Genomic DNA, 70467 nt, shown 5'->3' with positions numbered 1-70467 from the left:
AGTCTGCCAAGAAAACATTGCGAAAGCAGCGTCCCCCAGAGGGTCAGATGTGACTCGGTGCTTGCACAGGGGACCTTTCACATAAAGCAGTAGCAACCCATTTCTATACATTTACCTTGAAAACAGTGGACATGCCTCAACTTCAGTGTTACAGATTTTTTTTAACTAGAGTTTGGCATGCCTTCAACTGATTATAACTGCTTTTCAGCAAAATGAAGAAACATTTTTCCCCACCTGCATAACTTTCAGGTTTAGGTGCTTCATTCCCATTTTTTTCAGCAGTTTGATCAGTACCAGGTTACAGAGGGCTGCTGCAGTTAAAGAGAATGTCTAAGACTGATTGTTAAAAAGTTCATCCGAGGAAGAAAGAGGAAGGCCCCAGGAAAGTCTTGCACAAGGAACAGAATTAATAAATTTATAACAATTTCAGAAGAAATGATTCTCAATTTCAGATCCAGTGAGGTTGAATGATAATTCAAACAGATAAGAATTTGCAAAATAAATGTAATTATGGCCACCAGTTTAATTGGCTATACAGGAGGATTGGAGAAATTCATGCAAATTAAAGCTCAGTGCTTGCTGCTTATAAGAAATGAGAGAGAGAGAGTGTTCCTCTACATACCTGTTACAAGTCAGTGTGAGAAAGATAGTTGCACTAATGTCCTGTTGCAGATTTTGTAGACATCTGGCCATTGAAGAAACAAAATGCTAGATTACTAAAATAAAGGTAGTCCTTGCTTAACAGCACAATTGGGACTGGCAACTCCGTCACTAAGTGACACAGTTATTAAACAAGACATCCCGTTACCGCAGCAGGCTTAACAATCTCACTTCTTCCACAGTCATTGAGCAAATCACTGTGGGTTGTTAAGCGAGACATCACATGACACGACCTGCTATTTCACTGTCAGCTTCTCCATTGACTCTGCTTGTCAGAAGCCGATTGCAAAGTGCACAAATGTCAATCACATGATTGGGGATGCGGCAACAATCATAAGCTCAAGGACCGGTTGTAAAGTTACTTTTCAGTGTTGTGACTTCAAATGGTTGCTAAGCAGGGCAGTTGTTAAGTGAGGACTGCCTGTACTTGATCTGACTGAGAACAGTTTTTATAAGGGATATGCAAAGTAAATTCCAAACCTTTGTGAAACAGGCTGTTTGGAGCATTCTGGAAGTATTTCAGCTTCAAAACAGGAGTCCAAATGCAAAATAGTTCAAAATGAGTTTTTGCGTTTTTATTTTTGGACTGGCTATGGATACTTGGAAACTTGCGAAAGGCCCAAGATATTTTCTGGTCTATAACCTTTGCATCTGGGTCCACAAGCAGGGAGGAGGGTTCAAAATCTGCAAGTTGATATACATGGAATCTGTGATATTAAACAATGGCTTTGAGAGTAAATCTGATATTTCAAAACATAAAGTGATTGGGAATCCATAGGCAAAATTTGTTATTTCCTCAATTAACAGCTAAAATGAATTTAAATTATATACCATGGGAAATTATATCATAAATGTACAGGCATGTAAAAGTAATGGAGATCCAATGAAAATTATATGTGTTTGACTAAAAGTGTATAAAAGTGATAAACAACAAAGGAGTAGCAGCAAAAAATAATGGATTTTTTTTTTTGAACCTCCCAGAGTCCCTCCAGTGGGAGGAGATGGGCAATGACAAATTTGATAAATAAAGTTTACAATAAACTCTCAATTCAACGAACTACTGAAGTTAAAACACAGTATTAAATTAGAATGGGATTTCACGCATGCATAAAATGGAAATGAACAAAACTGAAATCAGATTGACTATACTGTGAAAGCAAGTGCCAAACGTGCTTCAAATAGCAAGGGGAACTTCAACTTCATTGTCCTGTATGACTTTAAACAGCTCTGATAGTATTTCACCAACTCTTGTTAGCAATATTTTCTGTGGCCTATTTAATTTCACTTTCTAGAACGTCTGGCTCTAGTTCAGTTATCAGACCTTCATGTGTGTAATTGATTTTGTGATCTCTTCTTTGTCTTTTATTATGCCCATTTTTCTTGGTTTGGGTAATTTTCTTAAATCTCTTATCCTTCACATTCAAAATTGTATCAGTGTTCCCAAGCTTGGCAACTTTCAGGTGTGTTCCTCCCAGAATTCTCAGCAGTGGCCATGCTGGCTGAGGAATTCTGCGTACTGAAAGACACATCAGGAAGTTACTAAGCTTGGGAAACAATGTTCTATATGCCCTGCAAGCAAAGATGGAGAAGTTTGTTCAGTTAGTTACTGTTACTTGTGTTTTTAAGCAGCATGGAAAATTCAGCAACTGGCAAGGAACTGAAAAAAATCTATTTATACTCCAGTACCAAAGTTGGGCAGTGCTAAAACTGCTCAAACTGCCAACAGCTGCACTCGATTCACATGGTAGTAAGACAAAGTTTGAGATTTTGCAATTCAGACTTTGACAGTACATGAAACAGAACTGTCAGATGTACAAGCTGGATTCAGAAGAGGCAGGGGTACCTGAGCTTACATTGCTACAACTAACAGATAATGGAAAAGGCAGGGGAGTTCCAAAAATATGTCTATTTATGCTTTATTGATTATGTAAAGGTTTCTGATTGTGCAGGACACAAATTGGGAGTGGATAGCCTTTTTAAATACATAGGCATACTGGGCTACCTCATTGGCTAATTGAAGAATTGGGATTATGACCAGGAAACAACATAATGGAATATGGAACAACTAAATGGTTCAAAATTGATAAAGGGGTGTGTTAAATTGTATACACACACCATACTGACTTAATTTATATGCAGATATATCAAAGGAAATGCTGGATTAGAACAAAGAGAAATTGGAATTAAGATTGCTGAGAAAACCTCAGCAATATGCTGATGATACCACTGGTGGCTAGAAGCAAGGAAAACTTAAGGAATCAGTTGTTGAAAGTGAAGGGGGCGGGGTTACGTCTGCTGCTCAACATTAGAAAAATAAAAATAATGTCACCAAGCAATATGGTTATAGATGTGAATTCAACAGGAGCCCTTGTTAGAGGACATTCTCTGAGCATATGCAGAGGGGTAAACGCATACCAAGGAATTAAGTATCAAGATACAATTTTTAAAAAACAGAAAAAGCTTACAGTATATAGTTGTATTGGATATAGAGTATGAACTTAGCCCAGTTGCCAATAAATGCTAATATATACTCATTACATTTGAAGTAAAAGTTAGATTTAGGATAGTAAACGCTCACTTTCACATCTTGAAAAGAGAAGAGATTAAAAGTTCACTTTTGTCTCTTGAAGACAGAGAATACTCATAACTGACATGAAGCCACATAAGAAACAAGCAGAGAAGGAAGACCCTTTTCTGTTTCTCAACATTTGCCCTGGCAATCAAAGCAGCTCATGGGAATGAGATTATGCAGTTTCTAGTACCAGCCTAGTGCAAATATGTAGAGAAGTTGAAGAAGTAACAGACTAGCTTTCTATGTTCAAAAATTCACAAAGTTAGTTACAGTGGCTGGATCATCAGAAAGGCTGAATAAAGAAAAATGTATGCCTTTGGATCTCACTGTTGGTGAAAAATATTGAGAATAACTACTCATTTAATACTAGATGAAGTAAGACCAGGCAGCTTACTGGAATAATGAAACTAAAGCTTAGATATTTAGGGCACATAGTATAGGTAACAGTCACTGAAGATCCTAATGCCTGGAAAATTGGAAGGTGGTCAAAAAGACTGAGAGAACAGAAGGTGGCTAGATACTCTTACTGATAACACAAACATGAGTTTACAAGAACTCAGAAACAGTTATTGGTACAATCCTGGCAAAGTATTGAGTCGCGTAAAGTGATTACAACGAAAAGGGATTTTATGCATTTTTTAAATCTCTTGCATCCAAAGTCAGCTCTTTATAGCAGCTGATATTACACTGCGTGCACAATTACTAGGCAAGTTGTATTTTTGAGGATGAATTTCATTATTCAACAACTACAGTGTTCTCGGTCAATCCAAAATGTTAATAAACCTCAAACCTGAATATTTAAGAAAATAAAAGTGAGGTTTTGGCTTTCTTAGGAGCATATCTATGTGTGCACAATTATTGGGCAACTATTAGCGTGCAGAATTATTATGCAACTAAATGAAAAACGAAAATTCCCCCATCTCGTTTATTTTCATCTGTTAAAGTGAGAATAATAAACAACTCAAAATTTACAAATAAACATTTCTGACATTTCAAACAAAAAATCAGTGACCAATATAGCCACCCTTCTTTGCAGTAACAGTCATAAGCCTTCCATTCATGGAGTCTGTCAGTTTCTTGATCTGTTGACGATCAACTTTTTGTGCAGCAGCAACCACAGCCTCCCAGACACTGTTCAGAGAGGTGTACTGTTCACCGTACATCTCCTGTTTGAGAAGGGCCCACAAGTTCTCAATAGGGTTTAGATCAGGTGAGGAAGGGGGCCATGTCATTATTCTTTCATCTTTGAGGCCTTTACTGGCTAGCCACACAGTGGAGTACTTCGATGCATGCGATGGAGCATTGTCCTGCATAAACATCATGGTCGTCTTGAAAGATGCAGACTTTTTCCTGTACCACTGCTTGAAGAAAGTGTCTTCTAAAAACCGGCAGTAGGTTTGGGAGTTGATTTTGAGTCCATCTTCAAGCTGAAAAGGTCCAACTAGCTCATCTTTAATCATACCAGCCCATACCAGTACCCCACCTCCACCTTGCTGGCGTCTGAGTCGAAGTGGAGCTCTCTGCCCGTTACTGATCCAGCCACGAGCCCATCCATCTGGTCCGTCAAGAGTCACTCTCATCTCATCAGTCCATAAAACCTTTGAAAAATCTGTCTTCAGATATTTCTTGGCCCAGTCTTGCCGTTTCAACTTACGTGTCTTGTTCAGTGGTGGTCGAGTTTCAGCCTTCCTTACCTTGGCCATGTCTCTGAGCACTGAACACCTTGTACTTCTGGGCACTCCCGGTAGGTTGCAGTTCTGGAATATGATAGCACTGGAGGATAATGGGTTCCTGGTAGCTTCACGTTCGATTCTTCTCAGATCTTTGGCAGTTAATTTGCGTCTTTTTTTCTCAGCAGGTTTCTTGCGACCCTGTTGACTATTTTCAACAAAACGTTTGATGGTTCTGTGGTCACGCCCCAATACCTTAGCAATTTCAAGAGTGCTGCATCCCTCTGAAAGACTTTTTGCAATTTTTGACTTTTCAGAGTCAGTTAATCTCTTTTTTGGCCCATTTTGCCTGAGGAAAAGCAGCTGCCTAATAATTATGCACACCTTGATGGAGGGTGTTGATCTCCTTAGGCCACACCCTCATTACACAAATACACATCACCTGATACGTTTATATCCAATAAGCATTCAAGTTTATACAGCTTGGAGGTGAAAAATATGCATAAAAATGATACGGTCAGAATACTCACTTGCCTAATAATTGTGCACACAGTGTATACATTATTCTAGTTTGCAAAGATAAACACATTCCAGTAAAAACTAGCCTTAAGTCAGAAAGCAAAGAAGTGCTAACCTGAAGAACGTGAAGATCTCTTGTGTGCTTTCCCAACAAAAATGTTTATATAGCTAACTTGTAAACCGCCCAGCGTCCCTCTTGGGGAGATGGGCGGTAATTAAATTTGAATAATAAATAATAAAAATAAACTTCACTTTCCTCTGGCGAGGAAAGCGAAGTATGGAAAAGTAAATCAATAAATAGTGAACAGAGAGAGTTAGCAGGTAGTGAGGGTTTATTGGGAGAGAGAACGCAGATACAAGAGAAAACAAAGATTTGAAAATAACTTGTCAGAAAAGGTGATGAGGAAGGAAGACGGCTTTGCAGAGAGAAGAAACTGCAGTTTTTTATGGAACTTTCAAAAGAATGGAAAAGAAGAGCAGAATAAATTATAGACAAGAGCTTCTGCCCTTGGTGTGCAGTTATTGGGGTCTAATGTGGAATATTAAGGTTAAAAATTAACACGTTCTCCATTGATTTGAGTCTGTTAAAAACTGTAGTGAGCCTTTTTTTTTTTTTTGGATTGAGAGGAAATGGAGAGATTAAACCCACTTAAATGTGTTCAAAGCCAATCTGAGTTGGGCTTTCAGTATCCAACTTCCACAGAAGACAAATGAATGAAACATTGCCTCAAATACTAGCAGTTAATGAAGAACTGTTCATTTTTTCCCTACAGCACCAAACCAAATGAAAGCTAAGGAAGGCAGAAACGTGTACAGCTCTTCTCGTTACGATGATTACGACAGATACAGGCGTTCAAGAAGTCGCAGTTACGAACGGAGGTCAAGAAGCCGTTCTTTTGATTACAGCTACCGCAGATCTTATAGTCCTAGAAAGTAAGTGTTGTACTTAGCTTGACCTGTGCTGCCCTGTAATGAAGAAGAAACTCACTGACTGTCTGACACCCAGATTCCAAGTCACCTTAGCAGTAACATGCATGGAAGTTGTTATACCTTGCATGAACTATCAGAAATAGTGCATCCTTGAAGAAAAAAGAAATTGTGCGACTCAAGAATCTTTAGTTGGGGGTGTGTGAGTAATTCTAAAGGTATATGCCACTGTTTACTTTTTCTCATGTACCTTTTTAGCAGTAGACCTGCTGGAAGACATCGCCGTAGCAGAAGTCGTTCAGATAATGATAGGTAAACATTCTTTTATATAACCCATTCAAAATCAGAAAAGCCTGTGCCTGCAACAATAAGCCATTTTAATGTGAGATAATACAACACCTAACAAGCCTGACCATATTCAAATGTATTATCTTCCTCTTTCTGATAGGTTCAGACACCGTAACACATCTTTTTCAAGGTCAAAGTCCAATTCAAGATCACGATCTAAGTCACCAGCCAAAAAAGAAATGAAGGCTAAATCACGGTCTAGGTCTACATCTCGCACTAAATCTAGAGGCAACTCTAAAATGGATTCTAAGGCACATTATAAGTCCAGCTCAAGATATGAAAAAGAATCAAGGAAAAAAGAATCAGCTAGATCCAAATCTCAGTCAAGATCGCAGTCTAGATCTAGATCAAAATCCCGATCCAGATCATGGGCTAGTCCCAAGTCCAGTGGCCACTAACCAATGTACTTTGTTTTTTAGGCATGTATCATCTAGATAAATAGTTGAGTTATGATGTTGCAACATTGCTTTAAAATAATTTTGTTAGTTATCCCTGGAGCAGGCAATTATTATTATTAAAAAAATACAATACAGAGAATCTTACACAAGAGAGTCCACTTTGTTAAATGTCTTGGGCAGCTACTAAGGTTCTTGTGTTTCTATGTATATTTTTGTAAAAACAAGTATGGTTTTATGCTTCAAACATCAGTGGTATCTCAATCATCACGGTTTACACCATGGCTTAATTTCTGCTGTATGGCCAGCAGATTGAGCAATTCTTCTGCAATAGTGACTGCTAAGAGCTAAAAAAAGTCAAGACTCAAAAAGGTTGTAAAGGCTGGCTTGTCATGCACAGTTGTGCCAGAAATGGTTGGTTCCTTGGCCATCTGAAAGATATTGAAATACTTACTGATAACTTCTGAAGTGATGGTTCTGAGAATAAATTAGAAAGAGCAGAAATTACTCACAAGGGTTTACTGTGGATTTGTCAAGATTCAGGTGCTTTTTCCCAATGTGTTATCCTCCAAAACTAAAATACTCAGTTAAATCATTAGGTAAATGTTCATGTGCAATGTGGTGTTCTTTGAGATTTAGTGAGCAAATTATGTAAGGTTTTTTGCTGCATTAAATTCAGATAAAACATCTCAGATTAATGCATACCATGCATAAACTAAACTTCAATGCCAATGACTTTATAAGCAGTTTCTGTGTCTGTTTAGTGCCCCAGGGTTTCTTTAGCAGTGTCTCTAAATGGAAGTCACAGTTTGAGTTTATACATCAAATCTCTCTCTTCAGATCAGGAGGGTTATTCAGTGTATGCTGAGACTTGTTTTTGTTTGTTGTAACATTATCTAGACTATGGAGAGTTGCCATGGCATAATCTCAAAGTATTCTCTGGAAGAACATTATAATGTATTAAGAACATAGCTTTTCTATTGGAAGTATGAAAGTCAGTATCCAGTATTAAAGGCCTCTACTTCTGTTTAGCAGGAAGATTTGTTTCTGCAGCAAACTGATTTCAGATTTAAGTTCTAGCTGTTCAAATACAGTAAGCCACTCAGGAGTAAAGATGGCTTTTAAAACACTGGTTGTTCAATGTGCTGAAGGGGTGATTCTAGAATCTTTGTATATTTGATAGCCTTTCTGATTTTTGTTTGATATTACAGTAAAAGTTAATGTCCTGCTATGCAATCATTTATTGCTTACTTACATCCTTTATTTTTTTGTAGAGTTCTCCCTAATGTATAGTTTAAAACAAAGTGTAAAATTGTAGTATTACTGTGCAGCTCTGGTCAGAGGAAAGTCATGGAAATAAACTTTATATTTCCTTTCTTATGGAGGCTTCCAAAAAGGTATTTTTATATGTTTTTTTTTTTTTTAAATACCAGGTACTAGTTTAAGACATTGCTGTTTTGATTAGGAGGACCCAGCTTATATTCCGCTTGCTGTAAATCTAGCATACAAACTATAATAAAAAAGGAAGTAGAAATACAGAGATTCTCTATTGTAGTTTTAACTAGTATTGTTTCAGGGAGGGATGTGTTCCTATTTAAAGAGGAAGAAAACCCATGCTGCTTGTTCAATACAGCAGCAGTAATTATTTCAGAGCTTTATTAGCCAATGAAAAAGACATGCCTAGAAGTATAAAATATTTTATTTTGCGCCAGAACAAATTCTGACTCCAAGTTTAGGCCCTGTATCAGTTATGTAAAAATTTGTTTTATTGGTTTGTGTAGCCATTCATCCCACCGGTTGTGATTCTGAGCAGTGAACATAAAAGAAAACCGCATTAAAAATCCAGAATACAGTAATAAAAAGGAGGTGGGGACCTGCACAAATCTATTGTGCACTATTTCTTTTGCTAATTTTGGTTTTTTTTTTTTTTAACAAAAATATCAGGTTTCATCCGTTCAGTTTCAAACATATTTTTAAATCCTTAAATGAAATGAAGATCCCCTCAATCAGAAGGGGTGAAAAACATCCCATGCTCTTAATAGCCATGTCAATTTTTTGACATCGAGAACAAAACATCCAGTTTTGTCTTGCCAAAAGTCCATACTGTTTTGAATGTTGAATATTGCTATTGCTGGGGTTTGTAGAAGATACCTGGGCTGGAAAACAGCTAAAATTGTTTATAAATATTTTAATTTTTTTAAACCATCTCATCCAATTTAGGTAGTAGGTCAATATAGCCAACTAACTTGCCTATTTTTCTAACTGGGAAAAAAAAAAGCTTGATGGTTCACCCATTGTTTGTATGAGTCATTCTTATGCAGGAGGTAAGATTTCATAATCATCTTAAAGCAGAATTTAAATCCACACAGGCAAATGAGATTAAAATACAAATTCCTTTAAACAGCACGAAGTTTCTCTTAAGCTTCTTTGGTTCAACATGTCCAGAGTAATCCAGTAATGTTGTACAAAAGAAAATTTGAATTTGCTCCCAAGCATAGTCATTAGATACAGCTGGTCATAATCCCCTTACTACATGGCACACCCAACAGCAAATACCACATCTGTAGTTTTCATTTTTTTAAACGTCTATCATGATTCACAGCTCAATGTTAACGCCTCTGCTTTACAAGCAAAAATTCCATTCTTCCATCTAAGAGTGCCTATTGAAAGGAATAAACCCATTGGGTTATTCCAGCTGTATGCAGCTATTCATATTAAAACTGAATTGATACACATGCTTGCTTTTTTCCTCTTCAACCTCCTGTATCTTTCTTTAGAGCTATGGGCAAGATGTCCTTTAGTGCTCACTATACATGCTTCTTTAGTTTGAAAAGAATAAAAATACTATAAAGAAAGTAGCAAGCCAACACACTATTGGGGAGAAAAGGTTAAGGATTTTTATTTAAATTTTGTTTCGAATTCATATCTAAGTATGTCAAGAATAGAATTTATACTATCAAAATTACATCTGGGATACAACAATGATTTTCAAATGTCTGGGATACATTTGGGGCATAAGGTGTAATATTTTGAGCAAGTTGTCCAATCTGTTTTATTTGGGTATATTTTAGATATTTTGATGGTTGCTGAAACATTTTGAATGTGTAAGTAGCTAAAATGTGTGACAATGTACAGCCAAATACCCCTAAGAATTAAAAAAAACAAAAAAACATCTTTCAAGGCAACTAAACATGTCATTAACTATTGTTGGAAATTTAGCGACATTATACATTTGTTATGTACAATGTTTTAGTTTACATAATCTATTTACATAGTTTATTTTCACCAAGATACATAGTGCCTAACACATCTGAAATTCTACCAAATTCTAAAGTTGCTGCTTCTGAGAAGAGCTCAGACACAAGAAAAAAAAAATCTAAAGGTATATAATGAAATACTTCTCCTTAACAAGTGACCGCATATAAAACAGCTAAGAAAAATGCTACAATATAATACATAGTTTAAAAACAAATACTTGTAAAAACCCTTGATTATTATATATCTTGACAAATACAAGATGGGGTTTTGGCATTTTGGATAATGCAACTTCTAATAATTTGTCTTTGCTAGTTACCTTATACATCCAAAATGAAAGCAACCATCAGAGGGTGCAATGCAACTGTATGCAACAGCTCTAGTATTAATACGCAGGAGCTGAGGTTTCACTGAAATGCAGCCTTACAGCCCAGTCCCAAACACACTTGAGTATTTGACTGAATGAAATAAACAAGATTTGTTTTCAACAAAGTGCATTAGGACTGAAATCTAAGGGTGCAAAATCATTTACTGAATTAGCAAGAATTTTGTCTCTACATTAAACAAGAACTGGATTGCACCCTTAACTTCAAAAAAACATTTTAACCATTAAAAAGAAAAGGTTCTTTCAACCAAGTTCAATTTATCATCTAAACAAACACAAGCTGAGCACATACTCTCACTGATACTCAAGTGCAACGGCATAGATGTGCTTATGTGCTTTTAAGTTTTTTTTAACAATTTTTTTATTAAAAAATCATGCCATGTATTTAACATGGGGGTTTTTTTTTACATTCAGCAGTTTTGTACTAAAAATATTTCATTTTGGCAGGAAAGCCCACAATTAATTTACATATGCTACACGTTTTACATTTATTTACACGGCTCTTCCATCCCTCCATAAAAGATGTTTTTACAGTTGTCAAATTCTTTAAACAAGTTCATATAATAGATTACCCTATTAACACACTGGCCTTAGCAGTTCAGTTTCAGGAAATGATGCAAAACATACAGAATGAGTATCAAAAACAACTCAGTGAAATTCACTAAGACACTAGAAGCTTTTGGCAGTTACCAGTCATTGCAAACATTCAAGTTGGCACATTTGTTGGGTATCAGTGTTCAATGCATTATAGAGATTGTATAAGAGCTATAGATTAATTGCATACCAACTATTTTCATTCTTATTAAACATGGGTTTATATAGATTGACATTTCAAATGCAAGTGTTTATGGTTCAAGTCACAAGCCTTTGAATGGATGCTTGCCTGCCCAAACTACCAGTTCAATGATGGAGAAATGAGTTACTTGAGTAAGCTAAGTTGCTTTTTCCAACAATTTTAGGTAAGAGCTCAAAAAACAAGTTACTGATTTTCAATACCTACAGAATTTCACAGTACAGGGAATAATCATTACATTGTGGTTGTTCGAAATTTTTTTGGCTTATATTCCTGCACCCCAAGACATTCTGTCAAGCACACTTTGAGAACTAAAACTTAATTATCCAATACAATTTGAACAGAGAACAATGGTTGAGATTTTGTCTAGGCTACCTAATTATTTTAATAGTGCATCTGCAGCACATAAAAATGGATACAGTGCACAGTAACTCCAAAAAGTGAACTATTAGAGAATTTTCCAAGGAGTGACATTTTGCCATCATATACAATTAAACTACTTTCCAACATGCTAATTTAATTCTGTATGTTGTGCCTTTGTTTGAATTCTGGAACCCAACGTGAACTCATACTGAAATTTGAAATTATGAAGTGTCATTTTCTCTGGAACTTAAGCCTGTACTTTAAGCAAGGTCTTAAGTTGAAAAGTCATGATTTCTTTATCAGCAGGGTTAAATGAAACAGTTACCCAGTGGCTTGGTGGCTTAGGAAGTACACTTGGGGATGGTGGCTCACTGAATTTTGCTCCAGCATAGTTCTGGTTGGTTTGAGGCATGAAAAGCGAGTGGGATAAAGCTGGATTCCAAGTCTGGTTGTTCTGGAAATGCACTGTGTTTTTTCCTTCATTGTGCATGGCCTGCCATGCTACAGATGATGGGCTGCATCCATGTCCTCTCTCTTTCTTGTGAATTTTCTTCATATGGGAATTCTGATCTTTACTCTTTTTTCTATTATTCAGTTGTTGATGGCTCTTGGTAGCATTTCTGGACTGGACAGATGGAACACTGAACCTCTCTCCACCTCCCATCTTCAAATTAAATGTCACCTATCCAGGGATTGGGGAGAGACAAGAAAAGACAACCTAATTGTCGAGGGTAAACCAAGAAAATATGACGTGTGTTGTAACCCTAATACTCATTTGTAAAAAATCTCCAGTGGCAATCCCCAGAGTGTTTGCAGATTGCAAAGACAAGAATCAAATAGCTTTACTAGCCCTCAATGATCCTGGTTCCAAAATTTGGCATGTGAACTTTGCGCTGGGTTTTTAGCTACTATATTGTTAGATATATACTATATCTAACTATAAGCAAAACTGTTCTAAAAAAGGTTTCACCAATATTTAGATTAACAGCACAATTTATTCAAGAGAAATGCCTCTGGAGGCTTAGGGCTGCTGCCAGATTCAATTCCACAGTATACTGGCTTGTTTCACATACAACAGAAAATTGTGGTTTCCCCTCCCCAACCATTGTTGTGGTTAAATAAAGTACAACAGGCTGGAAAACATATCACAATAAGCCATTTAACAGAGCTTTTCTGAAACAAAAATCTTTGAAACAACATTCTATTGGTTTGTTTTGTTTAAAACACCACCAATTCTTCCCATGTTCAGTAAAGGAGCACCTTCGCTGTATAATAAACCAGCCCTGTTTTAAATATTAAATGATGTTCAGATTTATACTGCATGGCAACTTTCCATGCAGAAAAAAACCAAAAGCAGCTTTTATAGGTTGATAAAAGACAAGGATATTAGTATTTAACTACTTATTTAAGTTCAATAAGTAGTTAAATACTAATATCCTTGTCTTTCATAAGTATATCATAAACCATACGTTTTTGACCAGTTTAACATCCATTACCTCCTACAAGAGGAAACAGTCTTCAAAGGAAACAATGAATATACAAAGGAACCCCAGTCCCTAAGACACACTTTATGTTGCTCCCATTTACCTTTCAGTTCTCTTTTCAGATTCCACAATGTCCACCTCCGGTCCTCTTCCTTGCCAGACTTGAAAGAAAAGATGCTGACTCTTGTTGGATCCCTTTTGGCTAGGAATGGTAGTTCTCATGGGCTGGTTTGCCGTTTTCAGCCACAAAGCCGAGCCCAACATCGGATTCTTGGCACGCGGGCTTCAAGGATAGAAGTCCCGGCTCTAAAATGAAGTTTGAGGTAGAAAGTGAAAGAAAGCTCCTAGTCCCAAATAGGGCTTTTTTATTTTAAAAAATCTTAATCAGTTACTTTTGTTTTTCCTGTTTACAGAGCTATACTCTTACAAAGTGGTATATAAACAGTAATTTTGCAGATGCAAAATGTAACCACCATAGCAAGAATACAGAAATCTATAATAATGTTATTTTGTTTAAAATATTTGTATACCACTCCCTTTTTAAAAAAATACCAAAAGTGGTTTAGTTTTACAGACTAAATCAGTCCAAATTATTAAAATGACAATCACTAAAATAAAAGAATTTGTATGAAAACAGTATAAATGCAACATGTTTAAAAGTCTGGGGAAATGGCACCCAAAATACTTCAAAAACCAGAGTACCATAATCAAGGCCTCATAAGTTTAATATGTATGTGGAAGCTGGATGAGATAGGTCAAATACAACTTCACTGTTACCTGTATTGAATACTGGGAGTTTTAGTTTATTTACTTTATTTGCTGCCTTTTCCTGAAGGTTCTGGGCAGCTAGCAATCATAACCAAGTTAAGACAAAAGCAAAACTCAAAAATAATAAACTTACACATAAAATACAGTATCAAAATTATACAAGAAAAAATGTTGCCCACCAAATTCAGATCTTCAAGCACAGCATGTAATTGATGGAATAACCTTTTCTTAACCATGCTCCTGAAACCCAGAAGAAAGAAGCAGAGTAAATCTCCACTGGGAGGGAATTCCAAAGTAAGGGAGCAGTGATCTAAAATGCCTGCCTCCAAGGCCGTCTGATGGCATTCTCACGCAGATAGGGCCTGAAAGAAGTTGACCCTGTTCAACTTGATCAGACAGGGAGATGGCTATGGGAGGAGGCAGCCCAGAACCATGCAGGGCCTAGAAGGTGACAACCAGCATCATGAACTATATCCAAAAGCCAACCAGCAATCAGTGCAGCTCCTGAAATAATGAGGCCACCCAAGTATATTGGGATATACTCATCACTGCCTAGGCTGCTGCTTTCCTAGGGCAGCCCTGTGCAGACGACATTACAGTAATCCAAGTGGGAGGTGACTATGGCATGAACGTCTGTGAGCGGAGTCTCCTGATCCAGGAATGGCCACACCTGGTATATAAGATGTAATTGCACAAAAGCCCTCCTGGCCAGAGCTGCCACCTCCTGTTCAAGCAGGAGCTATGAGTCCAGGAGGATCTCAAAATTGTGAACCATCTCTCAACAGAGGAGTACAATTCTATTCAGAGCAGAGAGGGAACTACCCTGGAAACACTTGGTTCCCGAACCCAAAGCCACTGTATTTTGGAGGGATTCAGTTGGAGACTCCAGGCCCAGGATCAGCATTTCTACTGCATCACCTGCTTGGCCCAAGGAATATCAGAAATTCCAGACAAAGCACAAGAGCCCAATTCTGTACATGCTTACTCACAGAATCAGAATTATGACAGTGGAAGAGGCCACAAGAATCATCTAGTCCATCCCTCTATAACACGTAAGCAAACCAATTAAACCACTGAAAGGCAACTCTCCCGCCTCTTAAAAACCTTCAGAGATGGAGAACTCACAACCTCTTGAGTAAACTGTTCCAGTTATACAGATCTTATCTTCAGAAAATGTTTTCTTATATTTAAATAGAAGACTTACTGCACTCAACTGGATTCTTATCACAAGTAAGCCAAAGTGTGTGCAGAACTGCAGTCTTCGCTCAGCAGCAAAAAAAAAAAAAGGGGGGGGGACAGAGTGAACAATGCTAGTGCATTGTTTCTGTTCTGTTAGGTGATTCATCTCCACTTAAACACCCAGAGAGCAATTTTTCCACAACCACGGAGTGTTCCATTGTCTACACAAGTCTCTATCTGAATAGCGAGTTTAGTGTAGCCTAATCCATAGGCATTTTTGTACAATCAGTAGGAGCCAGTCTTACTAAAACTTGTTACTTTGCAGGACGCTGACAGCTGACTAAAACCTTTGAAACAGTCCTGACAGCACAGAAAAAGTTCCCCTCAAAACACAACAAAGAGAGGTTTTGGGGAAGTATTTTAAGTATTTAAGATAGTGTAATGCTATTCCTGCCTCCTTCAGCCTGGCACCTCCAGAAATGCTGGTCCACAACTGCCATTAGCCACAGTAGCCAAAACATTGTCTGTTGTTCCACAAGACACCTGGGAGAGGACAATTTATTCTGGTGACAATATCGCTCCACTTACTCAAAATGAAGTCTTCCTCTCAATAGCCAAGAAGAAACCAAGGAAGACATTCATCACACACAGAAACTCACCCCCTTGAACTGATCCGCACAACTCTGCATTGCAAACCATCCAATGTAAATATTTCGTATCAGTTTCGCCACAGACCCGGCCAACTCTGACCCACTGTTAACCATCTATCCCAGCTAGTAAAGTATTTGCTCCAAACAAGGCAGGAGCCTTTCTCTGATTGCCCCATCAGGATTCCTCCCACCCATCCTGTTTCTCACCCTGACACGTCCACGCAACACAACCACACAGGGAATGTCCAAGCACCACACAACCGGGGGGGGGGGATTTCCAAACCTACCTCCTAGAGAGAAGGAAACCAAACAAAGCCTCACCAGCCCCGCTGATCTTCCCCTTCTCCCCACCCCCCGTCCCAGGAAAGCGAATGTCATTTCTTTCTCCTCAAATAAGCAACTGCCAAACAACTACAGATCTGGAATTCTTAATCACAAAATGGGAAGCGGCATCCATTAAACTACGGAGCGGATTGTTATGTTTACACAAAAGTCTTCAATGGAAGGAGAGAGATAATTAAAAAAAAAGTTTTTAAGGCTCCCCTGGAAGGCTTACCCACTTCCACGCTCCAAATGAACTATCCAGCAAACTCATCCCAAGCTCGGCCCCCCGATTCCCTTGCGCCCCCTCCCGGCGCAATGCAGTCTCCCCTCCTTACAAAGGCTGTTCGTGTGGACTGAGCCTTATACGAACTGCTCCCCTCAGGGCGCCAGGTTGGGGAAAGGAAGCCTAGACATAACGCCCCCCCCCAAACACACACACAGTATGGAGAGTCGCATCTCCACAAGTAGAGACAGAACCGCCCTGCGCCAGTGGGGAGTGCTTTTTCTTATTTCCCTCAGCCGAAAACCGGGGGGAGGCACCCATCTTAGGCTTTTCAATGGGGCAGCGCAACATGGCGGCACACCCCCTCTCCCCCAGCCTGGCCGCCCGCCCTCCCTCGGCCCCTTTTCCCCGTCCCCCTCCGCACTGCCACGGGCAGCCCCGGCCCTTGCCGACCCTACCTTCAGCTGCAGCCGAACCCGCTCCGCTCCTCCGGCTCCTGCTGCGCTCGCCCTCCACAAAACCAAACTCTCGCCCAAAATGGCCGACAATTCCCAACCTCGAGCCGAGAAAGGGAGGGGCGACACGTACACCACCGCCCCGCCTCCTCTTACCAGGGCAGCCAATGAAAGGACGGAGCCCACGAATGGGCAGCCAATAGAAATCGGATCCGCCTGTTGCTGGGGGCGGAAATGAGGGCGGGACAAAGAAAGGAAAGGAAAATAAGGGAGATAAAGAGGGAAGAGTGATTGCTGTTGTTTGAACTTCTCGAGAGAGGAGCATGTCGGGAAAAGGGCAGGTTGGAGGGGGCGGTTGAGGTGTTATTGCAACAAACCAGGATGGTTGGATTTTAAGGATTAAGCCATGGTTTGTTTAAACATGGTGTATTGAATAAACTACTTTTGGCTGAGCTCAAACTTGTTGGGTGGAATTTTAGGCTTCATTGTTAGCATTTTAATAAAGGTGACATTAGCATTTTAGCATGGCATCCATGCCTCCTTTTGAAGTTTAGGAAATCATGTTTTTCTTTTGAAGCAAAGCCATTTCCTTTGATGTTCAAAAACTAGACCTTTCAGGAGCAAACAATAAGGCTGTATTCTGAAGTCCTTGATTAAAGTTGCAAGTATTAAGACAGAACCAACCCCGGGGTGGGAAAGGAGGAGATGCAACATATTTTAAAGGTGTCTGTCTTTCCTCACATCTAATCAATGTCTTTGAGTTGTTGCTTTCTGACGCATCACATATATCGAATGTATGTATCGTTGCTTTCTGTACCTTATATAAAGACTTGACCCCCCTTAATAAAGTGCCTTTCGCTTTGCCTGAAGTACTTGTGGTTCATATGGGGGGAGGGAGCCACTTTGCAGAGGTATTGGGTGTTTCTCCCTCAAATCTAGGGTCTAGGTTCTTTCCAGCTCCATGCCAACTCAGGTGCCTTTTATGGGCAACACCACCACGTATTCAGTCGGGTGCAAGCAACAGGGGCTAGGTTTGCACATCATCCTAAGTCCCCCATCAAACCACATCTTGGCTTAGTGTGATGGATGAATGAGGCACGCACTACACTAAGCCAGGATTTGCAAACCCAAGTGATGGGGTTTGTATAGTGTACCAAATCCAAACAAAGCAATCCACATCAGGGCTCAGTGGTGGAGGGATGGGACCTGGGGAATGGCATTCTCTATGGCAATGTTTCTCAACCTCAGCAACATTAAGAGGTATGGAATTCAACTCCCAGAATTCCCCAGCCAGCATCATGGGAATTCTGGGAATTGAAGTCGATACCTCTTAAAGTTGCCACGGTTGAAGAACAGTGAGCACAATGGAATGGTTCCAGCCTTTTTTCTCAAATGTATTCCACAATTGCCTTGCGTGTGATACTGTACCACCTTAGTCCTATTATGGTGCCAGATGCAGGGTTTTTTTCCTCCTATTTCTTTTGAGCAGAGAAAGGCACTGAATACAAAAGGAAAAACTGAGTAAGCTCCACAGGTTTATTCATAGCTGATTTCTTTGAACGTCTGCAACCGCACACCTTCCTCTTTCTGTTTCAGCCTTCTTTGAGTGCTAACAAATGAAACAATCTGTTCCCCTTGGGCAGAATTTCCATTTATCACATCCTCATTTAAACAGAATAACGAAATTGGCAATATCCATTTATATCTGTGTTGCAGGTCGGAAGTCACCTTTCTATTTTTTCTTGCTATTTCTGCACTTTTTAGTTTTTTTTAAATTCTATATTCAAGCTTTTCTGTACTTTGTATTTTAACTGTACTTTGAAATGTTAATAAAGTTTAAAAAACAAAGAATTAACAAAATTGGCTAGGAAAAATGGAAGTGAGACAGGCTTTGGGCTGTCGTATTGAGCCTATTTTATGTCATTTTTATTGAAAAGCAATCTGTTAGGTGATAAAAATGAAAACATGCCTGGAGCAGAGAGGTTGAGGAGAAGGAAAAAAATAGGAAAGTTAGCCCTTCAAGGTAGGCCAGGTCATGAAAAAGGACTCCACAAGACAAACTAAAACTACTGATATAAAACTGTAACAGAACCTTGAAAACCTGACAGCGTTTCCCCTTCCCTCCCTCTTATGCCAAAACAGTCAAGGAGGAACAATCCTGAGGTTTTTTCTCACACTGTCTTGTTCCCCAGCCTGAGCTAATGCTTCTTAATGTTCCTCAATGTCTCCCCCTACCTTCTCTAAGGTCACCTCTGCGGTCTCTACGGAGGCAGACGGTGCTGGTAGCAGACCAAGGCTTCACATATGTGGAAACACAGGAAGCGTGGACTCTTGCTTGAATTTGCTGAATAGGCTTGCTAGTGAATGCAAGCAAGTGCTTTGGAACAGGCCATTTTCAGCACGCTGCGCCTTATGACTTGCACGCTCAGCCGACATCAGAAATTAGCAGTGCTCTGGGACCACATAAGCCACTCTATCCATTTTTTTCCCGACCTGGAAACGTCCTAAATTGTGTCCTGAAATCTGGCACAATGCTATTTAAAAGCTACAGAAAGTTACCAAAAAAAAACAAAAACCCCAACCCCCCTGAGTTTGGTTGTGCTCCATTTGTATAAAAAGCGCCCACATCAGCTTGTTCTAAAATAGGATGTTCCAAGCAGCCAATCCAAATAAACGGTGTCCACTTGCCCACAAAATGTTTGTTTAGTTTTGGCTTAGTGTGTCATGTAAACTTAGCCACTGTGGCTTATAAATCATGGGCTATGGCTTAGTGTGTTGTGCAATAGGAGACAATTATGTCCTGCCTAATAAATCATGCTGGCTGGGGAATTCTGGGAGTTGAAGTCCCCTCACCTGCAGTCAGAAATCGGGAGGTTCTTCAAAGGCATCCAACAGGACCTGTATCCCAAAGAAGCCTTTCCTTGGCCCCAGCTGCCCCCCGCTGCTCTCGGGATGGGGCAGCAAAGCCCCCTTCCTTCATCGGAACTGCCAGGTTCTTCCTGCTGCTGCTGCTGCTGCTGCTGCACAGGTAATCAGGCCTTCCAGCAGCACCCAGCACCCTTCCTGGGATCCTTCTTCCTCTTCCTCTCAGAATCAGCAACAGAGGAGAGTAACTTGGCTGCAGTCACAAAAGCAGTTGTTGGGCTCTTCTGAATAAATTAAGACCTTATTGTTTTAGTCTGGTAGGGTTCCGTATTTCTTGGTTCAGCGCTGTTTCAATGATACTGAATTTCTACAAGCCATCCAGAACTAAGCCATGGAGGAACTGAGCAGTGTATATGAACAGTGTGTATAGAGGATTTGTATGTATGTACCAATCTAAGCGAATATCTGTAGCTCAGGGTTGAACTGTGGGGTCCTTGGTGCTCTCTGAGCCTTGTTGTTTCCTTGCAGATGTTTCACTGCCAGGCTAGGCAACATCTTCAGAGCGAAGAGGGAGTGGGCCTTGCTCTCAGTTTATATACCCTGGTTTGTCCAGCTTCTGTTGGCAGGGGGGTTGTTCTCTCCTTGGGAGTTCACTGGGCTGTTGTTTGCTGCTTGGTTGATTGCCTGGGTTAATCGTTCCTTGATTAAGGTGTATTGTGCTGTTGGATGGTTCATCTGGTGTTGATCCTAGCATTAGTCTTTGCATATCTGGGTGTTGATTGCTGGCAAGGGAGTGTCCTGGTCTTTTGGCCTTCCTGTTGTCTCTTTTGAATGGTATGTAAATGTTGTTTACCCCTATGTGTCTGTTGATGGCTGCTTTGTCTGAGTGCCAGGCTTCCAGGAATTCTCTGGCGCTTTTGGATTTGGCTTGGTTTAGGATGCTCACAGTTTCCCAGTTGAAAGTATGGTTGAGTCTGTCCATGTGCTGTGAGATTAAGTTTTCATCGTGTCTCCTGACTGCTAGTTGGTGTTCATGGATGCGCTCTGCTAGTCTTCTGTCTGTCCTACATAGTGGCTGTTACAGTCTTTGCATTGTATGTTGTAATAACTCCTGTTTTTTCTTCTTGGGCTATTGGGTCTTTTGGCTTGCTTAATATGTTTTGAAGGGTTTTAGTTGGTTTAAGTGCTATGGTGATGCCGTGTGGTTGTAGCAGTCTGTTGGTGGTTTCTGATGTATGGCAGTGTTATCCTTTTCATAGCTTCTGTTGTATGTATGTATATGGAGCTCATATATCTATACCAGCCTTTGCCCTTTTTGACCCCGGAGGAACTCTTGAAATGTTTTTCAGGCCTGGGGAAGCCCCTGCACATTCAGGCTCAAATATAGGGCAGAAGGTACAAAATTGTTATATTCGTTTCACAGGTAGGCCTGTATATCTGCATTAACAGTGTTCTTAAACTAAAAATAAAGAATGAAACTTACCTCTTTAATGTGAAGTTGCCCCAATTTGAAATAACTTTTTAAATAAATCATGATCTCCCAGGGAACCCCTAGTGACCGCTCGCGGAACCCAAGGGTTCCATGGAGCCCTGGTTAAGAAACCCTGATCTATACACGGTTATACAAAAAAGATGCCGTGCGTGCAGTTTTGCAATTATGTGCTTTCCCTGTAGCTGTAATTGTGGCTGCAATTGCTGGTACAGACAAGAGTGGGAGATTCATTCTACACAATGCCTGTAGCTGGGTTTTAGAAATAGGATATTGAAAGTTGCTGTGTGGGAAGGGAGAGAGGCAGGCAGTGATGGAGGAACAGTCTCCTGTCTCTCTCACACACACAGCTTGCACACACCCACACCCACACACACCTTGCGCACACACAAAAGAAAAAAAAAGCTAGTTTTGCCTCCACCCACCACCCCATCTTGTAGGCAGCTAATGGAAACCTGGGCTTTTTAGTCTGTTGAAATAGAATTCATGCCAGTTTCACCTCAGCTGTCCTTTCAGGGTTAAGGTGGGCAGTTGTGGGTACTGGAAAACTTGTAAGGAACAGTAAATTGTCAAAACAGCCAGATTTATCCTGACTGTATTTTAAAGCGGAATCTGCATGATTGGACATGTGAAGCCGTTAAGCCACCTTTCCAGTTTAAGGACCTGTCAGTTGAAACTTAGGAGTCAGGAGATAAGGTGAGTCAAGAGTTGCTGCTAATGGGAAAATTGATATGCAGAGCTTCACTGTTGCAAATGAAAAGATTATTTGTTTGCAATTTGCAAAATTGCTTAGCAACTGATAAAACATCCATTCTTAATTCACACCGAGACTATCCTCTTGTTTATTTATGTATTCACAGGACTTATATGGCCGCCTATCTCGTACAAAGACTCTAGGCGGCTCACAACATTCCATAAAACATAGTTAAAAACAAAGGTACCCTTCCCCCCAGGCATCAGACCAAACATCCTCACAGCTCAACCTCCATCCTAGCCCAGTGCTTGGGGAAAGAGCCAGGTCTTCCCAGCCCTCCAAAAGGCTAAAAGGGTAGGGGCTCCTCTGATTTCTTGTGGGAGGCTGTTCAGTAGGACTGGGGCGGCCACCAAGAAGGCACATCTCCGAGTCCCCATCAGATGGCAACATTTAAGGGAGGGGACCTAGAGCACACCCACCCTACCTAACCTAGTAGTAGGATGGGCAGATACCCTCAGGGGAAGGTGGTCCTGCAAGTAACCTGGCCCTGTGTCATGTAGGACTTTAAAGGGGATAACCGGCACCTTGAATTGGATCGAGAAAGCAACTGGAAGCCAGTGCAGCTCGTGCAGCAGCGGTGTTACTTGGGTGAACCACGGGGCACACAAAACTGTATGTGCCGCTGCATTCTGGACCAGCTGCAGCTTCCGGACGGTCCCCACGTAGAGCGCATTGGTGTCATCCAAACGGGAGGTGACCAAGGCATGGGTGACGGTGAGCAAGGCTCACAGGAGCAGACAGAAATGTTCAGAAGCAGACAGAACTATTAGAGATGACACCCGACTTCAGAAGCAGCCTGTTTCTCAGAAGAGGCAAATAAGGAACAAATCGTGCAAGTGTATGTTGTAAAAGTCTTTGAATGTTATGCAAGCCTAAAAAACTCCATCTAACAGATTTCACCCAGTTGGTACCTGACCTAGGTGGCTTACCATCCAGGTTTTCAGGGACACTCTTGATAAGATACTGTAGGAGGACAGCCATGTTAGTCTATGGTAACCAAGAATCAGAAGAAGTTGATCTTTTCAGACGAACAAACTTTATTAAGCTCATGAAAGCTTATGCCTTTTTAAAAAGTCCGTTAACCCAAAAAGGTCCTACCAGACTCCTTCTGATCTCTTGATAAGGCGGTTTTATTGCAGATATTAGAAAAGACCTTAAGAATGAAGAAAGCCAGCTACTATAAACCGTAAGACTCACACAATATGCATAGCCGACCCAAGTTTCAAAATTCCTTCTCTCAGCCTTGCATTGCTAACACCTCTTGTTGCTAATACCTCTTGTTGCTAATACCTCTTGTTGCTAATACCTCTTGTTGCTAATACCTCTTGTTTCTCAGCAGGAGGAGGAACTGGCGCCTGTGTATTGTTGTGGTAACAAACCAGTCTGGTCTCAGGCCTTTGCTTCTGACCTTGCCCATTTTAGCCCTCACACCAATGATCCATCTTCTGGAGGTGGAAACAGTTAAACCAACATTCCAGCTGCCCTTAACCCTTTTCCACTGTCTCCTGTCACCTCCTCCTGCTTGCTCTCTTGCGGGTGCTACTGCCTGCCACAAAGGTTGCCCAGAGGATGCCCAACTCAATCACAAACCAGGTACTATCCAACTTCCAATGGCAATCACACCAGAGTTCCCTCTTGCATTCTCCTATGACGCCATCCTTCTGCCCTCACACTCATAATGATTCTTCTTTTGCTTCTGTCCTTCACTTCTTCCAGTGGATCCTGCTTTGTGGTTTCAGCTCTGCAGATAATAGTTCTTTCTATTGCCTTGCAGCTCCCCAGCTGGCCAGACAAACCACTTTTAAGGCAGCTTTCCCACAACTCTCTCACACAGGTGAGGAACCTGCAAAAAAAAACCCTCCAAACAACCAAAAAACCCTGAAGGTTGCTCAGGTAGGTCCTTGGCATGATTTTCTGTACAGTTAGAAACATCCAATCCTGGATGTGTCTGCAAATACTTTTCAGGTATTTTGGATCCTACAATACAAATCGCTTAATGGGGAACATGAGAATGCAGATAAGAAACATGAAAACCACAAGTAGGTGGCAGGATGCGATGACTGCCAGCACATCTAGGAAGTAATGTTTCCTTATTACAGAGGCTTTCACAACATTGCTAGTTAATTGGGCTTTTCTACACAAGAACTTTTGTGTCGTTTCTGGCAGGAGAAATGCACTTTTCTGGATAATTTCAGGGATCTTGGCTAATCGCTGAGCTGTCTGGGACCTCATGCTAAGGAATGGGCTAAGGTGATGTGGATGAGCCTGCCTGAGGGGCATCCAAAAGGAAAGTAAGATTGTCTTACTTTGCGTGGAACTCAACTAGCTGTTTGGGAACTGCAAGCTGGAGTGAGTCAAGAAGATGCCGCCATCACAAGATTAGTCTATTTACATACTAAGAAACAAGCTTCAAGTGAAGTCCTACAGTCCAGCAAAGAAGCAGGTAAAATGATAGTTAAGACATGGTCAGAAAACGGTTGGATAAACATTGTTCCAGCAACTACGCTTCAGAAATGTTGGCTTGTTAGGCTGTTTTCAGAGCCCTACTTGAGGCTCAACTGCAGGCAACCCTGTTGTTGTTGTTGTTCTCCCACCTTTATTTTGTATATAATACTTAATATCCTAGAGTGGAGGGGGCCACTGAGTTCAACCACCTGAACTCCACTGTTGAATGGCTCTTACTCTTAGGAATGTTTTCCTAATATTCAACCAGAATATTCTACATCTTGTACTCGGAGTTGATAAAAAACAGACTGTGGTGCAGGGAGTGTGCAAACTTGAGCCTTTAAAAACCTTGGTCAAGGCTCCAAACAGTGATTCTGCTAACTTGACCCTTTTAAATATGGGATTCCAAGAACGGAATATAGCAATGGTGCCAATGGAAAAAGGGATGCCTTGTTGACTTACTCCATTTTCCCTTAGAATGTAGATTAAAACTTACTCCATTTCTTGCTGGTACTGGTGCCCACTGCTTTCTGCTCTCCTCTCTGCCCCATCCTTCTTTCCTTTGGGGAGAAGTGGGCAATGTTAGGGTGTCATAATGAATGCCCTCCTTTGGGAGATTCATTTAGGTTCCACCCGCTCAGCATGTAGAAAACGTGTGAAGATGCTTCTCCTTCAACATTTCATTGTTACATGATTTAAGTCCCTGTTAATCTGGATGTGTGCTTTCCACGGCTGATACTCCATTTCTATTTATAAAACGTCGTTAGCCAGATTGAGTACTCCCCAGAAGAGAAAGGCAGAGTGTAAATCAAATAAATCCATGCCTAAAGAAACGTCAAAACATGGTTGTAATTTTGGTGCATGTGGAGAACTGGATCTAGAGCTGTTCGTTTCCACAGTAGCCCACATTTGTGTACTGTGGTCTTCTGCCCTAAGCAGGACCTTCCATCAAGGACTAAAATAGACGGGATGGGATGCGACGATCAAGATTTTTGGTCTCAGTGTTCTTACTCTTGTGGCTGGCTAGAGCAATTTGGGGAAAACTTTCAAGCAGGGATAGCAACCTCTTGTTATTTGTCTGGGGCTGCACTTCATATAATTAGACTAGTGCCGTCAACTGGGTCAAGCTTATGAGGGTTATAATCCAACATATCCACATGGAAGAACTGTAGATCTAGATTTCCCTATTACTTGTTCACCACCAACATCTGGAAATCGTAGCTCTACTTTTTCTGAATGTAAACTTGTTTGGGGCTATATGGTCTCAGCTTGGGAAGCCAAGGGTTGCCTAATGAACAAATAAATGTAGAAGTACAGACCAACATTCCATGCATTTGTCATTCGGAGCTGTTTTTCACTTTGAAAAATTAAAAATTAAAAATTGGGCATCTGATTTTGAAGGATAGAGGCAAATAGGTGGAAGAGGTGAGATATAAAAATGAGAATTGTGGACTTCTGAATCCAAGACTTAGAATCAAGACTTGGAATAAGTCTTCCAATTATTTTATCTTGGTTAAATAAGTTGCTTATCTTTTCTTTGCTAAATATACTCGAAGGGATTTTAAAGGATGTTCTGGTTAGAGTTGATGCTTGTGAAAACAGGAAGGTAAACAGAACCTACTTCCTGTTTAGTCAGAAAACTCCTTAAGAACTTTCTCTGCTGTCAACATATATACAGAGCCTGCAAAAAAATGCAAAAAAGTCATGTTGCCAGTACTTGATTTTGGCAGAGTGATCTTGGTGACTTTGAGAGCTGCAAAAATAGGGCTAGAGGCCATAAGTTCCCTATTCATAGCATAGACCATATATTCATCAAATTCTATACACACGCACATACACACTTACACATAAATACATACACACACTAAGTGCTAGTTTGGTGTGGTGGCTAGCTACAGGGCTAGGAGACTGAGTTCTAGTCCTCCCTTAGGCATGAAAGCTGGCTGGGTGACATTGGGCCAGTCCCTCTATCTCGGCCAAGCCCACCTGACAGGGCTCGTGTTGTGGGCAAAATAAGAGGTGGACTGTTAGGTATATATGCTGTCTTGAGTTGGCCAAAAATAAACGTGGGATAAAAATGAAATGAAATGAAATGTATATAGCTGCCCATCCACCCAGGAAACTCTGGGCAGCAAATGAAAAAAACAACAACACTGAACCTAAAAAGAAACTGGGTGGCCCTGATGATGGCCCTGGTTTAATGAGAATTTCAGAAATTTCAGTGGTTGAACACAAATGGAGAAAATGTTTGAAGAGATATAGTGATCTAGGGAGGGATTAAAATCAAAGAATATCATTTCCATATTAAAAACACTTCTATTCTCCATTTATCAGAATGTCTCTTTAGGGAACTGCCTTGGAGTAATTCTGAGTAGAAAGGAAGAATGGAGTTAAAAGAAGTCTGGAATTCAATGTTCTGTGTTTTTTCTTTCTCTTCTTCTGAGAAGTGAATTTAATAATGAACCAAATATTGTCTGTGATTTGTTAAAAATGTATTTTTTGCATTTCAAAGACTATAAAATCAGTATACTGATGAGGTAAAATAATAGGAAAATAAGAAATAAGTCACAATCCAGAAAAATATAAATGTAGGTTGCGGTAAAAACTGGATTAAATCCAGGTTGGTTGTTGTTATTGTTATTTCTTTATTATTAATTGCTTTCCTATTTCAAATTTAATTTGTACCATTTAAAAAAAAATATTTTTGCATAAAATAATAAGAAACCAAAAAGCATCATACACATTTTGTAAAACATCACTGGCAACCTGTTCCAAGCTTGCGTACAATTCAAGGAACTCTTCTTAATAGCCCCCAAAGTTGTTGCCAATTAAAACAGTTGAAAACTAGAAGCCTGGTTTCTTAGATTAAACAGAACTTATAAATGAAAGCAAAACCTTTAAAAAGTCCCTTCCAAAAACTTGCAACCTTGGTGATCCATGTGACTACCCACTTTGTATCATCACCTCATTTGCCATCAAGTGATTGTCCGTTCCTGTTCTGAAATAGCAACCAAATCAAAGTCTGTCCAGAAGAACATGTTTGTGGGGTAGAGAAATAGCAAGCTGGCTAGGGAATTTGGGGAGCTGAAGTCCATACATCTTAAAGCTGCCAAGTTTTAAAAAAACTGGAAATAAATAAAGGCTGGATGTGTGCAGAACACATGAGAAAGTGTTACACTTGCTACGATCCACTTAATTTTCCTTGCCTCCAACTCTTTTGCAGTTGCACCGCAACACTTGCCAGGGAAGACAACCCTTTTTGGAAAAGACCTTTGCCATCTCAAGTTTCCAGGGATGGAGGGATGCAGCCTGAGTGAAACAGTCACTAACTTTGAATGCAATTCCACCTTGCTGCACATAGAGTGCTTCATGGTCCTCAGCGAATCAGCAAAGCCCACTATTGCTGTGCTCTGTTGTGGCATTGGTGGGCTTTGCATCATAGAGAATTCCTTGGTGCTGTTCCTCATCTTTTCTTCTTCAAAGCTTCGGAAGAAACCTTCTTACATCCTTCTCAGCAACCTGGCCTTAGCTGACACCCTGGCAACCATTATATTTGTCAGCAGCTTTCTTAACTTCCATGTTTTTAATGGGACAGATCCTTCCAAGGAGATATACTTGCTAAAACTTGGTGGAGTCAACGCCTCCTTCACAGCCTCCCTTGGCAGCCTGCTCCTGATGGCGTTTGACCGGTACGTCTGTATCCTCAAGCCCAGCCAGTACAAGCTGTTGGTCACCAGAAGAAGAGCTGTGGTGGCCCTGTTAGTGCTGTGGGCTACTGTCCTGTCCCTGTCCTCCTTGCCTCTTCTGGGATGGAACTGCTGTAGTCTCCACTGTACCTGCTCCCAGCTATTCCCTTTTGTTGCTAACAGCTACCTCTCAAGCTGGATTACCATGGTGATGATCCTCCTGGCTTCCATCATATATGCATACACGTACATCCTTTGGAAGGCTCATCAACATGCCTTGTACATGAAGAAGTACCATCTGGAAGTGAGCCAACAGAACACAAAGATGAGAATTGACATCAAGCTGGCCAAGACGTTGTTGATCGTCCTGATGGTCCTGGTGATATGCTGGTCACCGGGCTTGTTTCTTATGACCTATAGCCTCTTTTCAAAAATGGAAAACTTTGCCAGGACAGTGTTTGCCTTCTGCATCACCCTCTGTCTGGTCAACTCAATGGTGAACCCAGCTATCTATGCCCTACAAAGCAAAGAGCTACGCTCTTCTCTGGGGAGAACCTGCTCCTGTTTCGGGAAGGTGCTGTGCATCTCAAAGACCAATCAGGAAGCAGAAAGCTCTTAAAAGTTCTTCCCATTTGAAAACTAACCCACAGAGTTAGCTGGCTTACAGTTCCTATGCATCAAAATGCGAATTATCTTCCAGTTGGAAGCAACTCATGGCACTGAGCCATCTCCAGCTATCCTTGAACTATAACTCCCAGCATTCCTCACCACTGGCTTTGGGAATTCCAGATCAGCAATATCTGGAGGGCTGCAGGTTCCCATTCCTGCTCATTCTCTACAACCTGAAGGGGTACCCTTCCTTCTGCTCAAGGATTTGTGAGACATGTATGCTCAAAAGTGACTAGGATCTCTTCAGGAGGGAGGGTTGGGGGGGGGACAAAAAGAGCCTTAAGCACCTCCAAGGCTTAAGGCACCCATTTCGCCTTTCAGCTGCCTGCTCTTGAAACCACCCCAAATGCAAAAACACGTCTTCCACTTCTGTTAGCCCACTGCTGGAACATCTAGCTGTGGGATCAGAGATACATCCCATCATGGCTGAGGAGGAGTCATGTTTCAAGGCAAGTAGCGCACCCGTGTGGGAAAAAGCGAAGCAACTAAGAGCTCTGAATTGGATCTCACACTAATTTCTGGGGTTGTAGGAGAGCTGGGTTAATCTGTGGCAGCAAAAAATCAGGTGAACCTTTTCCAACTAACACATTTTATTTAAAAAAGGCATACATTTTACAAGCTGTAACTACCAGACTTCTGACGTGTAAAATGAAGGAATATGGGGAGAACCATTCCCCTTGACTCCAGCAAGTTCTCTCTGAGTAGAAGGGTCTTTCCATCATAGTGTTTCTCAACCTTGGCAGCTTTAAGCTGTATGGACTTCAACTTTTCAGAATTAAAGTTGCCAAGGTTGAGAAACACTGTTCTATAAGAATAGCAGAGAAAACAGCTTGTTCTGAAGCTTCTTTTATTTTGATAGGCAATATTTTTACACTAATATATGCCATACGAATGCCATATTATTTCCCATTTTCCCCCTGGGAGCATAAGGCAACATACATAGGAGTCCTTTGATTTTTTTTTCCCCCCAGAACAGCTCTGCGGTTTATGTAGGGCTAAAAGGTAATGTTACTATAAGCCTCTACGAATCAGGATGATTCAATGGCATGTAAGTTTTAATAATAACCGTGATTGGCCCAAAAGGGCCCTAAGAGCTTTCATGGCTAAGGGCAGATTCAGACCTGAGTCTCCCCCATCATAGGCCAATGCTAGGGACATGCGCAGTCTACATATACTGTAGTAAAAACATTGTAATAGAAACCCATCATCAAGGGGGTTCTTTATTTCCCCCTTGCAGTTGGATACATTGTTATTAATATATATATTTTCAACATATTGTCTTCACTATTATATATATATATATATAATCAATCTTCAACATATTGTCTTAACAATATATAATCCAATTTTAGATGTTTTATATATAATCCACTTTGAGATGTTTTTGTATAGGAAGCGGTATAAAATACAGAAAAATAAATATAGCATAAGAAAGTTGGGATAAATTAAAAACAAGAATATATTTATTTGATTGGCAGCCAAAGACCAAGAGAAGAACCAGAAACTCTTTGTACTTAATCAGACACTTTAGACTGAAGAATACATTAAAATATACACAGCCAGCAAATATATTTATCAAGGCAGCTACATTGCTAAACACCGAATGGCAGCAGTGACAGAGCAGAATCTGGCGACCCTGCAGAAGATCATGGATGAGATGAGAGGCCTGCTGGCAATGAGACACCGAGTGGTTTTCTCATCTGATCTACCATTGCTGTGGATTAAGAAAGGGTTATTATGGCCCTTTGGCAAGTTGAATAGAAAATGCAATGCAAAAATCCATGTAAGGCTGACTCTGCAGGTAGACCTCACTTAATTGGGACCAGCACCTGCGGTAATTGGGACCGGCAAGTGACACGGTTGTAAAGTGCAACGTCACGTAGCCACCCCAAGTTACGACGGCAGTTGTGGCAGTCCCAGCTGCTGTCGTTATGCAAAACCTGGGCGGTCACAGCGTCCCGCAGTCACGTGATCACAATTTGCGGCCTCCTGCCGGCTTCCCCGTTGACTTTGCTTGTCGGAAGCTGGCTCTGAAGGTCGCAAGTGGCGTTCACGTGACTGTGGGATGCTGCCACCGTCGTGAGCAAGCCAATTGCCAAGGGTAAGTTCCCCTCAGTCAGCGCCACCGCAGCTTCAAACAGTCGCTGAACGAGTGGTCATTCAAAGAGGACTAACCACCTGTATTTTTCTTTTCCTTAGCAAGCAGGGCCTTTGCACTGGAATATTGTTTCTCTTCAGACTGTACAAGCAGTAATAACTTTCCTGCAAAAACCAGAACCAGTTCCCCAGAAAACTAGCAGCGAACAAGTTCTAAGCATTAGATATTCTGATCCAGTGAAGAAAAAGCCATTTGCCACCTTGGACAGAAATAAGCTCTTTGGGAGTGTGATGGTTTGTGGTGACTGAGCGGCTCAAGCGACAGGCAGCAGCACCCCCTCAGCATCCATTGGCTGTTTTGGGTGAGGCAGGTTCCCCAACTCCCTTTTGATCACCTGTGGTGAGTAGTGGTGAACAGGTAGCTCAAGAGGTGGGGGAGACTAAGACTCTGGGATGTCGCACCTACTCTTCCCTTCCATTGGGTGGCACACCAATGGCTGTATTGGCAAGGGGTGGCAGCGCTGAAACCGGATTTCCTTTTCTAAACTGTTTTATTAAACATCTTGGAAAGAAAAAAAAAAAGGCAAACAGGAAAAAAATTAAATGCAAAGTGTAACGGTAGGTGGGAATGATCTTGGGAGACAGAAGGAAGAGCCACAGACTGGACAACCAGCATGTAAAAGATATCTCAGCCCACAGAAGCAGTGTGGGGGGATGTGGGAAGTGTCTCAGAAGGGACCCTCCCTAGTTTTCCGAAGAGTAAAAGGAAAGCAGGGGAAATCCTTTCAGTCCTGCAAGATTCTGTTAATGTAACTTTACAATACAGGTAGTCCTTTAGTTAGTGACTTTGCAGTTACAATGGTGATAAAAAAGTAACTTTATGACCAATCCTCGCATTTACAACCTTTGCAGGTCTGTAAAGCAAAGGAAAGCTGAAGGAAGATCATAAGCATAGTCAAGGTTTCACTTAGTGACCACTTTGCGTAACAACTGATTTATCAGTCCCAATTGTGGTCACTAAACAAGGACTACCTCTAAAGATAGAGTTAGTACTCATGGTTGTGCTTCTCATCTGGACTACCTTGAAGGGCTAGCGCAAAGTAAATAAATATGACATTTACAAGCATCGCAGAATTAGGTAAAAATTTTCAATATACCATTAGTTAGTTTTACCTAACTGAACAAATTATATCACTTAAAAAACCTGCAGGTCACTCTCCTCATTCAGCACCATCATAACTTTGAATGGCTGCTGATTAAGGTAATTTATACCACTTCCTTTTTTCGTCTGAGGCTGAACAGAAGGTACTGATGTAAACCCATTTAGACTGAAGAATACATTAAAATATACATTATCAATAAATGGGAAGGATGAAACACACTTCCAACATGCAAAACAAGGAACATGAAGGACCTATAAAATGTATTCAGTAGTACTAAATGTTACAACACGTTACTGATCTGGGATCTCTTTTTTGTATTTCGTATTGGCTTTGATTCTTTTCATTTATAATTCCTATTGTCATGAGTACTGATGGCGAGCAGGAGGGGGCCCCTATCCAGGGGGGAAAACGCATGCGCAGTACTGAGGAGTTGAGCAGCCATTCAAAGAGACACAGAACAGACCCGCCTTGACTTTTGGGGTTTATCTGTCTGGGTTTTCCCATGCTTCTTCAGTTTGTTGGGATTTTCTGTATTATGTAGCAGTAATAAAACACTAGAGACCTATTCCTTGTCTCAGCGTGGTTCCTGGCTGTTAGGACACTTATTATTATTTGAAAAAAAAGAAAAGAAAATGTAGTTTGGTGTCCTGCACATACTCTCATCTGACTCAGAGTCCTCTTAATATATTGCCACCTCACTGTTCATTTCTTTCCCTATCTTGCTGTACTACTTCACCACATGAGAACCCATGAGAATCCCCATGGTGTGGTGGTAAAGAGGTTGCTCTTAGCCCAACACACCTCACAGGGTTGTTGTTATCTATCTATTAGACATACATGAGAGCAAAACCCCTCACTTCCTCACACTTGCCCTCTTTTTTCTTAATTTTTTTGTGTTTTATTGGTTTTATTCTGGTGTCAGAATCTACACCACCATCATCTACACCACACAAGAATCTACACACCAATAAAATTGGTTTTATTCTGGTGCCAGAATTTACACCACAATTCATTCTACTGTATACATCAAAGGTCATACAATATTAGATAATGTTATGAATTCAGTTCTTTCGTCTATTAAAGAACCCCTTGTGAGTTAATTTCTCACATCATTTGCAGGTAACCTGCACCCATTTCACAGCCTGGTTTAACCTGCCATTTTAGAATGTCCACATGCTTGGTGGACATATAAAAAAGCTAAAAAAAATTGGATTCAAATACATACTTTGATACAGAGGATTTTAAAGATCAATATTCGGTTGAAGCCAGAACTTTTCCTTTTAGGATTAACGGATAAACAGTTAGAAAAAAGTCATGGAAGATTGTTTCAATGTACGATCACTGTGGTGAGATTACCATATGCACAGAGATGGAAAGATTCAACACTACCACCACCCGCTATGGGGGAATGGTTGGTGAAGTTGACAGATTTTGCTGAAATTGATAAATTGACTTCTTTGATTAGAGAAAAGAGACTATCTACATCTATTGGTGACTGGAAGCTTCTTATGGGCTTTTTGCATAAAAATGAAAAAAATGAACATGATTTATGAGCTTGATGATTAGACAGGATAGATTATAGAATGAAGAGTAATATGATGTATTGTTAGAGAGATTAAAATATATTGTACTTATAGCTGCTGTGAAGAATATCGGAAGCCACTTCCTTTTATATTTCTTTCTTTTCTTGCACTTTCTGCTTTTTCTGTGATTCCCTTCTTTCTTACTTTCTTGCTTTAGATTAGTTTGCGTTCGTTTTTAATCTTTGTGTTTAAAAGCTTTAATAAAAATTCTTTTAAAAAGAGAGTCAGGTGGTATGCAAGTTTAATAAATAATAATAATAATATAATATTATTATTATTATTATTTACATGAGAGGAAGACCCCTCATTCCCTCCCGCTTGCCATCTCTGATCTTTATTTTTTAAGTTTTATTGAAATATGCAAATGTGAGTAGATTAATAGGTACCGCTTCGGTGGGCAGGTAACAGCGTTCCGTTTAGTCATGCCGGCCACAATCACAACAACAGCCCAATCAAAGAACTCCCAAGGAGAGAACAACACCCCCACCAACACAAGCAGGACAAGCCACAGTATATAAACTGAGAGCAAGGCCCTCTCCCTCTTTGCACTGAAGAAGTTGCCTAGTCTGGCAATGAAACATCTGCAAGAAAACAACAAGGCTCAGAGAGCACCAAGGACTCCACATGTCTTCCTTTGATTGTTGCCAGCCGCCCAGCGTCGTTGAGAGGCGGGTGCCCTACAAGTTTGATAAATAACAGTCATAGTAACAGTCATGCTTACCTGTATCAGTGGGGCTAGCTCTGGAGAGGCCCAGGTCCTCGTCCCCTCTCAGCCGCAGAGGCTCCCTCAGCGCCTCCAGCCTACCTCGCGGGGCTGTTGTGCAGAAAGCCCCAAGCCACCTCGAGCTCCCGCAGCCGCATCACGTACTCCTCCCTTCCGCGCCCCTTCCTTCCCGGCCGCGCAAGCGCCCCGCCATTGGCCAGGGAGCAGCCAATCAGCGCGGACGTGAGCGCGAGGGCGACGCGATGGCCGCCGAGCGGCTGCATTCGGGGGCCGGGGCGTTGCTGCTGCTGCTGCTGCTGCTGCTGCTGCTTTGCGGCGGGGCCGTTCCGCGGAGCCCGGCGCGGCCGCGCTTCTCGCCCGACTGGGCCAGCCTGGACGCGCGGCCGCTGCCGGGCTGGTTCGACGCCGCCAAGGTCGGGGTCTTCGTGCACTGGGGGGTCTTCTCGGTGCCGGCCTGGGGCTCCGAGTGGTTCTGGTGGCACTGGAAGGGCGAGCGCCTGCCCGACTACGAGCGCTTCGTCCGCGCGCGCTTCCCGCCGGGCGCGTCCTACGCCGACTTCGCCGCGCGCTTCACCGCCGACGACTTCCAGCCGGAGCAGTGGGCGCAGCTCTTCCAGGACGCCGGTGCCAGGTGCCCCCGCGAGCCGGGTCTCACGTCCCATCATCCCCAGCCGCGTGAGCCTCCGGGGAGGGGGGGAGGAGAGGAGACCCGAAACTCCTGCGCAGATGATGCTGCTAGTCGGATCTTCTCCGCTGACAGGGGACTTTTTGCACATCGTTAATAATTTTGCACGCGAGAGCCAGTTTGGTCTAGTGCGGTGTTTCTCAATCTTGGCCGCTTGAAAATGTGTGGCAATGATGCAAATTCATGGCAGATTAGTTCTCTGTACAGTCCCATTATACATTTTCTCTATCTTGGGACATAGTACCTAACTCAGGGTTTCTCAACCTGGGCCACTTTAAGCTGTGTGGACTTCAACTCCCAGAATTCCCCAGCCAGCCAGCTTGCTGGGGAATTCTGGGAGTTGGAGTCCAAACAGCTTAAAGTGGCCCAGGTTGAGAAACCCTGACCTAACTGATACCATTTTCTGGATATTTTGAGAAAACGGTTGTTTTCATAACCTGTTCGCAACCTTCCAAAAGTACAAATACATGTGAAATATCTTTCCAATCCAATTCCTGTGAACAGGTTTCTGGTACTCGCAATTTACAGAAGTTTGTAGGGTAGCAGAAATTCAAAGGCTTGCCTTTGCCTTCTTCCATAATATTTTTTCGACTATTTGGTCTAGTTTACAGTCCTGAGATTTCTGGTGGTCTCCCATCCACATATGGACCTTGCTTGGTTTTTTTCTTTTTTAAAAAAAATCTGCCAGGATCAGTTAAGGTTCTGCCAGCAGCTGACCACTGAAAGCATAGAGCAGCGTTGCTCAATTTGGCAACTGTAATGGCTGGCTGGGGAATTCTGGGAGTTGAAGTCCACACATTTTAAAGTGGCCAAGGCTGAGAAACACTGGTGTTAGGAGTTGAAATCAGCCTCTTGGCTTTTCCTGCCATTAAAAATTAGGTAGAAGAATTGCAATAGAAATGGATTCAAAATGGCCAGCCCTGAAATTATAATTGGCATGGTTAAGAACAATTGTGTAAAGCATCTCAAACAAAAACTATACACCGTACTGATTTGTGACATATAATGTGTGCGATTATTAGGGCCAGAGTCATACAATTACCTAAGTAGCAGAGGGGACAGGCTTGTGATCTAAAATAAGAAAAGGGAAATAATACAAAAGTAAGCCAAAGGGAAACTTTGAGGCAGACTCAAAGGCTCGGGAGAAGATGTCAAAGAGCAAATATGAAGGAAGAGCAGTGAAGGGTTAGATTCCAAATTTTTGGTATATCATTTGTCACATTCATTTTTTAAACTTAATTCTTTTCCCGCATTAACCTTACAAACACTAAACAGTGAAGTGTCACAAAAGGATGAAGTTCCTTCTAACTCTTTGTCTTTGGTCCCTACAGATATGTGGTGTTTACCACTAAGCATCATGAGGGCTTCACCAACTGGGGGTCCAAAACATCCTGGAACTGGAATTCAGTGGATACCGGCCCCCACCGTGACTTGGTTGGTGAACTAGGAGATGCTGTCCGAAAAAGGTATCGATCTGGTTTTAAAGGGGGAGTCAGGATGGTGCAGAATAATAGACTTATTAATTAGCTAATAATGTTGGATCAATGTTATTTTGTGATTCCCCCCCCCCTTTGTTTAATTTTAGAAACATATCCTATGGACTGTATCATTCCCTTTTTGAATGGTTTCATCCATTGTATTTACTGGACAAAAACAATAGCTTCAAGAGCCAGTTTTTCGTCTCTGAGAAGACTCTTCCAGAGCTTTATGAACTTGTTCTAAGGTAAGAGCAAAACATCTTTGGACGGTCTAGATGGCATTCCCTTGGGCTGAGAAAATTTACGATCACCAGTCCTTCCCCCCGGCCCCTCCATCAGCTCTGTGCTAGGCCTGGTTTCTCAAAAGTAAATCTAGTGTTTGGCAGGGATTACTCCTAAACAAGTCTGCACTGGATTGTTGCCTTAGCGCTTACCGTATGCTGTGCTCCTTTGGGAGGTGAAAAACATTCCCTTTGGTTTCCTGTTCTGGATTTTAGGAGCCTGGGAGAGAAGAGTAAGGCTTGCTTTAATGTTGCTCAGAAGCTGACTTCCCTAAACTTAGTGGAAGAGGTGAAAAGCACATATATGTCTTTGTAGTCATAAGGGATAGCAAATGTACCCCATAAAATGGAAATGGATGTTTCCCATCTCTCTTGCCATGTACAATATCAACCTTATGGCCCTTCTCTTTCCCCCCTCTCCCCCAACCTTTTTTATACAAATTTAGTGATGTATATACAGGTGGTCCTCATTTTGCAACCATAATTGGGACTAGCAATTAAGCAAAGTGGTCGCTGTGTGAAACCACGAATGAGCTTATGATCTTCCTTCAGCTTTCCTTTGCTTTACAGACCTGCAAAGGTTGTAAATGCAAGGATTGGTGGTAAAGTTATTTTTCATCACCGTTGTAACTGAGAAAGGTTGCTAAATGAGGCAGTTGCAAAACAAGGACTACCTCTACACATAATGTAGAAATATAAGATATGAACTGGTTTATTTTGTTAATTAATAACAACAACATGACCGTAGAGGAAACCAGTCTACACAGACTCATCTCAGCAGGATGATCCAATAACTAGAATGCAGCTATTAAATCTTTTGATTTTATTATCTTGCCTCTTAAGGTACAAGCCGGATCTTATTTGGTCGGATGGTGATTGGGAAGCTCCAGATACTTACTGGAACTCAACGTCTTTCCTTGCCTGGCTGTACAACGATAGCCCAGTAAAGGTATCTGCACTTCAGTCTCAGATGTTTAGACCTGGAGGCTGTTCTCCTGTTTACTTACAACTAAGAGGAAACCATTGGAATGATTTCTGATATTTGGGTCCTTTGTACTTGGTTACATCCTAAGTGAAACTTGGCCTTTTTTTCCTGCTTCTGTGGGGAGAGGCAACCTGGTTCATAGCTTGGGCATCTGACGAGGGCAGAACTGCAAAAAGTTCTGTCTTACGTACTACAAGGAAATGTGGACAGAACCTAGCTCCTCTTAGTAGTTCCACCCCATGGGTAGAAAGTTTGAGGCTGTAGGGGGGGTGATGATGGGGTGTCAGCATCAAGAACCAAACTTGGAGTGCAGCCTGGAGGTGAGACCATCAACCAGTGCATGCATTTGCCCTTTATCAAATCACATCCCCCATGTGGGGGAGATGGGTGGTGATAAAAAGATGATAGATAGATAGATAAATAAATCATGAGAATCCTTGGAGCAGTATTGGAAAGGCTTAATATTCAGATAAGAGAGCCAGGGAGAACTAAGTGACCCTGTATGATTAAAATTAGCGCGCAGAACTAATTGTGTCTTAAGACAGGTGTAACTAAGCTAGCCAGGACCAATTCTTGGTATCTCTGTAATATAAGTTATTTGCAGTATTTAATAATAGGGCTGTGCATAGTATTTAAAATAGGTGCTTGGCAAAGTGAATTGGTATAAGCAGAGCACTTCTTTGCATAACGAAAGTAGCTATATTCCGTGCTTCAAAGGCTTTGTCTGGCTGAGTGTGCCACATGCACAAATGTGTACAGACAACACTTCCACTGGGTCTGCTTTGTTCCAGGATCAAAATAAAGCATGTTCCCCGTTTTGTACACAGCCTTTAGGTTCTTTCCCTCCTGCAAGGTGCTACCTCTGCAAAGGGGAGGGACAGAAGGCTGCAGACCTCTCTACCCCTTGCCTTCTGATGAACACTTTAAAACAGAGAGTCTGGGCTAGGCATCCTGCAGTCCTCAAGATGTAGATGAATTAGAATGTTCAGAATCCCTCGCCAGGCTGACTGGGGCTGCTGAGAGCTGTAATTCATCGACATTTGGGGAATCATCACTGCCCTCCCACCAGTTGCTTTCCCTTAGTTTTGACTGATCGAGCCATGGTTGAAGAGCAGAGACAGATTCCTTAAACTAACATTATGTTATTCAGTCCACTTTGGATGTGCTAGTAAGGGCAGCCGTAAAGCCTTTGTTTTAAAGCCCGTTCGCACTCTTAAAAGATAGTAATGTGATGCCACCAACCGACTTGGAATGTTCCTTCTGGACTTCTCTTCCCAGGATACTGTGGTGGTGAACGATCGGTGGGGCTTCAACTGTTCCTGCCACCATGGGGGCTACTACAATTGCCAGGATAAATTCAAGCCTGGCACTCTGCCAGACCACAAGTGGGAGATGTGCAGCTCTATTGACACCAGATCGTGGGGGTATCGCAGCAACATGCAATTTTATGAGCTCATGGATGACTTCAGCATTATTCGGGTGAGCACTAGGAAGCGGAAGCGAAGGCTGAGGCCTCGCAGGTCAGCAGAACCTGCAAAGGGCTGCTGAAGCTACAGGAATAGCAGCAGCAGCTCCACCGAGCTTCCGATTTATCTGAAATAAGCCTCGTTCCTTGAGGCTGCGTTCTCCACGCTTATGTCCAAGGGAGATGGTGAGATTGCAGCTTCCCCAGGGGCCCAGCTAAACTTCAGGGATAGGCTTTTGAAAATGGGAATGCAAAACTGAGCAAAACCATAGGTGGGCAGCCTGATGGAGAAATGTCCGTGCCTGCAAGCGGTGTGCCATAAAGCAGTGGATCAACGCATTGCTTTTGAGCAGGGATTCCCCACAGGTTTCCCCCAGGGAATCTGCAGCTGCCTCGTGTTCCCTTCCACTCAGCTGGCCAGAGCCTGCTCACTGCCCTGGCCCCCACCTTGTGTGTGCAGTTACTGACCGTGAGTCTACGTGTGTGTGTGTTAAGTGGAGCTCGTCTCGCACAAGTAACCTCAAAACTGCAAATGAGAACGACGACGATGAACATAAACACGGAATTTCGTCAGGCTGGAAACACGCTTGCGCTTAATCCTCTGGGTATTTCACGTCACAGAACTTTGCCAAAGTTGCTGTGAAGGTTAGGAGTTGTTGTTATATGGCACAGGGTACCTAAAACTGTTGACACGGCAAAGAACTTTGGATTAAATTCCGTGGGACAAAATTTATTTTTAGAAGGCCTTTAAAAGTGGAGGGAATGGCAAGGCATGCACGAATGCGGCCATAACTATCTTTGAGACTGTGGGAGGTCATGAAGACAAAAACGGGGGGGGGGGGGCTGGTTTAACTGTGTGGTCCCCATACCTTCCAAACATCTTTTAAGTGGCCTGTGGCTAAAGTGTTTGGAAATCAGTGTTACAAAGTATCCCCCAGATTACGACAACCCACATACAGTATGCAGTTTACTGTTATTTTAGGGCTGGGTTAGAAAACCCCTTGGGATATAGGCACTTCCTTTGGTATCCACCATGGTCCCTGTGTGACTTGACTTAACTATGTTTTTTTTTCCCAGAATACTATTTATACTTTTATTACAAGTGCTTACTGCTTGTAATAAAAATAAATAACTGAGGAGCAAAGCAAAACAGCAGCTTCTAGTATTACTTCCCAGAATATCTCCGGTCCCATACAGGGCAATCACGGGCCTTCTCAGAAAATATGAATGGGGGGTGGCTGCTGCCCAGCCTTTAAAAGTGTGCTCCCCCAGCTATCCCCAGCCCCCCAAAGACAACCTGGGATGAAAGAGTTTAAGAACATGAGGAGGTGTAAGCGAGCAACCCCACTACTTGTTTTCCAAAAGATTACTATTTTTTTTTTATGAGCAGGCCCACCCTGGGAGCTGTTTTGTGATGTGCAGATGCCTCCTTGGCAGGGTGCCCAGTAATTTCTTTTCAAAAGTCCAGAATGCTGCCGGACCCAAAGGGTTGCCATAAAGGGTTTAAAAGACATTTTTGTTTCCTTCCTGCCTTCACTGCAGGAACTTGTGAGTACTGTCAGCTATGGAGGAAATTACCTTCTCAACGTGGGGCCAACGAAAGAAGGGACGATTGTTCCAATTTTCCAAGAGAGGCTCTTGGCACTTGGGACGTGGCTGAAGATTAACGGGGAGGCCATTTATGAATCAAAGCCATGGCGGACACAGAAGGAGAATTGCAGTGCCGAGATATGGTATGGCAAAGCTCACTGAGATAGGCTGCTTGTTCTCAGAGACGGAGCACGTTGTTTCAGACGCTTCTATGAGCAGACATTTGCCGTTATCTGCACAGAAGCAGGAGGAGTTTCCATCGGGTACATAACTGCAAAAGCCACAAGGTTGAAGTTCTAAGCCAGTTTCCATAGTTTTCTGTTTGGAGGGTGGGTCTTCTCCATGAGACTGATATCATGATTATATACTTTTACCTTTTTGTAGAAATGGGCATGTTTTTGCCTTTTGGGGGGGGGGGAAATTACACTACGAACGCTCAGAAAAACAGCTGAGAGAATAGTCACCAAGCACCTCAGTTAAGGTTTAAATGTCTGTTATTTTTACTGAAGTGGTAACTAGAGCAACTCCTGCAAGAAGCTGCACTTTGAAGGGAGTCGAAGCGTACGAGGCTTTACTGCAGAAAAAGACATAGTGTGGTCAAGTATGGATAACCGGTATAAATCCAGTGGACCGAGCACTAGAGCCCTCTTCCCTCTTTTAGCGTTCACAGTCAACGAATACTTGTTTTCAAACTTAGCCTTTTTTATTGTTTTGTGCTACTTTGGACTTAGCGATCAGACTTGGACCAGATTACAGCATTTTGCAACTACTGTACAAAGGACTGCACTAGTGACCTCTCCATATTTAAAAGGTGGTTAAACTTAAGGCTTCGTTTCTTTTAGGTGACTTTTTAGGTGCTTTGATGGATCTGGTGAGGGTAGGAGAAAGATGGTAGGATTGAGGGCTTTTATCTTTTTTGGAAAAAAGAAAAAAGTAATCTGACCTTCCCCCTGCTTTTTAAAAAGAAATTTAGAATTGTATTACAGGTACTCCTCGCTTAACGGCCATTTGTTTAGCGATGGTTTGGACTTAGTGCTGGAAAACTATTTGTGACTAGTCCTCATGCTTATGACCGCCACAGCTTCCTCATGGTTGCATGGTCCTGATTTGGGCACTTGGCAACCACTTCGCATTTACAACCGTCGCAGCATCCCATGGTCACTTGATTGCCATTTTCAACCTTCCCAGCCAGCATCCAGCAAGCAGATCAGTGGGGAACCACATGATTTGCTTAAGGACCACATGGTTCGCTTAATGCCCGTGGTGATTCACTTCACCACCACCACAAAAAGGCCATAAAATTGGGTTGGATTCACTTAATGACCGCTTTGCTTAGCAACCAAAATTCTGATCCCAATTGTGGTCGTTAAGTGAGGACTACCTGTAATCCTCTCTGATTATAGCCCAGCTGAGAAGTAGTGATACATTCAGTCATAAACAAGGGATGATAGAATTTGAGTTCTCCAAAGAACACTAGAAGAGCCTCTTTCTGCAGTGGCAATTCATGGAAAGTTTCGCACGGGCCTTGCCAGGTTCCCTGCCATGCTGTTGACGGCAGCAGTTGAAAAACAAGGACGGACTGTAATGCAATATTTGCATTTTCAGAGTGTTCGTGTTAGGCTGCTCTTGGAGGATTTCATCACACGTGGCTGATCAGCCCCAGTGTGTGAGAAAAGCTAAGTGTCCTGGCCTTCACCTGAAGTCAAACTGATCAAGGGAAGGACATGCACCAATGAAAGTCCTGCTACCTCCAAAGGTGGATGTTGTCTATCTGTTTCAATATTTCCATGCTGCTCTCCACAATTCAGTGTTTTGCCTTATGTTCCTCTAGGTACACTTCGAAGGGGCCTGCAGTCTATGCTATTTTCTTGGTTTGGCCAGAAGATGGTGCATTGACTCTTTCCTCACCTGTTCCGTCTGCAAGCACTCAAGTAAGGAGAATGAAAAATAAAGCCAGGTTTGGAATAACCTGGAGTAGGACATAGTGACATTTGGGAAATCTCATTTATTTTGTTTTGAAAACTGTCTATTTCTTTTCCATAATAACCCTTGAAAGTGTCTCGCAACAATAAATTACGCAAAGACCAAAGCCAAATCATCTGAATATATAAAGCAAGATTAATACCATCAAACCAACCCCCATCCAAAAACAGCTCTCATAAATGCTAATAATTTTTAAAAGCACAACATAAAAACAGTTTTAACATATTAATACCTGCGTATGACACTTCAGAAATAATTTGGAAAAGGCGCTTTGGAACTTGAACACAGCACTTGTCTGCAGCTCTTTAAAGCAACTGTACCTTTCCCCAGGATTGTATGGCTGCTTTCCACAGCTGCTGTGTCATCTTGGGGAAAGATGCAGCTGCTTTAAAACATTGCAGATGTTGCATTTGTGCCATCACGTGCTCTGAAGCACTTTTGGGGTACTCAGTCCAGAGCACTATGTGACCATCAGGAGGAAGACTACGTGATTGGTTAAAGGTGTTCTGACACAACCAAGATTTTACTAAATACCTGGCAGGTTTATTTTGCCATTTAGCATGTTTCTGTTGGGAGGGCATTCCACGAGATCAATTCTGCTCCTAGTTGCATTTCCTTCGGTTTCAGCCAGCCAAGGAGCCTAATAGAACATCTCAGCTGTTTAACTTATTTTGGGGGAAAGAATATATGGAAGAAAGCAGCCTTAGAGCTCGCCAAATCTATCAAAAGTTAGGCTTATGCTCTAAAATTTTAATTAAAAATAATTAGCTTATAGTTACTGTGAGAACTTGAAAACCCTATTTCCAAATAGTCAGTAAGAGAGTATATGAAAGCCTCTTAGTAGGGCAACCATAGCTGGGTGATGCCAAACTGTTCCTATAAGAGGCAAACAAAATGACTGTTAATAATCAGTGTACAGAATTCACATTGCTAAATGTTTCTGCCTGGTGGTTCTTTGGTGGTGTGGATGTGGTGTACCTTGTGCTCTGCAGTAATTTTTAATAGTCTATTGCCAACATAGAGGGACGCGGTGGCGCTGCGGGTTAAACCGCTGAGCTTGTCGATTGGAAGGTCGGCGGTTCGAAACCGCGTGGCGGGGTGAGCTCCCGTTGTTAATCCCAGCTCCTGCTCACCTAGCAGTTCGAAAACATGCAAATGTGAGTAGATCAATAGGTACCGCTTCGGCGGGAAGGTAACGGCGTTCCGAGTCGTCATGCTGGCCACATGACCCGGAAGTGTCTATGACAACGCCGGCTCCAAGGCTTAGAAACGGAGATGAGCAGCGCCCCCTAGAGTCGGACTCGACTGGACTTTACGTCAAGGGAAACCTTTACCTTTACCTATTGCCAACATACTGTCAGGGGAAACAGTTAGATTATGTCCTGCCCTTGGGAAAGAAAGAGATGCTTTTTATGCCCGTTGGTATTTAAAGGAAGTCACCATACAGCTAAAAGTTAGGCACGATCGATTTAGTTTCCTTTTGGGTATCTTCCTATCTAAAACAACTTTGTAAAAATGCAATTGGCTTTATCAGTCTTAGTATAAGCAGCAGTGCCATGAGAATCCTGCCAAGGCATTTGCACCCATGCCTGCCTTTCCGTACATCTCTTTTTTCTGGAAAAATCATCCAAGCGTGTTTCTGAAATCGTTGTACTTCATTTTGGCCAGTCATTTTGTCTAGTGTTGAACAGACTTGGACCACATGCTCTTTGATACAACTGATGCTCTGCAAGCAGTAGCAGCTGAGAAGTGTTCCCACTGGGCTTGGGGGCCAAGGGGCTTCAATTTCAGTATTCAATTTCAAGCCTTGTACAGGCAGTCCTTGTTTAGTGACTGCAGTTACAACAGTGATGAAAAAGTAACTTTACAACCAGTCCTCCCGCTTACAACCTTTGCAGGTGTGTAAAGCAAAGGAAAGCTAAAGTAAGATCATAAGCAGAGTCATGGTTTCACTTAGTGACTGCTTCACTTATCGACTGAGTTGCCGGTCCCAATTGTGGTTGCCAGACAAGGACTATCTCTACAGAGACATACAGTTCTGCACTAGATATATTTGAAACCTTTAGCCCCACATGCTCTATCAGTGACTGTTACCTGTAATAACCAGTCTAAGTTCTTAAAATATGCCTTGTGGTCAGCAACGGGCCCTACAGCAGTTAGAAGCCTTTAGCAACCTTTTGCCAAATTTGATTTTGAAAAAAGGTAAGCAGGGTCAGACCTAGTTAGCTCCTGGATGAGAGACCACCAGGCAATCATAGGACTATGGGCTAAACAGGATTTTTTTAAAAAAAAGATCCTGGAAAAAGTAGCCACCACTTACATATTGTTGCAAAAAAGCCCCTACATGTGCACAGTCCCCAGGAGCTGAAGGAAGTGTTTAAGTTTTGTTTCTTGTTCCTTGCAGGCCAGTATGTTGGGATTCTCTAAGCCTTTGAAGTGGCAGTCATCACCACAAAAAAAATTGCAAGTCTTTTTGCCCACAGAAAATCATTGGCTTCTCCCAGTCCAGCACGGCTGGGCTATTAAGCTACTTGGAGTATCGTGATGGGAAGTTTGGAAACAAATCGCACAGTGTCTGTCCTTTTTATCTCATGCTTAAAGCTGGTGCTGAAACAGCAGTAGTTACCAGCCTGAAAAGATCTGGAAGAAGATGCACATAAAGAATGCAAGCTGCAGGTTGGTAAATCTAAGCATTTGCATGCTGGCCGTCCCTGTGCATTACAGTTTTCAAAGGGATGGCTGTAAATTGGACATCCAACTTGAGTTAAACTTGATATAATACACAAATCCAAAATTGTGCTGCAATATGTTGAAACGTCACTTTCGTGGGGAGAAAAACGGTCTCACGGAAATTACATTTTTTGGCACAAAACTACCCTTGGCTGTGGAAGAGGCCTCCATTGCCTTTTTTCCAGGAACTGGCTTTGAAATGCAAATCTGCTTAGCTCAGGCCTGGATGAAAAAAATACCCTGGGGTTGCTTCAGTTGGTGACCTCAAAAGCCTCCAGAGAAGTTCTGGTTGAGGCAAAACGGAGAAACCTTGAAGCTACGCTTAAAAATAAGCCAGGTCCGAGGGACAAGGGAACACGGCATGATCCAGGATCGCTAATGACAAACCACAAATAATAGATCCCATTATGGGGCAATAGAGAATTATATGCCAGGTGTAGTGAAATGGTGAAATGACTTGAGGGGAAGAAAAACAATGTCATTCTTGGAAAGCAGAGCAATTATGACATGCAAATATGTTTTCAGGTTTTCAGCATTGGGCAAGGCAAAGGCCTGTCCTGGAATAGGATCTAAGACTACGTTAGTTTTCATGAAAGTTGCATTTAAAATCCGTACGCTAGTTCCACCTACAGGTAGTCCTCACTTAACAACCATTCATTTAGTGACAGTTTGGACTTACAGCGGTGTTGAAAAAAACACAACTGGTTCTCACACTTATGACCGTCGCAGCATCCCTGCGGTCACGTGATTGCCATTTTCGACATTCCCAGCTGGCTTCTGGCAAGCAAAATCAATGGGGAACTGCACGATTTGCTTAACGACCATGTGGTTCGCTTAATGCCTGTGGTGATTTGCTTAACAGCTGCCGGAAAAAGGACGTAAAACGGTCAGATTCGTTTAATGACTGCTTCACTTAGCAACCAAAATTCCAATCCCAATTGTGGTTGTTAAGTGAGGACTACCTGTATAGAGTACAGATCTAGTCCTTTCTTACCTCTGTTGTGCATTTTTGCATCCAGCTCAAAAGATCCAGGTCAAACGATTTCATATTTGCTAGGTTCCTTTCAGCCATGTGTTTCATCCACTTTCTATATGTTTTTGCAAACCTAATTATGACAAAATCAGCTTGCCTCATGAGCTTCTCATTCAATTTCCTTTGCTACTATCTCCCCTCATAATTTTTTTATAGACAAACAAGATAGGAGAGGAAATGTTAACACTTCTGTTCCATCGCTCAAGGATAGTTCTGGTTCTCCGAATACAAGCCAGTCATATCCGTGCTCAGGAAAGAAAGTTTTCAGTCACAGAATCAAACAGTGGAATCTAAACTAATGCTTCTCGTTGTAGACACTGTAAGAGGAGAGCCATTTTAGGCAAAAAGTCAGTCTGATAGCACATTTTCCAACTAACATTTTTTTTTTATTAAAACACATATGTTTTTATGAGCTGTAGCTAATGAACTAAACAGACTTTTTAAAAATAAAATGGGTTAGCTGGAAAAGGTACTTAGCAGACTCCTGATTTTTTGTGCAAAATAATGTAACCCAGATCATAAGGATCAAGGAACTGGCCAGATGCTTTAGCAAACAGGACTTCTTTCACAGTTTTTGTAGTTCCCATTTTTCTTGAGGCAAGGACCACAGCTGCCATGTGGGCTTGAGTTCATAGCAGACAGTTTTGCCTGACATACTGACCTTAAGAGAGGTGTGGAGCAGTCCGACGCGTAGTGTGTGGAACGCTGTCACCTCTCCATGGTCTCCAGATTCGGAGAAGGGAACTGAGCAACGAACTAGCCAATCCAAAAATGTTTTAAGTACTGTGTTGCCAATGTTTTGCAATCCTGAGAATTTCCTCTTCCCATTCCAATGATATTTCATACCAGTGGTCAGATAGGACAGCAAATGAGAAATTGAGAGAATGGACTAGGACCAAGTTTCAGAAAAGAATATCCCAGTTTTGCATGTGTAAATTAAATCCAAGGCTGGTATATTAAGGGGAAAGAATACAGGAACACGCAGACCAGACATGGACACGTAGAGCTTATCCTGATACAGGTTTCTGCGTTGTGTCAGTCACGGTGCCTTTTTTTTCGTATCAGCTTTTCAGTGTTGTCTTTCAAAAAAAAACACCAAATAAATATTGGAATACAAATAAATGTTTGTATTGGTCTGATTTTATGGCACAGACATACCTGAAACAAATTGAGTAGAAAGATCACTTGTAGCAAGATTATCAGGTCATCAGAATGCTTTTTGGGATCATCCTAATACTTTTTGGTGAGAGCACATGTTTTGTAAAGCCATCTCTGAAAATGCTTTTCAATTGAAATAAGAATTTTGCATTTTTGTATCATGTGTGAAAAGCTTAGCTGAATTTTGCTGAGAGGGAAACTAGTGTGTCCCCTCCCCCAAATATTTTCCCCTTAAACAAGAGGACTGTTGTAACTTGCAGAGAATATGGAGACAAACAGGTTCTTACAATTTAATCCTCTCTGGAGGAGTTCTGCTTAAATCAAAGGTAATCTTTCTCAGCTAACATAGTATCTAAGTAATACGTGCAGTTTGATTGATAACTGGCAAATAGAGGGAGAAAATGTAGAAGCAGTGAAAGACTTTGTATTCCTAGGTGCAAAGATTACTGCAGATGCTGACTGCAGTCAGGAAATCAGAAGGCGCTTAATCCTTGGAAGAAGAGCAATGACAAATCTCGATAAAATAGTTAAGAGCAGAGACATCACACTGACAACAAAGGCCCGCATAGTTAAAGCAATGGTGTTCCCCGTAGTAACATATGGCTGCGAGAGCTGGACCATAAAGAAGGCTGAGCGAAGGAAGATCGATGCTTTTGAACTGTGGTGTTGGAGGAAAATTCTGAGAGTGCCTTGGACTGCACGAAGATCAAACCAGTCCATCCTCCAGGAAATAAAGCCAGACTGCTCACTTGAGGGAATGATATTAAAGGCAAAACTGAAATACTTTGGCCACATAATGAGAAGACAGGACACCCTGGAGAAGATGCTGATGCTAGGGAGAGTGGAAGGCAAAAGGAAGAGGGGCCGACCAAGGGCAAGATGGATGGATGATATTCTAGAGGTGACGGACTCGTCCCTGGGGGAGCTGGGGGTGTTGACGACCGACAGGAAGCTCTGGCGTAGGCTGGTCCATGAAGTCACGAAGAGTCGGAAGCGACTAAACGAATAAACAACAACAAATACGTGCAGTAACTTTTTAATTTAGGCTAATATGATTACAGTACTTCTGCGTAGAAGGGTTGCTTCCGAGGAGAGTTTTGAAAGCTGCCCCCCGCCCCCCCACCCACCCCCCACCCACCCCCCACCCCCAATTCACAGAAAGGAGGCAAACTCTTCAGAGTCAGAGGAGAAAACTGGCAATCTTGTCTTGGGCATACCTTAATATAATAATAATTTCCAAAACGTTTGCTCAAGAGAAGATGGGGCAAAAGGTGCACGTTACAGTAAGTTTGGCCTCTGCAGCCTGTCAAGCAACTTCACTCAATCTGTTCACAGACAGGGGAATATCATTTGTCGATAATCAACTTCTTGTTTTAGCGTCCGCTTTAATTATTTAATTTACTCTTCCTCAGTGACCGAGCAAGGGTTTTCTGCCAGCACATTGGCTTTTCTAAGCAACTTCACCTTCACACTACGGCTGTCCTAGCTCTTTCCCCTGAGCCAAATGCTCTTTCCACCCTTGCCCTGTTCCTTTCATTACTTTGGATCAGTTTTGAAGTGATTTCTTAATGCATTCAGGGGAAAAGAGCCGGGTGCTGCTTGCTCCAAATAAAGGTGATTGCCAGTGAACGTCACTGCTCAGTCGTTAAGTGCTGTGATGTGCAATAACAGTCTGCAAAACAGAGACTGCCAGGGTTGAAATCCATTCGAGCTGAAAGATCAAAAAACAAAATTGATGCTGTTGCCCAACTGGCCTTATGGAACGTGTGGAGTCCAGGACTAGTTCAGACAGCTTAGATCATTGGCAAATTGTGTTTGGCATTGATTACCGCTTGCGTCACAGTGAAGAATAGCCACAGGGCTGACACATGCTTTGTGTACCAGCAATGGCTGTGGCCTTGGCACTGGAGCACAATTGTTGTTGAACCCTGGGAGAGAGAATAGTGATAATCCTCCTCTTCGTTTCACCAGATGCAGGGATATTGCTTGCAAGAGCCAAAACAAACAGTAGCTTTGTCTCAGAGCCATATTCTCTTGTTGATTTAATGGTATAAATGTGCTTAGGATGCTTCTCCAAGTCAAGCTGAAAGCTACAGCTCTGTGTGAGCAGGAAGCCACAGAGTGCCAAATGGGACCTTTACGAAGAGGAAGTTTGATAGGGCAGGTATGGTTTTTTTTCCCCCAAATACCAGAATGGAAGTAGAATTATCTAAATTGGTGCTACAGGTAGAAGATGCAACAAAGACGGTGTGATTCTTAGATTCCAGTTACTATCCTGTGCATGCTTGTATAGGAGTGACCCCCGTTGGATTCAGGGGGAAACCTCTAACAGCTGTGCATAGAATCGGGTTCTAACGGGTTGGGTTTTGCAATAGCCAGAAGTTCCAAGCAAAAGAGAACCTACAATTGCAAAGGTTTATGAGTGGTGTTACTAAATTCAACCTTGTAAAAAGGTACAACAAAAATGAAACAGTTTGTCTTGGATTCAAGCAAGACCTTTAAATCAGTGATAGACCTTTTAATCCAGCATCAATCTTGACTCCTGATGATTACATGGATAGGTCCATGCAGTTTTCTCGGCAACATTTTCAGAAGTAGTTTTCCCTTCTTACATTTGGGGCTGTATGACTGGCCCCAAATCACTCAGCTGGTTTTTGTGCCCAAGGGAGGCCTAAAACTCACCATCTTTCCTGGATCATAACCGTCTTTCCTAGACTTTAACCATAACACCAATCCATAGTGCTGTATAATTGCCCAATTTAGGCGCTTTCCACATATGTGAACTTTCAATTCCCAGAATTCCCTAGCAGGTACCAACCAAGTTTAACCCAGCTTAGCTGTTTAGGGATCAGCTAACATTGGCTGAGCCATAGATGCAATTAAACCTCAAGTGTAGTTACTCAAAATTAAGTCCTGCAGGTTAATGATAATATGCTTATGACTGAAACTCCCTGTAAGAGGAATGGAAGGCAGCTAGGCTGAGCAAGTGTTTCATGGCAAAGGTTAATTTTGGGAGGAGGAGAGAGAGGTAGTATGATGGATTTAAAAGGGATGTTTACAATATAGGGAAACAAAGAGTGGGGCGCTCAGAGGGGGCTGGAAGAACTGATAATACAGAAGGCACCTGCTTTGCATCTAGAAAGTCCCAGGTTTGATGCTGGAGAAACTCCTGCCCCACATCCTGGAGGGCCACTGACAGTGTAAATACTGGGCTTGGTGGACCAATGGTCTGACTCAGTGGCAGGCGTTCCTTCCTCCGTTGGGAGGCAAATAGGATGGTGATTCAATTCATAGTGAAACAAAAATCCGTATGTAGTACAACATTGTTGTAAAGAAGCAGATGGAAGGTTTCCAACAGAGAGGAAGGCTGGAGTGAACCACACAAAGCTCCGAAGGTACGGAGTTTGGGTTTAGATTAGAAGCAGGCACTTAAAGGCTTCCTAATGAGCTTCACTGGGGTTGCGTTTACCCGGCGCTTAGCCTGGTGCCTGAATTAACCCACTTCCTGGGCATGCCCCATGAACTAACCCAGGGAGCTGCCTGCTCAACGAGTTCTGCCACGCAAACTAAGTTTGGCAGGCTGTGCGACTGCAACGGCTAGGTTGAGGATGCCTCGTGCACACAGCCACCGCTTGCTGCTCTTGCAGAGTCCTTGGGCACTTGCAGTTTCTTTCTAGAGCTCCGGGAGAGTTTTTGTCTCTCTTCCTTTCTCTCTCTCTCTCTCGCAAAAAAAAAAAAAATTAAAAAACGGACCTGCTCCTCCTCCTCTCAGGGCCTCCCGGGGCTTCCTCAGGTGCGAGAGAAGCACTTGGCACACTCTCAGAGGAACGCCGCCTTTTGCAAAGGCTACAGCTGATACCCGCCAGCAGTGGGTCCGCCGCACGCATTTTCTTCCTCCTCCTCCGAGTAACAGGCAGATGTTAGGCGGGTGAAGCTCGCCCGCCTCCACTGCACAGCGGGAAGCCCGGGTGACTCGACTTTCCCAGATGCGTGTATGCCACCCCCCAATAACCTCCTAGCCTCGTTGGCCGGGGATGATGGGGCTGTAGTTCGATGCTCAGGGGAGGGGAGACAAGCGGGCCGGCCGAGCGCATCAGCAGCCGCGCGGCTCACGGCGGTCATGTGACACGGCAAAGCCCCTGCCACGTGGCCCGTCCCTGCCTCGGTCCAGGGAGTGAGACGAGGCGCCGAGATGGTGGCGTGGAGGCGGGGGCTGCCGCGGCTGGCGGCCTCGCTGCGGCCGGTGAGCGAGCAGGCCGCGGGCGGGCGGGCGGTCCTCCCGGGCCACCTGTAGAGTAGCGTTGCTGGGGGCCGCTGCTGCCGGGAGCTCCGTGCGGGGCTGGACCGTCGGGTGCCTTCCACGCGCTTTGGACTTCAGCTTCCAGCAGCTGTGGCATAGAGGGTGAATGGCAGAGGATTCTGGGAGTTGTAGTCCAAAATATCTGGAGGGCCCCAAGTTGCCTACCCTTGCCTGTGCGTATGGCTGCGTCCTGGACCGGGTGACCCGCAAACCTGGCGGCTGCGTTCGCGTCGCATACTGACCTTGATGGGGGTTAGGGTTGGCTGTTTGCGGTTGTTGTTTTTGTGTGACTTGTGCTGGGAGAACTTCCTCTGCTTGATTCGTCCGCGATGGAAGGTATTGAGGGAACTCCAGAGGCCGTGTGTGTCAGGTGAATTGTGTTTTTTGCACTCCGGGATCCGAACAGCTGGGTCATGTGGCGGTTTCTGTGTGTCACGAACTGTGGTGAGACTTGTGTGATAAAGTTAGTTCAGGTCTGCTGAATAAGAGCATGAATAGGACGTGCACGCATACAGTACACCCCTCCTTCGCATACGGGCATGCACACGTTGTGGCTGGAGCAGGGAGCTGCGGTTCTGCCTTTGAGCCTTCGCTTCTGGGTGGGAATACTGGGGCGAGGATGAATCCCGCAGGCACAACTCTAATATGTGGCTGCAGCAGGTAAGAATCATACCTTTAACTTTTCCGAGGACTTACGGCGCACTCCAGCTTGCATGAAGGCTGGCTTTGGGGTCATTCGTATCCTAAGCGTGGCTGGGGCCGTGCTTAACTCTTTTTTTCTTTTTCTTTTTTTTTGAAAGGGCAGTGGATGAAGTAGGTCGGACAATGTAGCATGGATGTCCAGGGCTGGGGTTTTCTGCTTTTTCCTGGCTTTTATGGAGAAATGTGGGTGGGGGTGCCTGTTTAAAGGCTCGTGTTTCAGTTCTCATTAGAGCTGCGGGTAGCACTCCAAGCTTTGAGTCTTGCCCTCTGAATAACTCGCTGCTGCTTCTGCTTTTCCTCCTTTCCAAGGCCTTTCCTGGGTTGCCTCTCCAAGCTGTGTATTTACACTCATGAACGAACAGCCTGGGAAAGGCCTTGAAACTGCCGGGTTGAACTTCCTGGCAGACATGGCTGCCTCAGTGCTTTGAGGAGGTGTGCTTTGCTTGCGCCGGTAGGCTTGCTGAAGTGTCCTTTGCATGCTTTATACGGCCTTAGTTTTCATGTTTTTCGCGCCTGAAAATGTGTAGAAATACACAGCTAGTTTTTGATTAGTTGACGGAGGCTTCAGGGGCCACTGAATCACTGCTTGGGAGCCACACACAGCCCTAGAGCCTCAGATTACCCACTCCTGTCTGATATGGATGGAGAAGGCATCCCAGAATACATTTACTATCCCCCCCAAAACTGCACATCAGAAGGTGATAGGTAGCCAGGAATGACAGCTGATAAAAGCTGACATGTGGGGAAATTGGCTACCTGCCACCAATTTTACAAGGAACTTTTAACTTGGAGGTTCCCTGCAGCACAGATTTCCTGGAGTTGCCTGGAACACAGTGGTTTGCAAAAACAGGTGTTTCAAACAACAGCCATATTCCGCATCGAAGAAGTGTACATGGCATCTGTATGCAACAATGTCTTACGACAGTGACGAATTACACCAGTAAGGAAGTGAAGCAATATAAAACGAGAAACTGAGCCAAGTCTCAGTAGAAAGTAGGGCAGGAATTTCTTACTGAGCCATCCTTAAAAGTAAAGGTTCCCGTTTAGTCGTGTCCGACACTGGGGGAGCGGTGCTCATCTCTGTTTCATGGCCAAAGAGCCAGCGTTGCCCGAAGACAGTTCCGCGGCCGTGTGGCCAACACGACAGTCATGGAACGCTGTTACCTTCCTGCCGAAGCGGTACCTATTTATCTACTCGCATTTGCCTGCTTTCGAATTGCTAGGCTGGCAAGAGCTGGGGCGAGTGCAGTAGAAAGCTACCTTGTTCTGGGTCATCTAGTTCAGCATTGTCTGAAATCTGAAGCAGTGATGGTCCATGATTTCTAAAAGGTCTTTCCCAGCCCTGTTTGGCTGTGCCAAGACTGTGTCAGGAGCCTTTTGCTTCAGAATGGATTCTCCATCGCTGTGCTGTGGCATTTCTTATTTTCTAAAGGTGAGACTTAGGGCTGGATGGTGCAATTCAGTAGAGCATCTGTAGTCAGATGCTGACCGTGGGCTTCAACCTGTGCAAACAAAAGAACAACTTGGAACAGAAGCAGTATTCCAGAAGCCTAGTAACAAAATAGCCGTAGCTGCTTTGGACTTTGCTGAGAGCGTGGGGTAATTTTTTATACTGCAGGAATAAAAGTAAATTGAAAAAATTATTTGAAATTATAAGTGCCAGCCTTGTGCTCATAAAGACTTTCTGGACCTGATGTCTTCTAAAGAGGGACGTGATTCTCAAGGATATATGATATAGGATTCTCAAGGATTCTCAATTATAATCTGACATATCCGGAGACTGAAAGTTTAAGGAATATTAATGTATATCTCTAACATATCAGCACTTCTTGAATAATCACAGCACTGAGCAAAATGACTTTTTTTCCTTCCTCGTACATTTAATACACTCAGGGCACTATATATTGTCTATTGAATTGGGATTCTTTCCCTTGTTTTACAGCTCAGCTCAACAACCGCTGGAACATTTCCCAAGCATGTGAAAATAGTTGAGGTTGGTCCACGGGATGGCTTGCAGAATGAAAAGGCAAGTGACCTCTGCTAAGCTGTGCTCGGCTAGTGGTTGAAATCTGAAATAAGTAGTTTTGATAGTTTTGTGCTTGTGAAGGGAATGTTTTGACATCAGTGCTATTTTGATTTTCCTCCTAGGCAGAGTGTTGGCATAGCTTAAAAATTCAACCCTGAATCCCTATTTCCAGAATTCCCAACAGTTAATTTTGAAATATGTTGGTATGAGCCAGTAAATAGTGTTGGACGGTATACAGAGATTTAAAGGTGCTCAAAATATAGCCATCTACCATTTCATGTGGACATTCTAAAATGACAGCTTAAACCAAGCTGTGAAATGGGTACAGGTTGCCTGCAAATGATGTAAGAAATAGAGTCTCACAAGGGGTTCTTTAATAGACAAAAGATCTGAATTCATAACATTATCTAATATTGTATGACCTTTGATGTATACAGTAGAATGAATTGTAATGTAGATTCTGGCACCAGTTGTGACTTGCATTACATATTTGTCCTAAATGGCTGGGATTATAATGTGTAAAGTGTAGGACTAATAACCATAGTGAATGTTAATGATGTGCAATATTTATGTAGTTCTTTTACTGGTCAGCAACATGGTCTTGCAACAAATTGGAAGGTGTTACAGTATGCAGCGATTCCACCACCAGCTAAATACCGAAAGGGAAATACAATTATGGAATTACAGTTAAATGAGAACTCTCTCTTTCTTTTTCCAGAATATTGTTCCCACTCAGGTGAAAATTGACTTAATTGACATGCTATCAGATACCGGCCTTTCGGTTATAGAAGCTACCAGTTTTGTGTCTCCAAAATGGGTTCCACAGGTCAGTATGGATAAGGATGCAAAATAATTAGCTAAACAAGCTACAATCACTTTGCTCCTTGGCAAAACCCAGTCTGGCTTATTCGACATACCACGATTAAAGCAAATTTTGGCTTAGTCTTTGGTATAAATGAATATCTCAGGTTGGTTTCTTTCATAATGAGAGGCACAGCTGATGTTCTTCTGGCTAATCCCAGTAAATCCTGAATCTAAGATGTTCTACACTTAATAAGGGTGACTAGTAATTGCAATTTAGGACAGCATGTGTGAAGGGGTGGTTTCTGAGGAATTAAAACCCTGCTGTTCATTCCTCATTTTGGTACCTAGATGGCTGACCATACAGAAGTCATGCAAGGCATCCGGAAGGTTTCTGGTGTCAGTTATCCCGTTCTGACTCCTAACCTCAAGGGTTTTGAAGCAGCGGTAAGAGGAATCTGCAAGGCAAAAGCTCTTAGTGGGGAATGTATTAGTGAGTGGAGTTACAAGATCGGTTGCCCTGTTCTCTCACAGTGCTCTTTTAAAGGTATACAGTTCTCTCCCCTGTTTTAATTGAAAAAGCAGATCCGTCTCTTAAACAAGGCAGATCGCTGGCCTGTGTTGAGCTGAACAGCCAAGGCCGGCTCTCCTGTTGGTTGCTTTGGGCAACGGACCCTTCTGGTTTCTCACCCAGAGCAGCCGCTTCCCGGTGTCTTAGGCACGGTGTCTTCGGCACTGCACAGTTGCTGCAATGTCTTGTGCTCCAGCAAGCTGCCCCGTCTGCATTGCTGTGACTGTAATGGATCCTCAGGACGAGATGCTTTACGAAGGGGGCGTGGCATTGGCTTGGCAGGCTCAGTATCTCATCCCGAGAATGTCTACAATGCCAACAGGAGGGCCAGCTGAAGAGTGAGCAAGTAGTGAGGCTGTTGTCACGGGGGAAGGAGCTGTGGTGACAAGTGCTGGGGTTTCTGAACAGAGGAATGTGTGATATCTAAGCCCTTTCTTACATGTCGGTAGGTGGCAGCAGGAGCCAAGGAGGTGTCCGTCTTTGGAGCAGCATCAGAGCTCTTCACAAGAAAGAACATCAACTGTTCCATAGAGGAGAGCCTGCAAAGATTTAGCGATGTCCTGAGTGCCTCAAAAGAAGCCACTATTCCAGTGCGAGGGTAAACGTTAGGACTGCATGCTGATTCTGATGATGAACAGATACCCTTATGTGTAGCCAGTGAGAAGGAGGAAGGCTGACAGAGCAGAAGAAAGAGGGACCCAAGCGGGAGAATATCCAATAGATACCCTTTCCAGAAAATGCAAAGTGTTTTCCTTAGCTCAGTCTTCCCCAGTCTGGCACTCTTCAATTGTGTTCAGCCTGCAACTCCCAGACTTCCAAGCCAGCATGGAAGTTCTGCTTACAACTGGGCCTAGCGATCATAAAAAGACCTCCTGCTCTGTGGATTTTTAAAAAACCTCTAGTGGCTCAGCCATAACCTGGCAACTTCCCTGCCTAATGCTACTTGTGGGAAGAGGTTGCATTGTAACTGTCCCCCATCAAAGATACTGTGTTAGCGATGGATGTCTCTTGAATGAAGCAAAAGGAGGCATGGGGAGGCGGCTCGTTTAATTAACTGATCTCCATTATTCTTACATAAAATAATAGGGCATTTTCTTTCCTTCTCCGTACAGCTACATCTCCTGCGTTCTTGGCTGCCCTTATGAAGGAAAGATTGCTCCTGCTAAAGTAGCCGAGGTGAGTTCAAGCTATAAGCCATGTTCAGAAGAGAAGTATTCTTTTTTGTAAACTACATTTCACAAAAAATAAAGAAGAGCCCTTGTTAAATCTCGCCACACACATATTGTCATACTCATTGAGTTTGGTTTGCTTTCTGTCCTGATTTCATTGCAAGGCAGGAGAGACCACAGGTCAGAGGATCTCTGTAGAGCAGCCTTTCTCAACCTTCTGGCCCTGGAGGAACCCTTGAAATATTTTTCAGGCCTCAGGGAACCCCTGCACTTTCAGGCTCAAATAGAGGCCAGAAGTTACAAAATGATTATACTCGTTTCCTGGGTAGGCCTGTGTATATGCATGAACAGTGTTCTTAAACTGAAAATCAGGAGTGAAACTGACCTCTTTAATGTGAAGTTGCCCAGGTTTGAAAAAATAATTTTTTAAATAAATCATGATCTCCCAGGGAACCCCTAATGACCTCTTGCGGAACCTGGCTGAGAGACCCTGGTACAGAGAAGGCTCCATGTTGAATTCCTTCTCGGAAAAGGCTGTTTGTTCACAGGCACCTAGCCAAGCCCTTGGCGCGCTGCTTTAACTCACAGTAAACAGTATTGAGCTAGATGTGACGAACAGCCTGACTTGGAATGTGACAGGTGAATGGACTCATAAATATCCACCCCCATAACCAGTGGCTAATGAGGAAAAGTAGACTGTACATCTGCACGTGGGATAAACTGGACTCGTTCCCCCTTCCACACCCTGCTTCATTTCAGATGTGTTGGAGATGTAATGTATATTTCTGATTTTAAAAGGGCTGTGTGCCCATGTTATCTGTCGCTCTGATATTGAAGTAATTTTTACGAACTAACAGAAGTGGTTTGCTGTAAAGTTTGGATCGTGGAGGAACCTGACATGGGTTGAGGACAAGATCATTTCCCATCTAGAGGAAATTGATTGTGTGAGCAAGTCCATTTTGGTTTCTGCATTAATACCTGGATAAAAATGGAAGACTGGGAAAGAAAATCCTGAAGATGAATCCACCCTGACAAATTATCGTAATGGTTGAATTCATGTTCGGAAGAAAAAGATAAAGAAGGAGCTACAATTAAAAAAATAGCTGTTCTTTGTGACAGGTATCAAAGAAAATGTATGCGATGGGATGCTATGAGATTTCCCTCGGCGATACCATTGGGGTTGGCACCCCTGGCAACATGAGGGAGATGCTCTCTGCCGTCATGAAAGAGGTGCCCGTTGGCGCGCTCGCTGTTCACTGTCACGACACTTACGGGCAGGCTCTTGCCAATACGCTAGTGGCACTTCAGGTGAGTTTGTCATCGATCTTGGAAGCTACCTTTATTAAAATGAGTGGCCATGAAGCCAGCTTGCTCATTTATTTCTGCTAGGAAAAGTCATTCAGGCTTACCTGTAAAGCAGAATCCATGCGCAAAGCTCTTACAGAAAGAATGTCTCTTCCCCACCCACCTTCTCTAAACCAGATCTGAGCCTTAGGCAGGTCCTAATACAGGTAATCCTCACTTAACCATTCGTTTAACAATGGTCCGAAGTTACGACGACCTCAGTAAGAGTGCTTTATGTCCTGTATTTGCACTTACGACCATCACAAACCATCATACCTCCCCCGCAGTCACGTGATCACACTTTGGGCACTTGGCAGCTGGCTCATGTTTACAACCAGTTGCAGTGTCCTGCGGTCACATGATCTTGATTTGCAAATTTTTTTGCCAGTTTCTGGCAAAAAATGCCCATTGGGGAAGCTGGGTTCACTTAACAACCATGGTGATTCGCTTAATGGTCATTGTAAAAACAGTTGTAAAATCTGATCCAGCCATGTGGTGACTCACTTAACAACCGCAGCGCTTAACCAGTTTTCCAGTCCCCATTGTGGTCGTTAAGTGAGGACTACCTGTAATGAGAATGCTGGCGGGGGGGGGGTAAATTTTGCAAGAAACAAGAAAAGAGAAGCCTTATTTGGATCGTCAAAGGCTTGTTCAGTTCCTAAGCTCTATTTTTCTCATGTTTGATTACAACGGCCGCAAACCATTCTTAAAAGGGTTCTCTTTCTGTTTGCAGATGGGTGTGAGCGTGGTTGATTCTTCAGTCGCTGGCCTTGGAGGCTGTCCTTATGCTCAGGGGGCATCAGGAAATGTGGCAACAGAAGACATGGTGTACATGCTGCATGGACTTGGGATCCACACAGTAAGTGATAAGCTGGCTTAGTTCTCTCTCCTTAGCTGGTAACAGGAGTGGGCATCAGCAGCTAATCAAACAGAATCTATATGTTACCAAAACTACATTGGACCTTCCTGAAACACTGAAAGTGTGACAATTAGGTGGGTCGCTGGTGGCCTTCAGCCTCATCTCTGCATGACTGTGCAAAAAATCAGTTGCTCTTGATTCACGCAAGACACAGATAACAAAAAACCCTAACCAAGGTTAGTACTAAGCACACTTAAGATGCTTTGTGAAAGTAGCTGTTAGGTTTATAGCTGAACTTGGTGAGTGTATTATATGAACCGAGCCAGTGGCTGTCCCTGCTCTCTTTTGTTCTGGCCACATCCACAGCATGAGACAAGCCTAAGTTGCTTCTGAGAGAAGATGGCCCATGAGAGAAAAATGCTAGTCTGCTCCTGCATTTAATAAATAAACTCTCCTCACAGGGTTGTTGTGAGGGAAATAGGAGGAGGAAGTATTAGGTATGTTCGCCACCTTGAGGCATTTATAAAAATAATAAAGGCGAGAGAATAAAATAAATAAGTTACTGTTCCTTTTTAAAGGAAAAACACACCTAATTTACTGTTCCCCTTGTTTGAGTGTTTTAACTGCCTGGAGTCACTTTTATGGTGAGATGGGCAGTGTATAAATTTGATAGATAAATAAATTTTATTACTTTTAATTCTGTACGATAAGACCAGAACCAGACCAATCTCTAGAAATTTAATGTTAGTTTAAAACACTATACATTGGTTAATCAATCACAGCTGCGCTTGATGGATCTCCCAACTGAAGCTTGCAGTTTTCCCCAGCATGTTTTAACCAGAAGTGGTGCTTCACATGCGGAAGGCTTGTAACCCAGTCTGCTCTTCAAAGAAGATGAAAAGAGACCTTAGCTTGCACTCTTCAAAAGACCTGCATTTGAATCTTTGAGATGTTGCTGTAGACCAGCCTTTCTCAACTTTTTGACCCTGGAGGAACCCTTGAAATATTTTTCAGGGCTCAGGGAACCCCTGCACATTCAGGCTCAGATATAGGCCAGAAGTTACCAAATTATTTGTGTCATGGGTAGGCCTGTATTATGGGCATTCACAGTGTTCTTAAACTGAAAATAAAGAATGAAACTTATCTCTTTAAGGTGAAGTTGCCGGAATTTGAAATAATTTTTTAGAGGAATCGTGATCTCCCAGGGAACCCCTAATGACCTCTCGTGGAACCCAAGGGTGCCACAGAACCCCAGTTGAGAAACCCTGCTGTAGACAGTTCAACGCAACGTAAAACAAAAGTCCAGCAAAATATTATACAGCTTTGTGGATGCAAAATAAACAGCGTCATCTTTTTTTCTCTTTTCACCTATGAAGGGTGTGGATCTATCAAAGCTCCTTGAAGCAGGCACTTTTATCTGCAAGATGCTGAACCGGAAGACCAGTTCAAAAGTCGCACAGGCCACCTGCAAACTGTGAAATAGATCAGTGCCTTGGCCGGACCTGCTGGGAACAAGGCTGCACGGCAGTCTGGAAACTGTCATGTTGGCATTCGCTCCCCTAATTTTATTTAAGCACTTTCCAATGCCTCTGAACCAAAAGGCAAGAAGATGGGACTGCTGCATTTTACAGTAAAGGGGAGACATTAAAGGAATGTGGAACACTAAATCTATATCAAACAAGTTGGATGTATTTGAAGATGGCCGTTGCAGTTTTTCTTTAAGGAGCAAATGTATGGTTTTGATCTTGCCATTATTTTTGACATGGGCCTCTTGTTCCTTTCACCTGTAAGCTGTTTTGTGGTTGGGGCTACCAGGCTCTGCACGGTACCCCCCCCAATGTCTCTCTCACTCAGCACCTGAGGGTATCTATTGCTCTAAATACCTAAGGCTGCAGAAAGGGAAAGAAAAACACCAGTTTAATATTTTTGTGTGTAGAACTCAAGAAGGCTACCCCTAAAAGCTTCAGGACATACTTCTGCTGCTTTCATAGAGGGGAAATCTTATGAAGTGCTCCTCCAGTGCTGGGCTTTCTAAAGAGTCCAGCTGTCAGGGCAGGCTTCCCTTTTCATAAGCTCTTGGGCCATTGTGATTGTTTTTAGGTGCTGTGAGACCTAAAGGTCTACAGGATTTGCCTTTTCAGGCATCAAGGCAAGAAAGCATAAGCTGGGATTTCTCACCAAACAAAGAATATCCTCCCTCGGGATGTAGGACATTATTGGTGCCACTTGATTTTCCTCCTGTGTTCTGCCCAAGGGAATCAAGGACTGGTCAGAGACATATATACCAGCACATAGGTCAATCTACCACAAAGGAATAAGCAAACATAGTAAGCCAAGTCCAGACCAAGAATAGTAGTCCTTGGCCAGGTTAGAAGAAGCATGGACTGTAAGAGTCCTGACACTCAAACAAAGCTAAGAGTTTCTGAGTGACAAGACTGGTGATTGCAAATGTTTCCAGCAATGCATCTTGTGAGTGGTGTATCCTCTACGACCAGATTACCAAGTGTATCCTGGATTCACTTGGCACTGATTAACATTACTGTAATCTGCCCAGAGTCGCTCCTTGAGTGAGACGGGCGGTGAATAAGTCTGAAGCAGAGATGAAATGAAATAAACTTGTTGCCTGGACCTGCAACCTTGCACTTGGGTGTTGCTTGTTTCCCTGAGCTTCTGTGCCTTCGCGCTTCTTTTTTAGAGTCCATCTTGGGGCCCAGCCCCTGTTCCACACATGTAGATGAGCAAGGTTCCAGACTGGAGCTCTGTGCCTGGGTCTCTGGGGTGCTTCTGGACTTTTGCCTCCCATTTCCTTGTCTGAGCTGGATTATACCACCTTTGCCCACAGCCCAAGAATAAAGGGCATTCTACAGCACTCCCACTTCGTTCTGCTCCAACCATTCTAAATGCCAGCTGGTGTGGAATGGCTCCAGGGTGTCACTCAGCCTTTTGCAGTGCCTTAATTTTCCTTCCCCACTCAAATCCCGTTTGCCCAACTCCCACTTCGTTTATTGTTTAGGATCTTGTAATCTTTTGGACGTAGAGGACCAGCACGTCTGCTTCACGCATTCACTAAAATAAGATACAGGTAGTCCTCGCTTAATGACCACAATTAGGACTGGGATTTTGGTTGCTAAGCGAAGCAGTCATTAAGTAAATCCAACCTGATTTTACAACCTTTTTGTGGTAGTTGTTAAGTGAATCACATAAATGTGAACTGGTTGTCAAGTGCCCAATTCATGATCACATGACTGGGGAGGATGCTGCAACAGTTTTGTGAGGACCAGTCGGAAGTTGGTTTTTTCAGCACCATCTTAAGTCCAAACCATCACTAAATGAATGGTTGTTAGTGAGGACTACCTATATCTCCAAAAGCAGATGGTTTTCTAAAAAGTCTATAAAACCTTTATAGAATAAATTGTCCTAACAGTCAGGAACCATGCTGAGACGAGGAATAGGTCTCTAGTGTGTTATTACTGCTACATTAGACAGAAAATCCTAACAAACTGAAGAAGCATGGGAAAACCCAGACAGATAAACCCCAAAAGTCAAGGCGGGTCTGTTCTGTGTCTCTTTGAATGGCTGCTCAACTCCTCCCTACTACACATGCATCTTCCCCCCTGGATAGGGGCCCCCTCCGGCTCACCATCAGTGCTCATGACATAAATAATGCTAAATCGTAGCTCTGTTATTTTCACAGATCCTTATTACTGGGGAACTCACTCAAAATTTATTACGATAGCTTTTCTCAAGATAGTGACCTGCAGATGTAGTAAACTACTAATTCTCTAATTACAAGCCAGCTTTGCCAAAACACATAATCCAATACATCTGAAGAAGAAGAAAAAGATGCATAACCACCTTTATGTGACATGCAAGATTACAAATTGTTACTAAAATTTTTCAGCGTGATAGTAAAGAATGTAATCTGATTGCTTTTTATTTATTTTATTAATCAGACTGTCTTATCAAATAATAAAATATTTGTTAAAGAATCAATTGGCTTATCTCCAGAGCTGAAAAAATAGTATTTATTTTCTAAATGCTGATAAAGGATTTGCTGAATATAGCGAACTTTCTTAAGTGAAACTTGTTTACTGGCTTTTATCAGTGAATGGGCAATCATCACTCCTAGTTAAAATGTTTATTCAGTGCACCACTCAAAACTTATAATGGGGTAAAACTGATCAGACAATGGGAGTGATAAATGTATTCTCAAATATGGTCAGGAGACAGTATCGTCTAAGAATTTGGATGGAATGATGAGCATGGCCCAAATGATATGCACACAATTGTGTTTTATCCATAAAAATCTTGCAATCCGTTTATTGGGCTTGCAGATGGGACATGAGAAAGCAGATAAAGCCAATCGTGCAAAATCCCAGATGGGACTCTAATGCAGTGTTTCTTAACCTCAGCAACTTTAAGACATGTGGACTTCAACTCCCAGAATTTCCCAGACAGCTTTGGGAAACCCTTGAAATATTTTTCAGGCCTGGGGGAACCCCTGCACATTCAGGCTCAAATATAGGCTGGAAGTTACAAAATGATGATATTTGTTTCATGGGTAGGCCTGGATATATGTATTCACAATGTTCTTAAACTAAAAATAATGAAATTTACCTCTTTAATGTGAAGTTGCCTACATTTGAAATAATTTTTAAATAAATTGTGAACTCCCAGGGACCTTAGTGACCTCTCATGGAACCATGGGGTGCCACAGAAACCTGGCTGAGAAACCTTGCTATAATGAAACAAGAAAACTGCAACTTGCACAATACCTGTGCAAGTTATCCTATTTCAAACAGCACTGGGCTTTTTCCAGAGCACACTTCAACGCCCTTCCCTCTGCAATCATAGATGGCAAATATAATCACCTACCATCAGAACCCTCTTTCACACAGAAGATGCTCCTGTGCCTCTTGAGGAAACTGAAACCTTAGAACGTATCTTCTTGAGATGTAGATTTTATAAGGAATTATGCTCCCAGCTAATTCAGTCCTGAATAACTAGTCTACCTGGCCATTCAGACCATGGCATTTAGAATGCTTCCTAAAAGATAAGCACCCTGAAATCACCTACAGTATGCAGTTGCTAAATTCTGTGCCCAAGCCATAAGGCTTCACCATGTTCAGACCTGACCACAGAAATAGGTGGTTTGCTTAATTAATGAGGTTTTATTATATTCTCAAATTGTATTTGGTTGTTTTAATTTTTACGATCTGGTCTTGGAGCGCAACAAAATGTTCATTCCCAGGGAGCACGTACTTTTCTGAGAGTGCCTCGGACTGCCAGAAGATCAAACCAGTCCATCCTCCAGGAAATAAAGCCAGACTGCTCACTTGAGGGAATGATATTAAAGCCAAAACTGAAATACTTTGGCCACATCATGAGAAGACAGGACACCCTGGAGAAGATGCTGATGCTAGGGAGAGTGGAGGGCAAAAGGAAGAGGGGCCGACCAAGGGCAAGGTGGATGGATGATATTCTAGAGGTGACGGACTCATCCTTGGGGGAGCTGAGGGTGTTGACGACCGACAGGAAGCTCTGGCGTGGGCTGGTCCATGAAGTCACGAAGAGTTGGAAGCAACTAAATGAATAAACAACAACAACACGTACTTTTCTGCAGTGCTCTGACATCACAACATGTTCCAGCATACCTTCTCCACGTCAGTGGTGCCTCTCAGTGGTTTTTCTGCAGAGCAAACAATGCCGGTATTGCCAAAGTTTTATTTTAAAATATTACTTTAAATTTATCTGTTGAATATATATTTAGAACATCAACAGAGAGATTTAGTCTTGACTCGGTGATTATATCAAAATGGTTGTACATTCCTGAGGAAGAGGAGAATAAGTGAGTTTTAAAAGTCATTTCTGCCGCCACTCAAACGTTCAAGCATGCAATACTTCCTATGTTCGTTGTGCTTAGTGTTACCCAACAGCATGGCATAAAGAGGCAACCCACCATTCTAGCTCATGCAATTTGCAGTAGCTGGGAAAGTGTATAATAGTGTATAATTCCTGTGGGAATCTGGTAGAAATAGATTCAAACAAAGGAACTGATACAAAACAAGGATCAAAGTAGAAAAGAGCAGCCACGGTCACTCTTCTTAGCTTTTTCTTTCACAGCTTGTGAAAGAGTAAAGACAAATAAGGTAGCCAGCAGGGTTATTTGCCGCAGTGTTGTGAAGATTTAGCCTGTTCAGAACTTAGTCAAATGATAGAGTTTGATAATCTCAAGGCCGTAGAGATCATTCCAGTTCAAAGTGCAGCGGTAACTTGAGACTGCTGCTAAGATGATGGAAGGAAAGAGGGTGCAATTTGAGGGAGGGAAAATAATCCAGGCAGCTATGTAGGCAGCAGTAGATCAATCATCCGGTTTTACCTTTTGGTTTGTGGTTGGCTGGATGTTTTCAATGCATTTTGTGGTATTCTTATTTTTCAATTTTTATTTTCTATTATTTTGCATTGTGAACAATTAGCAAGTGTGTGATTATATTTGGTGTGCCAGCGCAGCTTGCTTGAAGTGAGGGAAGCATCAATTCAGGCCCCAGTCCAAAGCTTATGGTCAGTGCACATCCCTGTTAAAAACTGCAGAGAGCTGATGTTGCTTTAGCGTCCTGGCCACTTGGAGGCAGTGCACTCCAAAAACTCACCGCTGATTGAAACTATCCAGATGATGGTTTAGATCTCATTTCAAATAGGTCATGTATCTCAAAAAAAAAATGCTCTATTCTTTTGTGAAAATAATTTTCATAGTATTGCTTCCAAATACTGGCCATGCCGAGTGGGAATTCTAGGGGTTGATAAACGAACATACTTCCAGATTAGGGAAGGGTTGCCTAAAAGGCTGAGAATTAAAGGGTGTGATAAAGGCCACAGTTCTAGGGCCAGAATAAAGCCAGGAGAGCTTCATTTAGGTGAGGCATAATCAATCATTCATTCATTCATTCGATTGATTGATTGATTGATTTCTATAGCCGCCCATCTCAGCGAGTGACTCTGGGCGGCTTACAACAATAAAACCAATCATTTGTGCGTTCAGCTCTAAGAGGTCTTCGTGACAGAGGCATACCCGGCTGTGTTGATCTGCAGCCCGGAGGAATCCTGAATTCTTGCTTCACTGCATAAAAAGTGCCTTGCAGCCCCAGGCAACGTCTACCTAATCTATCAATCTTTCAGAAAAAATCCCAGCAACCAGAGACATGGCACGGCTTCATCCATTAGCGCACCGTTTCTCAACCTGGGCAGCTTTCAGATGGGTGGACTCCTACTCCCAGAATTCCCCAGCCACATGTAACACCTGGTAGCCCCGCCCATCCACCCCAAGGATGCGTGGCAGGGCGCCGCTTTTTGGCCCTCGCCGCTGTTCGTACGAGGAGGGGGTGGAGCAGGGCGGGACAAAGAGTGACACGTTTCCATGGGGAAGCGGCGGCGGCGGCGGCGTGGGGCCGGGCCCGCCCGCGGAGGCGGGGCCGAAAGGGGAGGAGCGAGCGGGCAGGCGGGCCCGGGAGAAGCCCTTAAAGGGGCCGATCGCGACCTCGCTGCCTCGGAGGCGTCCGCGGAGCTGCCGGTGAGGCTTCGGGCTGGCTGGGAGGCGAGGGCGGACGCACGTGGGCAGGCGGGGGGATGGTGCCCGCGGAGCGTTGGGCGGGGACTTCCGTGTTCCCGGTTTCGGGAGGCATTCCGCCGCCTGGGTGAGAGAGAAGCCCGTTGCGGGTAAGGGACGCGGCGCTCCGCCTCGGGGGGCGAAGGCAGGTCGGAAACGCGCGCAGAAGGGGTGCCCGCTGCCTTTCCAGCCGGCTCTGGCGCCCCTTGCGGGGATCTGCTTGGCTCTTTCCGGGGGAGCCGGGAGCCCCCCTCTCGCGCCCGGCACCCCTCGCCCTGCCTCGGCTGCGAGGGATCGTTTCGGCGGGGCGGGAAGGGCTGCGATGTCTTCGGCTTTCAGAAAACTTTCTGCATCCCGTATCCCGAGAAGAGCGTTTCTCAACCTTGGCCACTTGCAGAGGGGTGGACTTCAACTCCCAGAATTCCCCAGCCAGCCTTGGCTGGCTGGGGAATTCTGGGAGTTGAAGTCCACCCCTCTGCAAGTGGCCAAGGTTGAGAAACGCTGCCCTAGAAGGATAATCGTAGGAGGAAGTGAATCTTTGTTCTTGTAGGCAGGCAGAGGCCACTGCGTGTAGGTGAAGTGCGAGGATTGTGCCAACTTGTAAAAAGCAACGCTTTTCTAAAATTGAGGTCAACTGCTGGGGATTAGGAGGACCATGCGCTGTTCTGGGCAGTAATGCCAAAGGGGTTTGCTGGTGGCGCCCTCTGGAGTTTTTTTTTTTTAATGTCCCAGTCTAGCCATGGGCTTTCCTGCCGCTCCCTGGTCAAGTACTAACCCTGCTTAGGTTTTCTGAGAGAAGCCAAGGTTGGCTAAGTGTGATCATCTTACCTGATGCTCCTATAATGTCAGGGAAGATTTCTTCCCCATTGAAAGAGGGTTCTGGTTTTTTTGCTTCATTCTCAGGGTGCCACAACACTCCTTTATGAAATTTTGAGCTTAGTTTATGGTATTACTGCAAAGAGATGGGTCGCATTGTTGCTCGTTCATTACACGCATCCCCATTGCACCCGCCCTCCCCATCTGAGTGAAGCCACTAGACTTGTAAGCAGCCTGTTGGACAAAGGCATCTGAAGGATAGCAAAATGATGTTCAAAGTGACTAAAACAGCGTTGTGCCATTACAACACAGGCTCCACTCCTTTCACACAACTTGCCCCATCACAGCAGATACCCAGACAGGGCAGAGCTTACGGTGCAATGCTGCTTTTGTCATTTCACCCCTCCTGTGGGCATCTCGACAATTGTATGAATTCAGGGCAGTGCGTGTCTTGTAACAACATACCTGCTGGGCTCCTACAATCTGTTCCAAGTCAGTGATCAGGCCATCCAGTACTGGAGGAAGAGGTTAGACAGCAATCCCGACAGAGACTGGTTTTTCTTTGGAAGGATTGAACAGAAGCTGTTCTTTTACATGGGGGAAATGTAAAGAAGTTGATTGTCTTCTGGGAGATGTCTTGTATAGCCCCCCCCCCCCCCATTTCAGTGTGGAGGGAGCTGGGCATGGTGATTTGGCAGAGTATCACTGTTAGTCTGCATAATTTGGCACTCTGCTCTGTTTGAGGGGTATCAGAAGTTATTATCTATTATGATTTATTTTTCTTAATAGCACTTCTGAAGAGCACCGCACAGGAAAAGAATGATATCGCAATCTCTTGATTGGCCAAAGGTTGTAATAGAAATTCTGTTCAGTATAACTGTCTGCAGTAAGAACAGTCCACCAAACTAACTCTATAAAGCAGTCTGATGTGAAAAGAAGGCAACAGGAAGAACAGTATTTAACTGTGTGTGATTATTTTAAAAAGCCGTGTGGCCCTGGAATTGTTTTGAGTGAATCAGCTTGTCATCAGCTGTACCCAGCTGGCAGAAAGTTCCATATCCAGCTGCCCAAATTTCAGTTGCAGATCCATTTATACTCATTTTTTGTTTCAGTAAATGCCATACTCCAACTAACTACATATACTGCAAATTGCTTTTGGTTGGCATAATTACGGGTCTCTGAAGAGACCAAAATTTGTAAGGCTCACCTAATGTGCTAAACCTGGAATGGGCAGTCTGCAGCCCACACAGAGATCCCAGCACCCCATAATCCCTTTACGGAAGCGAAGTGGCTGATGTTTAGTACAATTTACTTTTGTTGAAATAAGGGTGGATATGGCAGTGGGAGGCCTTTTGGAGGGAAACTGCTCAAATTTCACTCTTAATCCTCTCCCTAAACAACCCCCCCCCATGATACAGCCAGAATTCAACCAGTTTCTCCCCAAATTTATTGGGGGGGGGAGTTCCCATTCCCACCCTTAAAAACCTGAAAGACAAGCAAAAAATAAAAATCAGCCCTGCCCTGCTTAGTGATGTCACCCGCTAACCTCCAGCCACTTATGGGAGAAAGTTGTAGCCCAGTCGTGGGAAAGTTGCCCAACCCTGTGTTAAGTGAAAACCAAGTGAATCCCATGCTGGACTGAGCCAGTGTATGACCCCTGTAGGTCCAATAGATTTGTTACCAACTTGTAAGTGTGCAAAACATCCCATCTCAAACTCATGCATGTGAAATGTAGAAAGTCCTGTTTTCAGCAAGAAACTGCTTTTCTTGTGTGTGAAGCTGTATTTCAACTATGAAATGGTCTGTTTTGCAAGCTTATTCATTTGGATTGGCTGGTTGATCCCTGGATAAATGGGCAAGGATTTCTGACATACTGTTGTTTAAGAAGAGCAACAACAAAATGGCAATAATAGTTGCTGTGTACAAAGCTAAAGCTAAAAATCATAAGGAAGGAGGCTTTGGCAAGTGGGAGAGGAATTCTTGGTCCTCAGAACCAATTCCTGGTTGCAAATTCTTTGAAATTGGGTTCACTAAGCAGAAATGTCAGGATTGCTTTGACTCTAAAACCCGTCATGGATTCCCTGGAATTATTACCAGCCATAAAGTGTAGTGTGACAGAATGGAGAAATTTTTTTAAAAGTGACTGGATAGTAATAAGGCCTTCTATTTACTATCAATGAAATGAAATCAGACTTTGTTTTGGCCCAGTGACCGTCCACTACTTTTTGGAGTACAGTCCTCAGCACAGCGTACAAAGGCACAGTGCAAACTTGTTCCAAAAAACGTTCTGCATCCCTTTGATGGATAATAGTTGTTTTAACTTACATTTTGTGAACAAGCCATTGTTGGCTAGATTCACCCGTCGAACTTGCTTTAAAAAACAGATTAATTCGGCTCACCTGATACACTGGAGTACAGGCAGGCAAATTCTATTCAGATGCAA

At 42.9% G+C, this 70467-nt stretch overlaps 5 protein-coding genes across 8 annotated transcripts in view; 4 read left to right on the top strand and 1 right to left on the bottom strand.

Annotated features, from left to right (window-relative positions):
* Positions 1 to 8509, top strand: part of SRSF10 (serine and arginine rich splicing factor 10) — a 12741-nt gene extending 4232 nt beyond the window's left edge. For 2 of the 3 annotated variants that reach the window (XM_063312216.1, XM_063312217.1), the window contains 3 exons: positions 6195 to 6354; positions 6607 to 6660; positions 6797 to 8509. In XM_063312216.1, the coding sequence (XP_063168286.1) occupies positions 6195 to 6354; positions 6607 to 6660; positions 6797 to 7094 (512 nt within the window). In that variant the 3' untranslated portion in view covers positions 7095 to 8509. Of the gene's footprint in view, positions 1 to 6194; positions 6355 to 6606 lie in introns of all 3 variants that reach the window. The other variant, XM_063312218.1, reaches the window with a different exon arrangement.
* A 1456-nt stretch (positions 8510 to 9965) lies between these two features.
* PNRC2 (proline rich nuclear receptor coactivator 2) lies at positions 9966 to 17094 on the bottom strand. Its single transcript, XM_063312215.1, has 3 exons — positions 16974 to 17094; positions 13475 to 13677; positions 9966 to 12569 (listed from the first exon to the last, which is right to left on the bottom strand). Exon 3 carries the CDS (start codon positions 12549 to 12551, stop codon positions 12135 to 12137), a length of 417 nt encoding a protein of 138 aa, XP_063168285.1. The 5' UTR covers positions 12552 to 12569; positions 13475 to 13677; positions 16974 to 17094; the 3' UTR covers positions 9966 to 12134.
* A 7082-nt stretch (positions 17095 to 24176) lies between these two features.
* CNR2 (cannabinoid receptor 2) lies at positions 24177 to 29109 on the top strand. The gene is made up of 2 exons (XM_063312171.1): positions 24177 to 24369; positions 27747 to 29109. The coding sequence occupies exon 2, from the start codon at positions 27818 to 27820 to the stop codon at positions 28826 to 28828; it is 1011 nt and encodes a 336-aa protein (XP_063168241.1). The 5' UTR covers positions 24177 to 24369; positions 27747 to 27817; the 3' UTR covers positions 28829 to 29109.
* Positions 29110 to 34659: 5550 nt separating this feature from the next.
* On the top strand, positions 34660 to 46250 carry FUCA1 (alpha-L-fucosidase 1). Its single transcript, XM_063311807.1, has 8 exons — positions 34660 to 35076; positions 36462 to 36596; positions 36716 to 36853; positions 37733 to 37838; positions 39153 to 39353; positions 40882 to 41072; positions 42761 to 42860; positions 45317 to 46250. Exons 1-8 carry the CDS (start codon positions 34688 to 34690, stop codon positions 45455 to 45457), a joined length of 1401 nt encoding a protein of 466 aa, XP_063167877.1. The 5' UTR covers positions 34660 to 34687; the 3' UTR covers positions 45458 to 46250.
* Positions 46251 to 51984: 5734 nt separating this feature from the next.
* HMGCL (3-hydroxy-3-methylglutaryl-CoA lyase) lies at positions 51985 to 62189 on the top strand. Of its 2 annotated transcripts, none has more exons than XM_063312382.1 (9): positions 51985 to 52076; positions 54778 to 54861; positions 55580 to 55687; positions 56014 to 56109; positions 56683 to 56831; positions 57346 to 57409; positions 58522 to 58710; positions 59480 to 59605; positions 60982 to 62188. In XM_063312382.1, exons 1-9 carry the CDS (start codon positions 52026 to 52028, stop codon positions 61081 to 61083), a joined length of 969 nt encoding a protein of 322 aa, XP_063168452.1. In that variant the 5' UTR covers positions 51985 to 52025; the 3' UTR covers positions 61084 to 62188. The 2 variants fall into 2 exon arrangements, with proteins under 2 accessions (XP_063168452.1, XP_063168450.1); XM_063312380.1 differs by lacking the exon at positions 51985 to 52076 and adding an exon at positions 54180 to 54267 and having other exon boundaries at positions 60982 to 62189.
* The last annotated feature ends 8278 nt before the right edge of the window (positions 62190 to 70467 follow it).

Source organism: Candoia aspera, chromosome 10, assembly GCF_035149785.1.
Source record: "Candoia aspera isolate rCanAsp1 chromosome 10, rCanAsp1.hap2, whole genome shotgun sequence".
NCBI lineage: Eukaryota > Metazoa > Chordata > Lepidosauria > Squamata > Boidae > Candoia > Candoia aspera.
This window is presented reverse-complemented; position numbering and strand designations above follow the sequence as displayed.

Coding starts and splice junctions, on each gene's coding strand:
- PNRC2 (XM_063312215.1), bottom strand. CDS start 12,551: ATGGGAGGTGGAGAGAGGTTCAGTGTTCCATCTGTCCAGTCCAGAAAT.
- CNR2 (XM_063312171.1), top strand. CDS start 27,818: ATGGAGGGATGCAGCCTGAGTGAAACAGTCACTAACTTTGAATGCAAT.
- FUCA1 (XM_063311807.1), top strand. CDS start 34,688: ATGGCCGCCGAGCGGCTGCATTCGGGGGCCGGGGCGTTGCTGCTGCTG. Junction 39,354..40,881: donor ATGACTTCAGCATTATTCGG/GTGAGCACTAGG, acceptor CCTTCACTGCAG/GAACTTGTGAGTACTGTCAG. Junction 42,861..45,316: donor TTCCGTCTGCAAGCACTCAA/GTAAGGAGAATG, acceptor TGTTCCTTGCAG/GCCAGTATGTTGGGATTCTC.
- HMGCL (XM_063312382.1), top strand. CDS start 52,026: ATGGTGGCGTGGAGGCGGGGGCTGCCGCGGCTGGCGGCCTCGCTGCGG. Junction 54,862..55,579: donor ATGGCTTGCAGAATGAAAAG/GCAAGTGACCTC, acceptor TTCTTTTTCCAG/AATATTGTTCCCACTCAGGT. Junction 55,688..56,013: donor CTCCAAAATGGGTTCCACAG/GTCAGTATGGAT, acceptor TTTGGTACCTAG/ATGGCTGACCATACAGAAGT.